Genomic DNA, 71,615 nt, shown 5'->3' with positions numbered 1-71,615 from the left:
ACGTACTGCAGGGTGTCACTAGTAGATGGTGAAACTGCAGAGAAGAGAGAGTCCCTGGGAGAGTGCAGAGTGGCCAGTAGATGATATGCTGGGAAATATATCTTCACAGTAGAAGATGGAGGAAGTTTAGGTGTGATACAGAGAGACTGGTGAATGCGGTCAGAAGGAGGAAGGAAGTGGAATGAGTGAGGGGAGAAAACGAAAAACACTTCTGTGAGACCTTCAAGCCTGCTTGTGATATACAGTAGAATCCCTTTATAATACTGCATACTCCACTGGAAAAAGTAGTTTGCTATATCAGAAGTTTAATATATCAGAAATGGTCATACTCAAGCACAAAGAATTCTATAGTACTATACAGTGGCGTACCTAGGGAATGTGGAGGTAGCCAACCATTATGAAACTCTGTACTCTATACAGTGCTGCAGAAGATGTCAGTGCTATATAAATACACAATTATAATATGGTAGGACATAAGACTGACACAATTAGATTGTGAGCTCCTCTGAGGACAGTCAGAAAAGGGGCACATACGAATGAGGGGGATGCGTAGGAGGGGGGATAAAGAGGTAGAGACAGAAGACAGATAGCCTGGTGGGAGAGGAGAAATGGCAGGAAGACCTCTCACCAGGACTGTAGACATCACCAGTGCTGTTTGGCGGGGACATGCTGTTAAAAGAAGCCGCTAAAATCTGAAAAGAGTAAAGGGTCATGTGGGAAGACAACAGCGTGGGAGGGGGAGCTGGGAAAAGAGATAATCCAGCTAATTGAAATTGCCTGGAGCTTGCTTCTTTGCTCACTACAGAAGTCGTCTGTCAGCACCTGTATCACTGGCTTCTGCAACAGCAGACTGCCCTGCATTATTGATCAATTACTCTGATCAGGATAAATAGTCAATAGTCTAGGGCACTCTGGTATTACAGCAGCCAGTGCTCATGGCTACTAATGACAGGCAACTTCTGAAGCACTAAACACATCCTGAAACCTCTCGCTGCTAATGTCCCAGCAATCATTCTCTCTACTCACCCTGCTGCTCTGCACATTCACTCACTGCAGGCTGTGTGTAGAGAGTGAGGAGACACATTGCCCAAGGGACAGGAAGGGGGAGGGGTGTTACATCTAGTGCAGGAAATAGTACAGTCCCCTGCATTGCCTGCTGCTATTTTCCCGAATGTTGCCCAAACTATGGAAAAAATGCCAGGTGGAAGGACCCAGTGACTAAGCACCACAGCGGTTCCCCTAGTCACGGCTACACCCAGTGATGTGAGCACCTGCAGCCTTGCGGTAAGTACGCCACTGCTACCATATCTTAATTCAGTTAACCTCCTTGCCGGTTATCCCGAACTCAGTTCGGGGTAACCTGCGCAGGAGGATTTCTCAGGCCCCGCTGGGCCGATTTGCATAATTTTTTTTTTGTTACAAGCAGCTAGCACTTTGCTAGCTGCTTGTAACTTCCGATCGCCGCCGCTCCGCCGCGCCGCCCCCCCCCCCCGCCCCAGACCCCTGCGCTGCCTGGCCAGTGCCAGGCAGCGTTGAGGGGCGGATCGGGATTCCCTATGACGTCCCGACGTCCATGACGTCATCCCGCCCCGTCGCCATGGCGACCGGGGAAGCCCTGCAGGAAATCCCGTTCTGAACGGGATTTCCTGCTTACTCTGATCGCCTGAAGGCGATCGGAGTGGGTGGGGGGATGCCACCGCTCAGTGGCTATCATGTAGCAAGCCCTAGGCTCGCTACAGGATTTTAAAAAAACAAAACAAACAAACAAAAAAAAAAACCTTCTGCGCTGCCTCCTTGCAGGAGGAATTGAACCGGCAAGGAGGTTAATAACTGAGAACCATTTTTTTCTTTTCAATGCTTCTTTTCAATGTTGTGCATCTTTTAGAGCAGAGATAAAGTTCTGAGTTCAGGTCCGCTTTAAAGCGGACTATGTACAGTCAGCCTAATACTAATCACATGTTCTTTGTAGACATAACAGACGAACATGCAACACGCTTTCCCAATTACATCTCACGGTTCTTAATCTTTTACCCAAGAGTGATGTCTCAACAGACGCACACTATGAAGTAATCTAGCAGACAACTAGCATACTACTAGAACATATAGCCAAACTAAACCGCTTACATCCCTCATCCAACAATAGCAATTACAAACTAATACTTAAAAGGTAAAGAAGAAACTTTACAGATTTGGCAAATGATCAATCTTTTTGTGATATAATTACCAGAGAACCCGAGGTGGGTTTGAAGAATATTATCTGCATACAGAGGCTGGATCTGCCTATACAGCCCAGCCTCTGTTGCTATCCCAAACCCCCCTAAGATCCCCCTGCACTCTGCAATCCCTCATAAATCACAGCCACGCTGCTGACAAACAGCTTGTCAGAGCTGGCTGTGTTTATCTCTATAGTGTCAGTCTGCTGCTCTCCCCACCTCCTGCAGAACTCCAGTCCACGCCTGCATCCCTTCCCTCCCTGCTGATTGGAGGGAAGGGACGGGGGCAGGGACCGGAGCTATGCAGGAGGCGGGGGAGCAGCTGAGACTGACACTACAGATGTAAATACAGCCTCACAGCATGGCTGTGATTTATGAGGGATTGCAGAGTGCAGGGGGACCTTAGTGGGGTTTGGGATAGCAACAGAGGCTGGGCTGTATAGGCAGATCCAGCCTCTGTATGCAGATAACATTCTTTAAACACACCTCGGGTTCTCTTTAAACAATTAAATTAGTTTGCCCCCTTTTTTAAATTTTAAATATAAAAACAAATCTAAATTGTTACGTGTGGTCATGTCCTTGGGAATTTAAGTGGTACATACATGGTTAACCATAAAATCATAATAAGGAAAAAACAAACACCAGGTTGGATGTAAAATGGCCGTAGGCACTGTTTATTGCGGTTTAATTTAATTAAATAATTAATCTTTATTATAAAACTTTGATCATTAAATCGGAAATCATATAACCAAATAAAACTCCAAACAGTATAACAATAAATATTCCAAATAAATATTCAAAAATACAGTCTTTAGACTAGTATTATACCAAGTAATCCAAGTCAAACTAGTCAACCCACAATCGTGGGCGACTTTAACCGCCAATAAAGTCAATCAGCCTACGACAGTTCCTGAACAAAAGGGAGGGCGGGTGGGTGCTCCCAGCTTGCCTGACTGGAAACTGAGGAGATACACAGAGTGTCAGAGATGTCTTGACAGGACCCCCTCTGTGATTGGCCGGACAAATCTTGGCTCCAAGTGACAGCTGCCAATCACAGAGAGTTCCTCTGGGCATCCGCACAGCAACTGCATTCCTCACAGGCTTCCTAGGGACAGCCCATCACCTGAAAGAGAAGAAAGGCACAGCCAGCATCAAACAGAAAAAACACTTTAACCCTATGAGTAACACTAATCCTGTCAGTAGTATATAACTATCCCTACCTGTGCAACCTTCATTAGCTATGTATATAGATCCTACCAGCAACTTACTAACTAACATGTAAACCTATAGGGAGACCCTAAACTGTCTGCCCCCCAAATTCCCAAGAGGCCTGCGTTTTATACTGACACTATGGCCTTCCATGGGAATTTAAGTGGTACATACATGGTTAACCATAAAATCATAATAAGGAAAAAACAAACACCAGGTTGGATGTAAAATGGCCGTAGGCACTGTTTATTGCGGTTTAATTTAATTAAATAATTAATCTTTATTATAAAACTTTGATCATTAAATCGGAAATCATATAACCAAATAAAACTCCAAACAGTATAACAATAAATATTCCAAATAAATATTCAAAAATACAGTCTTTAGACTAGTATTATACCAAGTAATCCAAGTCAAACTAGTCAACCCACAATCGTGGGCGACTTTAACCGCCACACGCCAGGCTAAGGCCTGGCACCACCGCCCACGGCCCTCTCAACCATGCTTTGCATGTCCATATTAAAAATGTCCAGTCCTATTGGGGACAAATGAACAAGGTCCCGGCGGTACAAGCCTGGGACGTCTCCCTCTAACTCGGTGTGGCGAAAAGTGAAACCGCCCACCGATGGCATAAATTTGCTCATCGCAAAATTCACTCGTTTACGGATTTTCTCCAGGAATCTGCGGGAACCCTTTAACCACAGATAGCGTTGCACCATTTCCGAGAAAACTAAAATTGTGTGGGGAAAGGAATCGTGTATCTGTTGGAAGTCTTGACGCATCTGTGACATAAGGTCAAGCGTCCCGACCCTGCCCAAATCGTTACCCCCTAGGTGCACAATTAGAATATCAGGTACCGGCCAGGAATCTAACAAGGATAATATTTTTGGGACAAATGAAGCCCAACGCATTCCCCTACCACCCTTCCAATAAATATGGTAATCATCCACATTGAGATCCAACTGCTCAGAATAAGGCCTTTCCTTTGCCCTCATCCGGGCCCAGAAGATGAACGAGTGTCCAACTATCCAGACCACCCTTTTGAGACCTGAAAAATAAAACATTAGTAACAGGATAAAGCAGGGCGGATATATAATTTGTACCTCCTAGACTCCCACCTGCCAATGCGTTTAATTACAGATTCTGCTAAACCAAGTCTGGCGGCCTCAGTAGCCGCACCAATCCTAAAAGAATGGCTAGAGAATTTTAAGGCTTTCAGCCCGAGAACACTGAGGGATTTGCTCAAAACTGACCTGAACTGAAACATGGACAGTGGGGCACCGTCGGCATGCGCAAGGAATGATAAAGAGGGAGCCCGCAGCTGCAAAAAAATTGGAAATTGTATAACAGGGGCATGACAAACCATCCAATTTGTAAAGTGAGAGCCACGCCCCCCTACCGAATCTGTCTGTTTTGGATTTCCTAATAAAAATTTTGACTGAGTCACTAGTCAAGACCACATCCTGGTGGCCCAAACCTGTGTGAACCAGTTTTGATCTAGACACCAACTCCGAAATGCGCAATGCGCCAAAAAACGCTAGCGTAAAGGCTGCGCGGAACAAGCGAACTTCGTACTCCGAAGAACAAATCATTGGCAAAACACGTAGCAAGTCACCCAGGAGCTCAAAAGTGATTGGGCGCCTGCCGTCTGGGACGGCAGAGGCAGACTTAAGGCCCTTAATAAGCTGTTTCACTATAAAATAATTAGCGCATGGGGTAGAATTATGTAAACGACGGAAAAAGGAAATACCTGCCAAAACACGCTGGAGTGAGGATACCGACGAACCCTCAGAGAGCTTAGCGCAAATGAAAGATAAAAACAGTACTACTTCACTTGCTAAAGGTGATATACCACCAGCATTTGCGTAAGCACACCAATCAGCCCATGCAGCTGAGTACTCAGCCCATGTTCTGGCTGACAGTGACTGGCGTATTGCCGATGATACTAGTTCCCGATTAACTTCCATAGATGGGCCGGACAGGGGACACCCTCTTGGATCGCAGATGGCGCCAGCTCTCTGAATAACGCAAATTGCTGTCGGGATAAAGCATCTGCGATCAGATTCAATTTGCCCGGCAGATGAACCGCCTTCAACCATATGTTAAACCGTAAACATAATAGTACCAATTGTCTAAGGATTTGCAAAACAGGCAAAGATTTTGAAGTTAGGGTATTTACGGCAAAAACCACTCCCCTGTTATCAGATTGCAATAGTATGCGCTTATTAGCGCAACTATGGCCCCAAATGGCTATTGAAACCAAAACTGGGAACAATTCCAGTAGTACAATGTTTCTACTGTAACCGAGGGTGAACCAATCCTCGGGCCATTTTTCAGCACTCCATTGACCCTGGAAATAAGCACCATAGCCAATTGACCCAGCTGCGTCTGTGTACAAGTCCATGTCAACGTCTTTAACGAAATCCTCCTGCCACATAGACCGCCCGTTAAAATTAACAAGGAAGCCATACCAGACCAAAAAATCTTCTTTTACCGGTCTAGTCAATCTTACATGCCATGTAGGATTCTTTAGGCCCGATAATAAGCGCGCAGTACGACGAGAGAAAACCCTCCCCATGGGCATGATTCTACTTGCGAACGCCAAACGACCCAGGAGTTCCTGCAGCTCCTTAACTGTCGCTTTATGCTTGCTCAATAATTTATTGAGCCGCTCCTTCAGATTCACAATTTTTTCCATAGGGAGACGAAACTCCATCCGTACCGTATCTATGGTGATACCGAGAAAAATCAGTTCCGTCATTGGCAGAACAGATTTCTCTTCCGCTAAAGGTACACCTAGAGTATCCGTAACTCGCCGAAAAACGTTAAACAAATTAAAGGCTGCATCAGAATTTGGAGGACCGACGAAAATAAAGTCGTCAAGGTAGTGCAAAACACGGCCCGCTCGACATTCACTCTGTACAGCCCATTCCAGAAAAGTGGCAAAAATCTCGAAGTAGCAGCATGAAAGTGAACAGCCCATGGGGAGACACATGTCGAAATAAAACTTGTTCTCAAATTGAAATCCCAGGGAATTATAGGCCCCAGGCCAAATTGGCAGTAAGCGGAAAGCCGACTTAATGTCCGCCTTGGCCAGTAAGGCTCCTCGACCAAATAGTCTGATCACAGACACAGCCTGGTCAAATGACAAGTAAGATACGGAGCACATAGCGGAATCAATTGAATCATTCAGAGAGCCACCCTTGGGGAAAGACAGATGATGAATTAGGCGCCACTCGCCTGGATCTTTTTTTGGCACAATCCCCAAGGGGGACACCCTAAAGTCCTTGAATGGGGGAGAGAGGAAAGGGCCGGCAACTCTGCCGGCCCGCACCTCTTTTTCAATTTTCTCTCTAACAATGACAGGCTCTTTGTACACAGATTTTAAGTTGTCAGCCCACAGGCAACCCGAACCAGCAAAAGGTGGAAGAAAGAAACCGTGGGTAAAACCGCCAATCAAAAATTCGCTAATCTCCGGATTTGGAAAGTGTTTTAGGTATTGAGTGAGGTTTTGAACCCTCACTGGCGTCCGCGCTGCGCAGAAAGGACTCCTTCGTGGAACCCTGTATAGCCGACGATGCTTTCTTGAAGCAGCGGATCGCCGCATGGAGACCTCCGCAGTGCGCACACTCGTGCCTATAACGGCAATTCGGTGTAAATCTGCATTGCGATTCGTTAAACGCATGACATATACCTTTTTTGAAAGGGACGGCGCCCGAGGTGGCGGGGACAGCTGGTCTGGGTTTCTGGGGCTGCTGTGGAATCATCAGACGGATCCACAGTTCCACATCTTTGGTTCCCCATAGCAGCGTGGGGTATATTGCCCTTTTTTGGCGAAATGCCTCATCATAGAGGAACCATGCTATTCCACCATACTGACGCTGAGCATCAAAAACCGTGTCAATATGTTGGAGCAAACCTAGCGCCACACTCTGATCCCTCTCGACAATAACACCAGCGAAAATCAGGAAAGCCTGCAACTAGTTGTTAAAATTTCTGGTCACAGGCCTCCTCCGATCTTCCTCCTCCTTGTGGTCTTTCAGGTACTCCTTATGGAAAGGAAGCAGTGAGAGGACATCCACATATTCCCCACGCCAGATTTTTTCTTTAACAGCTTGAGGTAAGTGAAAGCCAAGCGGGGAAGAGGGACAAGGCATAACTCCCTTATAAGACGTTTCGGGTACACCGGCCCTTGATGCAGGAAGCAATGCAACCGAATCAGAAAGGGAGTTAAGCCCTCCCGAAGCATTAGGTAGGTTAAATGAGTGTGACCCTGGAACAACAGTGTTAACAGAGTCAGGAAAAGGATTAGCAACAACAGTTGCAGAATTAGTTACACTGATAGGAGCAGAAATGTTAGATACAGAATTACAAGGATTGCCTTCAACCGCATTTAAACCCTGTGACGAGGGTACCCATACTGTCGCAGGTGAAGCAATTTGGCTAGGAGCAGGCATTCTCTCCACCACCTGCTGCATACATTGTAATAAAACATTCATACGATGCATTAAACCCTCCCCAATATTCCCCAAATTCTCACCCGGTCTGGGAGCAGGGATTCCTTGGACAGGTTCCTCAGCTTCCCCATCCGATGAATCAGAGGCTGGATCCGCAGTGAAGTCCCCTGCGACCCTTGGCTGGACCTGTAGAGGAGGCTGGTCCTGTGGATGAGGCTGACTCAGAAGCGGAGGGGCCCCCAGGAGTGGATGCTGGCTGGGCAGGATGGGCAGGCCCGGAGGTGGAGGCTGCGCATAGAGGGAGGGCTGGCCCTGCATCACATGCTGTGGAAAGGGTACCTGGCAGGCCGGTCCTGGAAGGAAGGAGGCAGCTGGCGCGGAACCGGATGTGGAGGGCAGGGAGGCCGTAGATGGTCCAGACGCTTGGTGGCCGGCAGGAAAGGAAGAAGCGGAGGAGGAAGGAGCCGCATCGGCGGCAGCAGATGAAGATGGGTTCCGGGCAGCAGAATCCGCAGGGCGCCCTGGAACGCAGCTAGGCCCTGACTGATCGGCAAGATGGCCGCCGGGCTTCTTTCCAGTGGTGTGGAGGTGACGACTTCCGCCCTTAGATGCCCGCACACTTCCGCCCACAGCAGAGCGACTTCCTGTGCTCTTCAAAAGCGGCCCCCGGGAATCCGGAGAGTAGGGGCGCCTGGGCTTTTTGGGCCTCTTCGCCGGCGGCGCTAAGGAAAGGTCCGCGCCCGCTCCGGCAATAACAGAAAGGTGGTCCGGGTCCCTGGATTTCTTGGTGCGGCTCCTGGACTCCCGCACAGACGATCCGGGCGCAGCGGAGGCGGCAGCAGAGGTGGAGGGGATCGCCGGAGGCAGCTGAACATCCAGGGGGACCAGGTCAGTAGGCATTTGAGGTAGCTGCACAGCGGGCAGAGGTTGCTGGTTAGGCAGGGGGGCAGGAGGAACAGAAATAGAGTCCAGAAACCTGCGGAGCGTGTCTTCGCCCCCTTCAGACCCCGCAACAGCTGCCACTCTCATCCAGATTTGATCCATGGCAGCAGAATAGAAAAGAAGGAGGGATGAAAAAGGGAGGAAAAATAACAAGAAAAGAAATAAAGAAAGAGAGAATTTTTTTTTTTTTTTTTTTGAAAATAAATGAAAGGAAAGAATAAATAAAGATAAAAGAATAAGAGATAAAGTAAAATAAAGGAAAAGTAATCAGAATTCCGTCAGAAACTATCAGTGAGAGGAACAGCTAATGACAGCTCCTGCTCCCAGCTTGCCTGACTGGAAACTGAGGAGATACACAGAGTGTCAGAGATGTCTTGACAGGACCCCCTCTGTGATTGGCCGGACAAATCTTGGCTCCAAGTGACAGCTGCCAATCACAGAGAGTTCCTCTGGGCATCCGCACAGCAACTGCATTCCTCACAGGCTTCCTAGGGACAGCCCATCACCTGAAAGAGAAGAAAGGCACAGCCAGCATCAAACAGAAAAAACACTTTAACCCTATGAGTAACACTAATCCTGTCAGTAGTATATAACTATCCCTACCTGTGCAACCTTCATTAGCTATGTATATAGATCCTACCAGCAACTTACTAACTAACATGTAAACCTATAGGGAGACCCTAAACTGTCTGCCCCCCAAATTCCCAAGAGGCCTGCGTTTTATACTGACACTATGGCCTTCCAGAGATGTCCACTCTAAGCTACCTCATTTTTTATAATAATCATCCTCCCTAATATCAGTGGGAAGGTAGAAGTGTATTATGAAAATAATCTTTAAACCCTTGGATGCCAATCTGCCTAGTTGGTATATTCAATGCAGGGGCAAACGCAGGATTTTTAAGGGGGGGGGGGGGTTCCTGAAAGGTCCAGAAGCACGTATGTCCCCGAGTGCTTCCGAATACAGGTGGCTCCATACTGCCCATGCAGAAAAGTGCGCTGGCGTATTACGGAGTTGCCTATCTTTGGAAGTACTCAAGGACACGAGTGTTTCTGAGGGCTTCTGGTAGCAGCAAATTTGAACGGGGTACAGCGCTGGAACAACTCCCCAAGAGAGGAGCAGGAGATAGACTTAGTTTGGACAATTCAGTGGAATATGCTACATAGTGTCACATAGCGCAAGCGATACCCATATGATGCAGGGATATATGCATCTGCGGAAGATGGCGGCGCTATATAAATACTAAATAATAATATTTTGCCTCACCAGGATTGCACTTTTATTTAGCTTTCCTGTATGACAAGAAGACACAAATACCCAGCACTAGGGGAAGAGGGAAACAAAGGTGAATGAGGGAGGGCTGGTGCACACCAAGAGGGCTTCTGAGCGTTTTTCAAATCGACAATGATTTGAAAAGCGCTTGGCTAATGTTACCCTATGAGGGTGTTCCCACAACAGCGTTGTGATTTTTTCAAAATCGCAGGTATACTGCATGTAGCATGTTTTTGAGCAATTCATTCAAAAATCGCTCTGAAAATCACTTCACAAAATCACACTCACAAATTGCTAGCGATTGCTATTGTCATTTTGGCGTTGCACTAGCCCAGAGAGAGGAGTGGAGAAATTGAGAATAGCCTGAGATGGAGCAGAGAACTTATCTGTATTGCCGTCCCACATCACACAGGCTACTTGCTTGTAATCGGACTCCTGTCCCTGTCAGTCTCTCACACAAGTCAGAAAGAAGCCCTCCTGGAGTCTAGGGACTGTCAAAAACTTTTCAGCTTGTTAAACCCCTTACCCACACATGCAGTCATTATAACAATGGGGAGAGACCAGACAGATGTTTGCCCACAGACCCTGAGTCCAGGCAAGCTCTGCATCATGCTGTGCATATTTACCAGCTTGCCTGCACTCTAATTTCATCATGTCTGACACTTCTGTGCTGTGGAGAGTCCAGGACTCCATAATCAACATTCTCTCACTGCAGGCTGCATCTTCTTGTGAGGGAAGCTGGGCTGCCTCTCTCATTCTATTAGCTGGAGGGAGGCACCAGAAGTAAGAAGGGAGGGAGAATGAGGCTGTTTATATTATGCGGGCTTCCCTGGCTGAATACACAGCTCAGTGCAGGGGGGAGGTTCCAGACACCCGGAATAGCCCCCTCAGTTCGCCAGTGCAATGGGTTTCCATCTGTTTTAAGCTCCCTAGCATTACGGACGAACCTGACTCATCCTAAAAATAAATAAATAGCTGGAATCTGTAAGGACAAGTCAGGCTCGTCCAGTTATTACTAATACTCACCTGCGGCATCGCTGGCAGGGCCGGAGTTGTACTCTTGACCAGCCTAGGCCACTGTCTCCAGCCGCCCCCCTTCAGTATAGGTAGCGAGATGACACCTCCCCCCTTCCCTCTAATATAGGTAGCTTGATGACCCCCAAGTATAGGTAGGCAGATGACTCCTCCCCCTTTCCCTCCAGTATAGGTAGCCAGATGACCCCTCCCCCTTTCCCTCCAGTATAGGTAGCCAGATGACTCCCTTAATCCCTCCTTTTCCCACCCCCCTTTCAGTATAGGTAGCCAGCTCACCTTCACACCGCAGCAGCCATCAGTGTCACTCATTTCTCTGCTCGTCTCCAGTGCAGAAGCTTCCTTTTCCTTTCAGTCTTCAATGCTGTCAAAGTCCATAGCCACCGGCCACAATGCAAACGTGCACAGAGGAAGGTGGTTGCTGCACAGGCGGCTAGCAGCAGAGTACTGCATTGCAGAATTTGCAAGCTTGCAAATGCTGCACCAGTTTAGCCTGCTGCCTTGGTGCCCTTCCTCCTGTGGTGCCCTAGGCCATGGCCTAGATCCATCCCTGGTCGCTGGTGTGCGGGATCCCTCGCTGGCACCTCACAGCTTCCCTGCGTGCGTTGTTTCCTTTCCCTCTGATCATGTACCCCGCCGTGTCCCTGTGATGATGCTGTGTGTGCCCACTGGTGTCAGGCACACACAGCGTCATCACATCAGGCAGCAAACTCAATTTTTTTTGTATTGGTTCCAATAAACACCTCCAAGGACGAAGCAATAGCCATAGCAGCTGCTATGGGGACCAGGAGCTGAAGGGGCCCAGGTGGTACTTGATGTATTCACCATTAACTTTCTTTTTGTTCCTCCACCCCATGAATCTGCCTAAGTGCCCATGGACTATATGCAGTGTAGATCGCATGAGAATTTGAACTGCTCAATTGTCACATATCCATTATCCATAGGGTAGGGGCAGACGGCATTGCTCAAGAATGCCTATATCTTATGGCCCCATGAAGGTTTTGCTATGGGGCCCCATAATCTTTAGCCATGCCACATCACACATCTGTAATGGATCCAATATAAAAACTTCTAAGTGTAAAGAAAAAAAAATAAACAAAAGCCATGTGAAACACTACTGCCCATAGCAGCAAATAAAGTAAAAAAAATGTTTTTTGTTTTTTTTTAAAGTGCCTTTCTTATATTGCACGTATGTTTGTGGACAGCTTGCAAAACCGCAACTTGCAAGTGGTCTGCAAAAACGCTTACAATTTAAAGAAACACTTAAAAACATTGTGCCACTTTTAGCACAAAAATTGCAGGGAAATTAAACGCCGCAGTGGTTAATATGTTCTCATAGTTACCTCTGCTAGTAGACAACTCCATCCTTACTATACCTTTGAACTGCAGCATTATGGAAAATATGAAAATACAGGCGTATCAGTGACTTTTCATATCAGTCTTTGCTGTTCATGTTCCTGACATGTCCCTGCAATCTCCTTTAACTCCCTGGTGGTCTTGTCTACATAGAGTAAATGTCATGAGCCTTCGGGTACACAAACAAGTGTAATATATTGTGTTACAAGATGCAGACCTGGCACTGTCCTTTTTCATGCAGCCCTGAAGCCAAAACAACGTCACTGTTCAATGAAATATTACATCAAACCTGGTGGAGGGAGGTGACCAGGGGATGCCCGGAAAAGCACGTGAGCAAGTGCTGTAGCAGCGTGAAACGACTGTAGTGCCCGTCCAATCACCCCCTGGTCACCTCACCTCCCTACACCAGATGCACGCACACCGAACCAGGTTTGATGTAATATTTCATTGAGCTGTAACGTTGTTTTGGCTGCAATGTTTGGAAAGAAATAAATGCATGAAAAAAGAACAGTGCCTGGTCTGCATCTTGTAACAATACATTTGAGTGTCTTCCTTCTCCTTTCAATACCGGTAGCACGTCCCTATGTACAAGCAAGCTAGCAGTGCCTACGGGTGGATTTAAATCAACGTTTGCTATTTGTACAAGTGGGTCCCATTTAGGGATGGTCGCTGGATTCCGCGGAATTGTAAAGTCCGTGATTCTGCCCGGATTTGGGCCAATTCCGATTCTGGCGGTCGGAACGAAATTGCTATAGCGCTAAAACGGAATTCCGCGCAATTTTACAGAATTCAAATTTATTTCCCCACCTAACTAATTTCTGCCCGATACCACCACCAACACTACATGCTGAAACCAGCCTAGCATGCACCATTATGATATATCCAAGAGAAAAATTAGCTGGTCTAATCTTCCAGGGAATTGTAGTATTTCAAAAGCCAGCTTACATACCTTGGCTGGGAATTGAACCCAGGTCTGAGTGCGTGGTAGATAGCGCACTTCGCCACTATACCACCACCAACACTACATGCTGAAGCCAGCCTAGCATGTACCATTATGATATATCCAAGAGAAAAATTAGCTTGCTTAAGGATTTGTAGCATGTCAAAAGCCAACTCACATTGGCCGGGATTAGAACCCAGGCCTACCGCTCTGTAGACTGCTATCCTAACCATTATACCACCAACACTACATGCTGAAACTTCTTGGAGCAGACTTACTTCCTCCCTCCAAAAGGCACACATACATCCCCATAAAATCATTCAACAGCAACTGCATGCACAGTCTTTGTGGTACACAGTCTGTGTGGCATAATTGGTTAGTGCGTTTGGCTGTTAACTGCAAGGTTGGTGGTTCAAGCCCACCCAGGCATGGCCTTGCCTTTTGTGTTCAACAGTTGTCCGAAGAGAACCCCAGATAGCCATGTAGATTCATTTCTCTCTCTCTCTAGTAGGGATGGTCACCGCTTTCTGCAGGATTGTATTTTCCGCAATTTTAGGCGGAAATTGGTCATTCCGTTCCGTTTGGTCGGAACGGAATTGCTTTTTCAATCTGGCGGAATTCCGAAATTGCCTGTGAAATTCTGCCGGTATCAGTTGATTGTTTTAAGCTGAAAATTCAGTTCAATGGCTTTAAGTCCTGGAGAAAGAGAGCTCATTTTTCTCTTGGGTATATCACAATGGTACATGCTAGGCTGGCTTCAGCATGTAGCATTGTAGTGTGTTGTGCTGTGGTATAATGGTTAGGATAGCAGCCTACAGAGAGCGGGAGGCCTGGTTTCTATTCCCGGCCAATGTGAGTTGGCTTTTGACATGCTACAAATCCTTAAGTAAGCTCATTTTTCTCTTGGATATATCATAATGGTACATGCTAGGCTGGCTTCAGTCTCTCAAGACATTGCGTTTTTTCCAATTTTGATGTGCGTTTTTTTGTGCGTTTGCGTTTTCCGTTTTTCTGATTGGCAAGTGCTGTCTTGAAAATAGATAATAGTGGTTAAATCAATACAAAACGCATTTCTATGAATTTTTCATGCATTCCTATACTTTACATTGAAACGCAAAACGCATCATAATCGCACAGACATGGGTTTGCGTTTTTTAAAAATCGGAATGCAGCAGTGGAAAAGGCCACCCAAGATTCTTATTTTAAACAAGCTGCTCTTCAGAATCTGCAAACGCATGCGTTTTGCATTTGACAAAAACGCAGCTAGTGGAAAAGGGCCCTTAGGCCAGTGGTTTGAAACGCCTCTGCTATTCAGCTACATTACAATACACTTCTCAGCATCTCCAGCTCATTCCCTGTCTGCTTCTCTTTACACATGTGCATATTACACTTCCTGGGCTTCTGCAAATTATGTCAGTTAGGAAAAAAAAAGGTTGGGGAAGGAGGGTGTAACAACCTTCACTGTGGGCGTGTTTTAAACTGCTGGGATGAAGAAAAAAAAACAAAAAAACTTGCTAATCCTGCCAGTAGTAAACAAAGATCCTCCCAGGCTGCCTATGGCATTTTTACAGCACCTTTCTGACAGGGTTACGAGATTTATTAGTCAGTCCTTATCTATACACTTAAATCACTGTCGTATACTACTTTTTAAGGAATATTTATTCCTTCACACAGTTCCTCTTTAACCTTCCCAGCGTTCAATTTCCCCAGGATTTCTGTGCAAACAGTGATAAAATGTATTTTTAAAACTTTTTTTTCCCTGTAACTTGCCAAAATGTGTCAAGCAAGGGTCTAGTATACAGTGCAGGAGAGTATTGATGTGTATGCATGTTTATACTGTTCACAGCATGTTTTTTTGAACGGACATTTCTGTCCATACCGCTAGGGAGGTTAAGCAAGCTATTTTTTCTCTTTGATATCTCATAATATTACATGCTAGGCTGGCTTCAGCATGTAGTGTTGGTATAGTGGTGAAGTGAGTTACCTACCACACACTCAGACCTGGATTCTACTCCCAGCCAATGTGAGTTGGCTTTTGACATGCTACAAATCCTTAAGCAAGCTAAATTTTCTCTTGGATATATCATAATGGTACATGCTAGGCTGGCTTCAGCATGTAGCATTGTAGTGTGTTGTGTTGGTGGTATAATGGTTAGGATAGCAGCCTACAGAGCGGTAGGCCTGGGTTCTATTCTCGGCCAATGTGAGTTGGCTTTTGACATGCTACAAATCCTTAAGCAATCTCATTTTTCTCTTGGATATATCATAATGGTACATGCTAGGCTGGCTTCAGCATGTAGTGTTGGTGAAGTGAGCTACCTACCACACACTCAGACCTGGGTTCAATTCCCGGCCAATGTGAGTTGGCTTTTGACATGCTACAAATCCTTAAAGAGAACGAGAGAGGAACGGAGTGTGAGAATAGAAAAATATTTAATACATACCTGGGGCTTCTTCCAGCCCCATAAGCCTGGATCGCTCCCACGCCACCATCCTCCGCTTCCTCTATCGCCACTACCGGGTCCCGTCACTTCCGGCGGACGCGGCCAATTGTCCGCATCACAGGCGCTCCCTCCATACCCTTACGCATGCGGCTGCGCAGTAGCCAGCCGCAAGAGTAAGTGTATGGAGGAAGCCCCTGTGATGCGGAGAATTGGTCGCGGCTGCCGGCCGACTGGCGGTAATGATGGGACCCAGTACCGGCGGATCCAGGCAGCGGAGGACGGCGGGTGTGGGAGCGATCCGTGCGTATGGGGCTGGAGGAAGCCCCAGGTATGTATAAAAGCTTTTCTTTTATCCGCTCTGGTTCTCTTTAAGCAAGCTAATTTTTCTCTTGGATATATCATAATGGTACATGCTAGGCTGGTTTCAGCATGTAGCATTGTAGTGTGTTGTGTTGGTTGTATAATGGTTAGGATAGCAGCCTACAGAGTAGTAGCCCTGTGTTCGATTCCCAGCCAATGTGAGTTGGCTTTTGACATGCTACAAATCCTTAAGCAAGCTAATTTTTATCTTGGATATTTCATAATGGTACATGCTAGGCTGGCTTCAGCATGTAGTGTTGGTATAGTGGTGAAGTGAGTTACCTACCACACACTCAGACCTGGGTTCAATTCCCAGCCACGGTATGCAAGCTGGCTTTTGAAATACTACAATTCCATGGAAGACGAGACCCTCCTCCCTCCGGGAGGAAGGAAGGGAGGAACTAAGGGAACAGTTAATAGGGTTTATGGGCTACCATATAGGATAAACAAGGTTACTTTTGCGATTTTTTTAAAATTTTTCCGACGGAATCCGGAATTCCGCAGAATTTTGTAAAAATCCGGCGGAATTTAACACTGACGGAATCCGTGATTTCTGGCGGAGCGGAATTTGCTCTTTCCGATCATCCCTAGTCCCCTTTGCCTGCTGGGTGCCGAGCAAGCCCTGCTTTATGTGCCTGATAAACACGTGCAATTACCGCACGCAAACCACTTTTGGCTGTAAATGTGGTCCAAGCCACTTACTTTTTTTTTTGTGGGATTATATTCAGAGCATACTAGCAGGTCTCTCGTTGGGAGCTCACCGGGCCATTTAATGCTGGGAAGTAGGAAGTTTGGAGGTGGCACACCTTACCTTATGCTAGTTGGGCGCACAACCAGGGTACAACCAACCACAACCAGTACACTCAATCAGTAAAGTCCAAGGTTGGTTAGTCTACCATAGGTTGATTTAAAGACGTATTAATTCCACAATGCATAAGTCAAAACAATTTTTGACAATTGTTTTCGGGGCCACGTAAAGTGCAAATATTAAAAAATGAAATGCCATTAAATGTGGGTTATCTCCCACTAGGTTTCACATCTTTGGGTCCAGCTGGTGGATGTGGCAATTTATGGTCAGCACCTTCAGCAGCTGTGCCCAATGAGATCCAAAGCGAGCGGACCTCGTGATGGGTTCTTGTGTCAGTTTTGTTTTTACTTTAGCTCCTAACAAATCCCCACGAGGAGTGAATTCTGCTCTAGTCTTTGCTTCCTCCAGGGTCTTTTCATCATACCCCATATGGAGAAACCTATTCTTTCAGATCAGCATCCTTCATGCAGTTTCGTCAAGCTTGACGTTTCTGCCCTACTGGAATGCCTTTGATTAAATATTGCAGGTGGATCCTTCCTACATGTAGCAGCTGTTGGTTTCCAAAAAAGTATTCATAATGAGAGTCCCTTCGCTTTTCTCCACTGACAAGTCAAAAAAGGTTATTCTTTCATCAGTGGTGAAAGTTAACCTAATATTTTTATTATTGCAATTGAAGCTGTCAAAGGCCATCAGTTCATCCTCAGAACAAATCCACAGGGCGGCGAGTGCCGCAAACGCCACATGCACCTCCCTCCCTGATGCCCAGTAACCAAGGTGCAGGCATGCATAGGCAGGGGGACCACATCACCCCCATCAATAGAGATGGCCCGAACCTCCAATTTTCAGTTTGCGAACCGCAATAGACTTCAATGGGGAGGCAAACTTTGAAAACTAGAAACACTTATGCTGGCCAGAAAAGTGATGGAAAAGATGTTTCAAGGAGTCCAACACCTGAAGGGGGGCCAAAAGTCCTGGGGAAAAATCTGGATTTGACGCAAAGCAGCGTTTTAAGGGCAGAAATCACATTGAATGCTAAATTGCAGGCCTAAAGTGCTTTAACCTCCCTGGCGTTATGATTTATTGCGGCGCACAGCTGCGGGAGGGTTTGTTTTGCCTAATTTTTTTTTTAACATGTAGCTAGCCTAGTGCTAGCTACATGCTTCCCCCTCCCTGCGGCGTTCGCCCGTACGCTTTGATCGCCGCCAGCGCATAATCCCAACAGGAAATCTCATTCTGAACGGGATTTCCTGCATGGGCTTCCCCCGTCGCCATGGCGACAATCGCGATGACATTGTGACGTCAGGGGGAGTCCCGATCCACCCCATAGTGCAGCCTGGCGGTGATTGGCCAGGCTGCGCAAGGGGTCTGCGGGGGGTGGGGGCCCTCTTTCATGTTGGGTAGTGGTGGATCGGCGGCGAGTGCTAGCTGCGTGTTCGAAAAAAAAAAAATTGTCATCTTAGTGAGATCTATATAACTAGATCTTTTTTTCCAGTACAATCTAGGCTTTCTTTGGGTAATATTTTTCTCCCACAACTTTTTATAGTCCTTATGGGGAAAAATTAGGCGTAAATGCAGAAAACACCCTTTTTTTCACCCTTCCTATTTTTCATGACACGCCCTACAGTTCTAAAACAAAACAAAAAAAAATGTATTTGGCCCTTTCCGGTTAAAACTATTACCCATATGCCATATTTTATTAATAGCTGAGCATATGCCAGATAGCTATCCCTAGCCGGTACTTCTGTGGCGATCAGATGCGTATGCTAGGGCCACAGTTTGGGGGCCATAGTGCTGTACAGATGCATTGCTAGGCAATGGCAGAGCATTGGGGCCCCAAGGTTTCGCCCTAGCGATTGCATCCGATCGCTACAGGTGGAAGTTATAAAGTTTATAAACAGGTATAGGTATTGCAGGGGTTAATGGGTTAATAGGCTAGGTTGGGGTTGAAAATAAACAGGAGGAAAAAAAATGACTTTATTGGGACCATGTCGCTTTATTTCAGTTGCAGAAATTGCATACCATAATTTATTCACAGGCACAAGATAGAGGAAGTAAAGTGCATGATAAACTTGTACATGACTGGAAACTATCTAGTATAACAGTAAAAACTGCCTAAAATAGAGCACTCGAAAAGACAATCCATGTAGATTGGATTTGCATGTATCTATGACACGTCAAACTTAATTGTGAGTCTAAACTCAAAAAGATTATGGGTGAACTCAAAACTAGGCTGGAACTAGAAGAGAGGTAGACATAAGCCATAAGTGCTCCATCAAAGAAACTTGCCCCTTCTTCCTCCCTCATAAGTAAAAAGAGAGATAGAATGAAGAGAAAGGGGATAAGCTAAAAAGAGGTAGACCAAACGAAACCTTGGGCAAGAAGAAAAAGTATCCAAAAGGTGCGTTCAGGTCCAGGATTACACAACAATCCCTTTCTGTCATCTACTGTCCACTGCCCATCACCTTCTTAAGCTTCATACTCACCACCCGACAGGTCCAGCGTCGTCCTCTTCATGACTATCGTTAAACGACGGATCTTCCTGCTTGCAACGTCACGCGACTACACGACGGGCGTGAAAGGGAAGTAAACGATCGTGATACTTTGCATGGAGTCTTCAGGGATCTTAACGATCTGTGGCATTCATTGCTTAACGTTGAGCGATCGTCGCAGGGGACAACATCGTTTACACATGCCTATGTTAAATGATGTTGCCAGAAGTTGGGTAACATCGCTGCAAGAATCACCAGGTGGGTATGAGGCTCTATACTCTTTGGAGTCTTGGAACTCTTACCACAGAGCCCATATCTGAACATCAAGCTCCATTTTTTTCCTGGGCTGCTAAGACGCAATTTTGTTCACTCTCCCCCCATTGGGGCATTGTAGGAATCTTATCAGTTCTCCAAAGTGTGAGGATAAGGGCTTTTGCTGCATTTACCAAGTGGGTCAGGATACATCTCTTATAAAATCTGGAAGAGAAAGGTGCCAAGTGAAGTAGAAACCATTCTGGTGTAAACCGGAGCGGCATGGAGATTTTCTGAACCAAATAATGGATATCTCTCCAGTAAGGTTGGATCTGAACAATGGCATGGAGATCTTCTGAACCCAATAATGGACATCTCTCCAATAAGGTTGGATCTGAACACAGGACCAGAATATGTGAAATAGGCTGCCGGCAGATTATCCACATCAACAATTTTCATTGCTCATCAAAGAGGCTCTGTGTAATTTCACCAGTGTTATACCAGTGTGACCGGATCTTGTATTGGAATTCTTTGGTATTTACATTTAGCATACCCTCGTCCTCGTGGATATTCACAAAAACCCTGTCCCACTGCTCATCTGACAATGCCTTATTCTATTTCCTACATTACATCTCATCCTCAAGGTAAGAATGCTGTTGATTTTACCGATCAATATCTGGCAGATTTGATCACTGATCCGACTGCTAGAAACACGCAGTGTTGGCAGCAGAGCCAACACTCATTTCTCACCTGCGCATGTCCTTCCGTATCCAGTGGCTTTTCTGCATGCCCTTGGGCTAATCTTCCAGGTGTCGTGACAAAAGCTGAAATTCAAACACTAAAGGTCAGGCGTGTATGCTGCCAAATCTCTAGTGGTTGTCTGCTCTCCGTCATGACAAAAGTTGGCGTTCACAGGGAGGAGCCCTGCGGCATAGAGGAAAGCTACTAAACATGGGAGGACAGGCACTAAAAAAGGACAGGTGAGAGCTCTGCCTCCAAACACCTGGGGGGGGGAGGGGGGTGCGTGAAGACTTGGGCAGCCAGGCAGGTGGCAGTTCCAGTATCAATAGATTTCCGCATGAAAATCTGTGTGCACTCTGTGGGCAGCTAACTGTTCCCTTTTGGATCAGGTGGGGATCTGATGGGTGATCTGGTGGCCATTGAAAAAGTGTATGGCCACTTCTAGAGGATGGTTTAGATTTTTCCATCACCAGGTTTAACCCGTGGGGTGGCAACCCCAGGACCACCAATCGGCATGAAAAGCGGTAGGTCAGAGATTAGCGGGGATCGTGAGTGCAGATGCGCGCGCATCCCAGCTGCATGACAGAACAGAGCCCCAACATCATCCTGCAATCACGGTTAGCAGGCTACTATAAATTAAAAAAAAAAAAAAAAAGTTTAAAGGTTGTACAGCGTTGCAATCTAGTGCAGTGCTGTACAGAAACAGCTCTGTCATGGAGCTGTCCCCTCAAGTGGCTCACAAACTGTAGGCTCTCATAGGCTGATGCCTATGAGAGACGTGCCATGCTAGTCTCCTGACCAGAGTACAGTAGCAGCCTCCAGTACCTGGGTCCTATGGCATCCACCCTCCACAGAATCAGCTGCCCTGGACAGGTTAGGTGGTTGCTACAAACCTTAAAGTACTCCCCCATCTGGAAACTACCGTTCTCTTCCTAAAAGCTATAGGAACTGAAGCACTGAGGGAAAGGTCTAGGTAGGGACTAGTTAATTAAATGTTTTTCTGTGCTTCCTATGCCTTTAGGTAGGAGGAACAGTTTTGACTTTGACATGTCATCGAGGACAAATGGAGTCTTCCTTTATTAGGAACACTGTATAGCAAAGTACACGTTGACCAGAATTCAGGCGACGGATCCTTACCGAGCCTCCAGCAATGTGTAGTCTCCCTGTAGCACCTAGCGGCTTCTGGCACCGTGCATGGAAGCTGGCGGGTCAGACGACACACCTGCTTATATGCACAAAGGACCGTGGGAGGGGAGGGGGGGGCGGAGGAAAAGGGAGGACTATCATCAGGAAAACTGGTCAAATTTAAAATACATGGAAAAAAAAAATAAAAATAGGTTTCTTCCAGAGTCAACTGCGCTACAAAATTACTTTTCTCCTAGGTTTGTCACTTACAGTGGTTATAAGTCTGACAGGTTTTGGACTAGCCCATCTTCTCATGGGGAGGGTGGAGGGGGGGGGGGGTTAGGTCTCGGTTTTCTATATATTCAAAAGCACTTAGTGAATAGCAGTTTCTCCATCCAACTGTCAGAATAGTGTGCAAACAGGTGTGTGGGGGGCTGTATCTTTGTATAGATCCTTGCCAGGGTGCACTTTTGTAAAAAATAAAATGAAATACTGAGAATCCCCCATGAAGATATGGACTAGTCAAAAACCTGTCAGATTTCTACTAACCACTGTAAGGCCTCAAACCCACTAGCAGCCTTTTCTAAGCGCTAGGAATTTGTAAAAGCTCTTGCTAATCCAATGCTATGGGAGTTTTTTTATAAAATCACATTGCTCAAGTGGAACCACACCCATAACATTACATTAGCAAGAGCTTTTCAAATCACAAAGCTCTCAGAAAAGCACCGATAGTGGGTTCCAGGCCTAATTTATGGCTTTTTTCACAATAAAATTCATGCCTCAATTTACTATGGAATAAACATACTTATTTGTATGTGTTCACATCCACCGGGCAGCACGGTGGCGTAGTGGTTAGCGCTCTCGCCTTGCAATGCTGGGTCCCAGGTTCAAATCCCAGCCAGGTCAACATTTGCAAGGAGTTTGTATGTTCTCCCTGTGTCTGTGTGGGTTTCCTCCGGGCACTCTGGTTTTCTCCCACATCCCAAAAACATACAGATAAGTTAATTGGCTTCCACCTAAAATTGGCCCTAGATTACGATACACTACATGATATAGACATAGGACTATGGTAGGGATTAGATTGTGAGCTCCTCTGAGTGACAGTGACGAGACAATATATACTCTGTACAGCACTGCGGAAGATGTCGGCGCTATATAAATACTAAATAATAAAATTTCATAATTTTTTGCGATAGTGGTCCACTTAACACAGGAAGTCTCACTTCATTAGGAACACTGTAAAAATACCTGGTAAGGTCTTCTACTAATGCTGGGAATACACGGTGCGTTTCTGGAACTCTATTCTCCTCTCGATCGTTTTTGCCGCTCGATTTTGCAGTCGATTCTCTTAATTTTCCACTCGTTTTTCTTATCCTTTTTCCATTCACTTCTATCAGAAATCAAGCGGCGAAAGGATCAGGCGGGAGATCATGGAAATTATCTATCGAACCATCTAAATTACTCAAACGAACCGTGTATTCCCAGCATTAGATGTCGCAATATTATACAGTGCAGTCAGCAGACATGGCAGCAATGGCCAACACAGGCAACAGAGAAGACACTGATAACCAGAGATTTAATCAGGTTTCTTGCAACAATACAGGAAATGTCACAATACAGTATAAAGTAGCAACTAAAACATTAAAAAATAAAAACTGATGATTAATTCCACTCCCTCTTTCCTGATCGCCACCAAGGAGAGTCAAAGATGCAGACAATGCCAAGTTTATGCTAATTTTATACAGCTTGAAAACAGCCCATTCAAATCCTGCTGTTGTGGCACAATAATTAGCTCATATTAAAGTGACACAAACTTGGCATACACATTTGCATCAACTTGGAATTCCAAAATGTATGCAGTTTGAAAATGGACAAAGTAAAACCCCCCACAGCAAGATTAGACTGGTCCATATTTAAAGGACAACTGTGACAAGAAGGATATGGAGGCTGCCATATTTCCTTTTAAATAATACCACTTGCCTGGCAGCCCTGCTTATGTATTTGGCTGCAGTGGTGTCTGAAGACCAGGAACAAGCATGCAGCTAATCTTGTCAGCTCTGACAATGTCAGAAACTCGATCTGTTGCATGCTTGTTCAGGGTCTATAGCTCAAAGTATTAGAGGCAGAGGATGAGCAGGATAGCCAGGCACCTGGTATTGTTTAAAAGGAAATAAATATGGCAGCCTCCATATAACTCATTACAGTTGTCCTTTAAGCGGCATATGTTTGCATAACCCTGCAACAGCACAGAATTGCATCTTAATGAAAACCCCTATTAGCCAACACTCCACCACAGATTTAGAGGGAAAACAGTTTCCCAGAACAGAGCAGGCAAGTAACAGGTTGCCACAGGCAACAGTGCTACCTGACATCAGCTGGACCACATCTGACTGATTGCTATGGGTTACTGCAGAAACTTGGATATAAAGCCTGCAGAGAAGGGATTACTTCTTCCCAGGGTGACCAATCAGCTTTGCTTCCACAGCAGAAAAGTGAAAGGAGGATTCTGAGTACATGCCACCACAAGCTATCCTTTTTATACAGTTGGAGGCGCTCCATATCCCTAAGGGCCCTTTTCCACCTGCAATCGCTAGCGTTCACGCTGAACGCTAGCGATTGCTGAATCGCAAAACCGGCGATTCCCCCGACGTTTGCGGCCGCGATTTTGCTATGCTATGCACTGCATAGCAAAATCGCGGCAATTATCGCTCCGCCGCGCGTTCGCGTTCCCCGCAAAAAACGAATCGCGGTAGTGGAAATGACCTACCGCGATTCCCATGTTAAAAAGCAAACCGTAGCGATTGTAAAATCGCTAGCGGTTTGCGTTTTTGCGATTCAGCATCGCAAACGCCGCTAGTGGAAAAGGGCCCTAAGGGCCCTTTTCCACTACAGCGTTTGCGATTGCTTAATCGCAAAACCGCAAACTGCTATTTATTTTAAAATCGCTACGGTCTTTTTAACATAGGAATCGCGGTAGGTAATTTCCACTACTGCGATTAGTTTACTTAATCACGATGCGGAACGATTTCTGCCGCGATTTTGCTATGCAGTGCATAGCAAAATCGCGATCGCAAATGTTGGGAAATCGCCGGGGATTTTTTTCCTTTTGCTGAATCGCAATCGCTAGCGTTCAGCGCGAACGCTAGCGATTACTAGTGGAAAAGGGCCCTTAGAGCAGTGCCGGGCAAACAATGGCTCAGCCTGCCAGCGCTATAAACCCTCAAGCAGCAGGCCGAATTCCTCTGCTGCCTCCCTCCAGAGTTGCGAGCAGAGAGGTGATGACAGGGTTAAGTCTTCCTAGTGCTTTCAGCATCCCCTTGTTCCACCACCAGGCCCCTTGTTGTAGCATCCTGCTTTAATGTTGAAGAAGACTTCGGGTCTCCGAGTACTTTGAGGGAGAGTGGCAACATACTGCAGACTCACGCCTGCACAGTATGGAGCAGCTTGTCTTCAGAAGTACTCAGAGACACGACGCAGCCAGGGAGAAATTAGAACGGCCCCGGCGGGGTAAGAAGATGACGAAGAGAGGGCTGGGAAGGCTCTATAGGATCCTTACCTCTGCTAAGGAGAGTATGCAAGTTTCTTTTTCTTCCCTAGCTACAGGTATCCTTTAAACTAGCATGCAAGCTGAATTTATTAGCAGCTTGTTTGTTCAACAACTCTACCCAACAATCACTGCACTTGGCCCCGCCCCTTGTCTCACATTTAGTGAGTACATCCATCAAAACAATGGCAGTGGAAACGAAATAAGGCCCTAGGTATGAGAGCAATGCTGGCCCGCTCCTGAAGGCCTGATTTTTTTTTGGGGGGGGGGGGGGGGGGGGGGGGGAAAGCTGGGGAGATTTGGTGGGGGACAGCACTGAAGGGCACCTACACTAAAAGGGGTATGGAGGCAGCCATATTGATTAATTTTTAACTTTTAAACAATACCAGTTGCCCGGCTGTCCTTTGGCTGCAATAGCATCTGGATAACACATGAAAGAAGCCTGTGGCAAATCCAGCACCTGATCTGCATGCTTGTTCAGGCTCTGTGGCTAAAAGTATTAGATGATCAGAAGGACAGCCAGGCACTGTGCATTGTTTAAGTAAAAAAATATGGCAGCCTCCATACCCCTCATTTCAGGTGTCCTTTAAACATTCCTGGTCTCTCTCCAGGCCCCTAGGCACCTGCATAAGTTGCCTTGTGGATCATTCAGACCTGGGGCAGGGAAAGACAACGTGCCAATGGAAGCTGCTATCTGTACACTGAAGTTGTGATAAGACATCTCCATTCCCAAAATCAGGAGGCTGCCTTCCTCACGGCCCTGGTTGTCTGCTGAACTCCGATCATATGACCCGCCGTCCGTGGATATGAGAGATCAGTGATGATTACACATCGTAATGGCCAATAACATTGGACCAACAAAACGTCCAGTAAAAGGTCTAAAAACATGAAAACATGTTCCGTGTATAAATAGAACAGTAATGCACCAAATTGTGGTTCTCAGAACTGGTACCACCCATTTCCCACACTAGTGTCAGCTGAGTATGGGGTGGCATAATGAGTCTGAAGAAGGTGTGCCAGCAGAAGCAACGGGCATTCCACCCACCACAGACTTACCAGATGCAGCACGACTTCCTCTACAAGAACTGAAGTGCAAAAGGTCATGTACCAGCTCAGCCACAAAACAGCTAGAGAAATCTAAAATAAGAATTTATAAAAAAAAAAAAAAAAAAAAAAAAAAAAAAAAAAAAAAAGTCACTCCCTGACCATCCGAGATGGGAGTCCATTCAATAAAAATAATTCCCCGACCATCTACATTGGAGTCCAGCATAAAAGTCAGTTTGAGGCACCCCCAGAGTCGGGGGACTGTCCGTTACAGGTGCCGACACCGGCGGGGCTCTCTGTACAGCCGTACTCCGTATACTTCTTGGCACTGCCCGCCACCCGAGCCGCCGGGTACTTTTTGGCATTCAGCTCCATCTTGTCGAGGACGGCACGGGGGAGATCCACGTGACATTTCTCTGCCAACTCCAGCAGATAGATAAGCACATCGCTGAGCTCATGGGAGAGAGACTCGCGCTGAGAGTGCGACCAACCTGGCAGGCCTTCTGGGACTTCACCTTGCCACTGACTGCAGGGGAGGAAGGGACAAGGAAAAGAAAAAGTCAGACTGCAGCCCCAAATATCCTACATCTTGTGGCCGTCAACCGATGATACTCCTCCCCCACCGACAGATCCCTTTATCTAGAGACCACGCAGTGGACCCACTACTAAACCTCTCCAACCACTAACTCAAAGACCTATATCACATGACAGTCCACCTATGACACTTCCCACACCACTTAGGCAGGGGACACACTTGTCTGTTTTCGTGTCGTTTTCTGTGCAGAAAACTGAGAAATCATGTTAATCAATGGGCTAGTTGATACTTCATGCATTTTTCACATGCAGAAAAAACAAACAAAACCTGACATCCTGCAAGATTATGCACATTTTGTCAGTTTTCTCCACCAATTACATTAGCTGTTATCAAAACACGTGTGCGTTTTTCTGCAGAAAAGTGCATCCAGAAAAAACGGGAGCAAAAAACTAAAGACAAGTGTGTACCCTGCCGTACAGAAAGGCAGAGACCTACACCAGGACTGTCCCGAACTAAAAGCCACCTCCAAACCTTCAGTGTGGCTGTCAATCAATGCTATATCTCCACCACCATCTACTGACTTCTAGACCCATGCATTAGCCGCCGCCACCACCACCACCACCACTACACCTTACCCTCCAGTCATCCTCAACACCCAAACATGCATCATGTCACCGTCCCCCACTACTCATCCCCAAAGAGTACATTTGAAATCGGCGCTGGTAGACTTGGGCGCAGGATACAGCGTTATATGGCTGATCCTGCTGCCGCACAAGTCCCGGCCGTTTTAATTACTATTCCCCCTCCAGGCAGCCATGGATAGTGGGGGGAATGAAATAATTCGGCTTCCAGCGATTGCTGGAGGCCGAATTATTGTGTTTAAGCAACCTCGGCTCCATCTTCTGACGGAGCCGACGTTACTCACTGAGCGCTGCAATAGGAGTGATTCCTATTGTAGTCTATGGAGGCGCCGGCTGCGCCCAAATCTAGCAGCGCTGAAAAGCACTGCTCCGTCCCCAAAATGCAGACTAAGCCATGTGACTGTCCCACATCATTGATGTTTTAGACCAGTATTTCCCAACCTGTCCTCAGGGCCAACCAACAGAGCATGTTTTGTGGAAATCCACAGAGGCATTTAAACTGAACCTGCAGCAAACCTCATGTCAAATAAATAAAAATGAATAAATATGCAAAAAGAAGAGAGAGAAGCAACTGGATCCTGTAAGCAGTGTTCCCCAACCCTGTCCTCAAAGCCATCAAACAGAGCATGTTTTGTGAAAATCCACAGATGTGGTTAATCAGCTCTGCTGAGACACTAATTACCTCACATCTGAATGTGTGTGGTTTTCTGTAAAACGTACTGTTGGTGGGCCTTGAAGAGAGGGTTGGGGAACTGTGCTGTAGAGGCTTCAAAAGGCTCATACACACATCAGACCATAGTCTTTGGAAAATGAAAGATCACAGACCAATTTTACCCCTTCCATGTAGTATGAGAGCCATACTCTACACAGTCTATTCTATGGAGCTGAACTCCCCATCAGATAGAAATCTTTGCAAGATGCTGCACACAAGATGCTGTAGACCTGCAAAAGATCCGTACCTGCAATATGCATTCATAGTCTATGATATCTGCAGATCATCATACACACCTTGTTAACAGACATTCTGTTATGGATCAAATCCACCAGGATGGATTTTCAGATCTGCAGATGACTGTCTGATCTGCAGATGAATGTCAGTTAAACAAGGTGTGTATGATGATCTGCAGATCTCATAGACTATGAATGCAATTTGCAGGAACGGATCTTCGGCAGGAACAGATCTTTTGCAGATACTGATCTTTTGTGTCTGCAAGATGCTGCACACACAGATGCTGTACAAAGATTTTTTTCTGATGGGGAGTTCAGCTCCATAGAATAGACTGTAGGTATGGCTCTCATACTACATGGAAGGGGATAAAATCGGTCTGTGATCTTTCATTTTCCAAAGACTATAGTCTGATGTGTGTATGAGCCTAAACACCATCCACCAGTCCAACATTGCCACTCTGGTACCCCTGAAAGAAATCAGGTAAGAGTTTGATTAACTTCAGATCCAGGCTGCACTCCTCTGCATGCATGAGCATGGCTGTACTGCGCTTGCACCAGTAAAGCCACACCTTCGCAGCAAGCCAGAGCTGCTCGTATATTAGTAGCTCTGAGCTTCTGCGCAGACATGGCCACTCATGAATCGAGAGCCATGGCCCAGATCTTCCAAAGGGTCCTGGCAAGAGGCAGTAGGGGTGAGGAGGACGCAGGAAGCCTCCAAAGCCTTCCCTCTTAGCCAAGCAGCTGATTTTGATCCAAGGTTCACTTTCAATCAGCACCCCTGAGACACCAATTACCCCACCTGTGAATAAGTTTGGTTTCCTGTAAAACATGCACTGTTGGTAGGCCTTGAGGACAGGGTGGGGAAACGCAGCCCTAAATCTACATATGTGGCTGTTTCTTTATACTACAGCCCGCCCTTTCCTGATTCTTAGCTGTATATCACAGGACTGTGCCTCACTACTACACCTCCCACACCAAGAACCATACTATGTGACTTCCTCCCATTATTACATTAGCACTGCCTACAGACCGAGAGCGACACGTTGACTCCTCAAGCACAGTCATTCCACCTCTTGTGACAAAGTTAAGAGGTTGTAAGTTCCCCTCTGACTAAAGCAACACCGAAAGTAGAAGTAATGTTTCCAGAGCATGCTGCTTCCCAAATATACCGTCCAATAGGAGAAGCAGTGGTAAAGAAACACTAAAGACCTCTTGCGCACTGGCAGCTGACAGGCCATCTATCAAAAATATCACAATGGAATAACGCAACGCATCAAGTGATCTGAACAACAAGTACATACGAAAAACAAAACAAGAAGTTTAAAGAATATGCAGCACAAACTTACATGAATTTTAACCCAGGGCTGAACTTCATTCCAATCAGTAGCAGACACCCCCTTTCCCATGAGAAAGCTCTACCTTTTCTCAAATAGATCATCAGAGGGATCTGTATGGTGGACACGGTCCTGACAGTTTCCTGTCTGTGAAATCACTGCATTGGGGGACATAATGGCTGTTTCCAGCGGTCAAGGAAGAATCTCCTCAGTGTATAGTATCCAGTAAGGGCCCATTTCCATTAGAAGCAGCACGCGGCAATGGAACAGTTTCCATTGCATGCGGAGTGATCTGAGAATCTGTAGCATGCTGCAGATTCTCGCACAGCCGCATCCGCCTACCCTCCATACACCTCTGCATCTCCCGATGCGAAAGTGACGCGGCCATCAGCGGAAGTGATGCACTCACATCACTTAGTGCAAACTAGCCCTAATGCTTGGCTCACACAAAAAAACTGCACATTTCTGGTCCAGTAATTGCCTGTCCTGTCAGTTATGCATGTTTTTAAAAATTTATCAGTTTTACATGACTGGACCGGAAATGTTCACTTATGTGTAAACACACCGACCAAAACATAGAAAACTGACTGGATTGAACCGGAATTGTACAAATGTATGTGTAAACACAGCCATAGCAACACATACATAACAAAGGAATGGACACTTTTTTTGTGTGTGAGCCAAGCCTAAATGAACATCCCGCAGAGATCACCTGGCAGGACTCACTACCTGTGATAAAAATTTCAGAATCAGGGCGGGGAAAGTTTTTGCAATGGGCAAGCCTAAACATTGTTTTTATTAATTACGCAATTTGCATTATAGTTCCTCTTTAACAACAAGAACATACCAGCAGCTGAGGGTAAGGAAATCCACTGGCCTGTGGTTCATGTAGCATAACCATGGTTTACCACATAGGAACAGGAACTAACCGTTCAGATAATGAACTGTGTATACGTTGGCCCGGGAAGAAGACAAGCATGCCCTCTGTCCCCAGCCTCTGCCTTGGCCTGGTCCTGCTTACATCCATTTTCTGGAAAGGATGGTTGTATGGTTAGAATACTCACAAGAGTTCGGCCAGCTCCCCCACCTCTCCGACCAAAGCCAGAAGTAGGTTCCGCGGTTGGTGGAATTTGTTCCAGTCTCTCTCCGCTGTGAACTGGGCCTGACGCTGCCGGCTGATGAAAGAAAGCCAAGATTTTTACATCATCTAAAGTTCCCAATGTGCCAACTTTATCCATCTCGACATTCCATTCCCAACATTCTCAACCACTCCTTTACCCAGAGTCCCAACAATCCCCACCTCTTTCCTTTGCCACTCCCTTACCCAGGACTCCAGTGACCCAACAATGCCACTTGCACCACTTTGTTATCTGAAATTTCCAGATACCCACCACTCCATTACCCAGTGACAATCTCAACCACAACCATTGCATTACCCAGAATTCTCAGTGACCCAACAATTCCTCGTATCAATAATTACAAGTCACCCTACATTGCCCACCACCATTTCATCAAGAATTCCCCAGTGCCCTAAGATTGTCCACCAAGCAGCTTCATTACCCAGTGACCGAACATTCTCCACCCCCACATTTGAATTATCCACAATTACCAGTGACCCAACATTTCTTAAACCCACATATACCGGTAACCTCACCACTCCATTACCCAAAATTCATGTTCCAACATTTCACGCCCTTGACATGTCCATTCATTGAAGTAACATTACTCACCCCAGGCAGCCCAGATCCACTGTTCAGAGAGGAACCTGGACAGGCCAGAGCTACGGTCATGGCAGAATGTGGTTCTAATCTGCATTGATTACAGAACCATTCTGAGGTCCATGACCCACCGCTGAACATTCATTATGCAGTATGGTCTAGAGAGAGTACCATGCATAACTAAGGAACCGTCTTAGCCTGGAGTACCTCTATAAACCCAGTGTAAGAGGAAAACATAACGACAGGCAGCCTGAAAATCTATACATCTCTGGCAGATAGACTAAGAGCCCAGGCCCACAGAGTGCATGCTGGGACTTGTGGCTCAGCAACCACCGGGGGCCTTTTGGTTAGCCTAGTGCAGATTTTCCCATAAAGGCCATGCACGGTGCACCACAGACCTCAGTGACTCAACTCTTCCTGTGCAGCAAAGTACACCGGAAAGCCAAAGCCTCACACAAAGCTCCTGCACAACAGAGGAAGCTATATACACATTGTAAACAACACACAATACGTGCTGCTGCTAGGTTAGTGTGGCAAAGGCCAGACCAGCAAGCAGAGGACATCTAGGACAGATACAGGTGTGAAACACACACACACACACACACACACTGTTGCAGCTAGACCAGTGCTCAGAGGTGTAAGGTTATTGGACACAGCTTGCACCACATCCTGTGCAGGAAGTGTGTGAATTATAAGTTGCTGCATCTCTGTTGACCTCTGAAACTAACAGTGTAGGATAACTAACCGTATAGTGTAGTGTAACAGTATAGGAAGATTATGAGGCTGGTCACAAGTCTAATCAGACATATAACCAAAAATTCCACACAAATATGCTGCTAGTCATGACAGTTTGCTGGCAAGAGAAGACTAACTGCCACTGGTTGAGGTTAGACAGAATCCTGAGCTGCCATGCCGCCTTCTTCCACCCCTATCAGTACATGTGCTTCCATGCCTCCTCCTTCCAGCCTGCAACCCTATCAGTACATGTGCTTCCATGCCTCCTCCTTCCAGCCTGCACCCATCACTTTCCATGTGCTGCCATGCCTCGCTCCTTCCAACCTGCACCCATCAGTCTCCATGTGCTGCCATGCCTCCTCCTTCCAGCCTGTACCTATCATTACCCCTGTGCTGCCATGCCTCCTCCTTCCAACCTGCACCCATCAGTCTCCATGTGCTGCCATGCCTCCTCCTTCCAGCCTGTACCTATCATTACCCCTGTGCTGCCATGCCTCCCTCCTTCCACCCTGCACCTACCATTATCCCTGTGCTGCCATGCCTCCTTCCACCCTGCACCTATCATTATCCCTGTGCTGCCATGCCTCCCTCCCTCCACCCTGCACCTATCAGTCTCCGTGTGCTGCCATGCCTCGCTCCTTCCACCCTGCACCTATCATTACCCCCGTGCTGCCATGCCTCCCTCCTTCCACCCTGCACCTATCAGTCTCCGTGTGCTGCCATGCCTCGCTCCTTCCACCCTGCACCTATCATTATCCCTGTGCTGCCATGCCTCCTCCTTCCAGCCTGCAACTATCAGTCTCCATGTGCTGCCATGCCTCCTCCTTCCAGCCTGCAACTATCAGTCTCCATGTGCTGCCATGCCTCCTCCTTCCAGCCTGCAACTATCAGTCTCCATGTGCTGCCATGCCTGCTCCCTCCCTGCCCCTATCATTACCCCTGTGCTGCCATGCCTCCCTCCAGCATGCACCTATCAGTCTCCCTGTGCTGCCATGCCTCCTTCCACCCTGCACCTATCAGTCTCCGTGTGCTGCCATGCCTCCTCCTTCCACCCTGCCCCTATCATTACCCCTGTGCTGCCATGCCTCCCTCCTTCCACCATGCACCTATCAGTCTCCCTGTGCTGCCATGCCTCCTTCCACCCTGCACCTATCAGTCTCCGTGTGCTGCCATGCCTCCTCCTTCCACCCTGCCCCTATCATTACCCCTGTGCTGCCACGCCTCCTCCCACTTTACACCTATCATTATCCCTGTGCTTCCATGCCTCCTTCCACCCTGCACCTATCATTATCCCTGTGCTGCCACACCTCCTCCCACTTTACACCTATCATTATCCCTGTGCTTCCATGCCTCCTTCCACCCTGCACCTATCATTATCCCTGTGCTGCCATGCCTCCTCCTCCAACCCTGCACCTATCAGTACACCAGCAGGCAAAAAGGGTGGTGCTTAAAAGCTTGTAAAACACTTTAAAACATTCTATATTTTTATATGAATGTGACCGTCTGATAAGGACCTGTTGATCTTGGTGCTGGTGGTAGGTGTGGACTCTACCAGGGCATGCAGTCTAAGTGACTGAGTCTGCACCATATTTTCCCCACCAGGGTTAAGAGGCCACCACCCCCAGGGGTAGCGCACGCCTTTGCTGCCTGGTGAACAAGTTGGAAGTCCCAACTCGGGATTGCACTACCTGTGATAGCAAGAACAGGAGGGGGAACTTTGCAGTGTGGAGAGGATCAATTAAGGACTGTGGACAAGACTGGTAGGACTGCCAATGGGACAGACAGTATATTGACTAACAGGAAAATTAGTGTGGAGACTAGGCCTGCGCGATTTTAGGAAAAAACTGAATTGAGATTTTTGAAGATTTCCTTCAAATCAAACTTTAGCACTAACTTCACAATGCCCCCAGTATTTAGCCAGGTAGGTGCCTCTAGTATAGGTTAGCTAGGTAAGTGCTGCCAATATAGTTGCCCCATAGGTTAGCTAGGTAGGTGTCTCCAGTGTAGGCAGCCAGTATCGTTGCCACTAGTAAAGGCTAGCTAGGTAGGTGCCTCATGTGTAGGTAGTCAGGCAGTGTAGGTGTAGCGGCAGGGGAGAGCGGGTATAGCAACAACTTACCTTCCGGGATGACACCGGCAGCTTCTATCTTCTTCCTCACGTTAGAACCAGCACCCCGTGATGACATGCGGTTACGTCATCACAGGGGGCGCTGTTACCAACACGATGATGCCTGGGAGAGGAAGTAGGAAGAGGCTGCGGGGGAACGGACGGCGAGTTGTGCTATAGTGCGGAAAAATATACGCGTAACCCCCCCCCTCCCCCCCCCCAAAAAAAAAACACAGATTGTGATTTTTAAATCGGTGTGCCTCACATTGCGATTTTTTAATGATTTATGGTGCAGCCCTAGTAGAGACATGCCTGGCTGAGTGTATCAAATATTGAACACTGTGTGTGCCAGTGTTCTGGAGAGGCTTTCCCCCAATCAGCCAACCCCAAATGCCCATTAGAGCCCAATCAGCCACCCCCCGCCTCCCACACATAGTACCTACCCTACTCCAAGCAGCACTCCCAGAAACATCACAACTTTCACTCAAGAAGCAGAATATCTGAAGGCTATATGCAAATTACAAGAAATAACTCCAGATGCAATAAAATGCCTTACATTTCCTCCATACTGGGGGAGTCACTGAACTGGAACTCAGTTTGGGGGCTGCTGGGAGAGCCGAGAGGAGACATTTGAGATTGCTGTAAGAAAACACAAGAGGTTTGTTAGGACAGGAGCTAGGGACACCAAATAACACTAGTGTATTCCCATACATACCTCATCCACAATTCCCAGACACCTTACAACTCCTCATCCCACTCATTTCATAAATACCCACTAAATTCCTCAGCTACCCACTCAATTACCTCGCCATCAAATGCATTCTATTAACATGGGGATGCAGAACTAAGACTTTACGCTATGCACATACACTAGATTTTTCACCAGAGATCATAATTTGCAAGTACCAATGTTTCAGTGTCAGAGTGGTAGTCCCTCGGCTCACCACTGCTGCCTCTCCATGTTGATTTCCGCCATAGGGTACCCAGCTTTACTCCCGCCATAGAGCAGGACAGACCAATTAGCAGGAAATCCAGCAGCATCCCTATACAGAACTTGCTGTAACAGTTGCCCAAAACAATCACTAACCATTCTCAGACAGCCTGTATGAGACCTTACCCTTGTAAGAAGCACTTTTTCCCCCCTATTCAAGTGGACCTGAACTCTTGCACAGGACAGAATGAAAACAGTGAAATGCACCCTGTATGTATTTAGGGCGGCCGGATCCAGTCTGTGGCAGGCTGGGCAGTAAACCCCCCCCCATGGTGGCAAGTGTCCTCACTTACGCCAGCAGCCATCACTCACCTTCCAGGCTCCAGCGATGAGCTGCAGTAGCCCCCTTCTTCTCCAGCCGGCATCTCCGCTCCAAATGACGCTCAGGTCGGGTCGCGGCTTGATGACGTCATCAAGCCGGGACCCGGCGCTGACCTCAGACAGAGCAGAGATGCTGGCCAGAGCAGAGGGGGGTGCCGATTGTCGCTGGAACAGCAGGGAAGTGAGTGGATCCTCTTTTCCCCCCCTGCCGCCGCCACTGTCAAAGTGATCACTACAATCCGAAGGCGATCGTAGTGATCACGTGATCAGCAGCCAAACGCGATGGCTGCTGATCACTGAGTGGAGATGCCAGCTGTCATATGACAGCTTAATCCCCACTCTCGGGTGCGCGCGATCGCGTTGGGACGGTTCTTTAGCGCAAACGTTGAATCAACGTCCAGTCAGAACGGTAGCACAACCTGCTGGACGTTGATTCAACGTCCGTGGTCCCCAAAAGGTTAATGATTCAGGCTGCGGCTCTACAGCAGAACAGGAGCCATGGCCGAATCAAAAACAACTGCGGCTCCAAGTGGAAACGAGCCCTTGCTGATAAGGAATTACAGCCATAAAACACTTTCCTTACAGTAAATGGCTTCTGAGAACAAGAAAGAGGAGAAATGGTTAATCATTCATAGAGTTTAGCTTTGGCATGCTTCAAAATGCATGCGTCACTGAGCAGAGATAATGAAACAGTAAAAACGTAAAGGGTACCTGAAGCCAATTTTTTTTTTTTTTAATCTGTTGTAATTGAGGTATGTGCACTTAAGGCTGACATACCTTTGTGCAGTGGCCGTAAATCCAGCCAGTAAAAATCACAGACTTAGAAGCCAATGGTTAACAGACAGGAAGAGACTGCTCTTCTGTCTGTTTCTACCCAACTGCCGCCCATCTCCGCTTATCTGCGTTATTATAAGACATGCTGGCGATGCAGGCTGCAATGCCCCGGGAAATAGTTCCGGGGTCACAGCCATCTTGCCTGGAGAACTGGATTCTTAAAGCTTATAAAAAAAACAAAAAATTCAGGATGATGATAGCGGCGGCGGGCAGCGGCAAAAAATGACGGCAATGAAGTCAGTGAGCAGCGATTCATATGGTAATATGTTTTTACATAAACAAGGTTTCAGGTTTAACATAAAACTAGAATAGCTAAAGAAAAAAAAAAATTTAGGATGATAGATACAGTTGTTTCTTTCATCGGTTTATTTTCACCTTGGATGTCCTTTAACCTCCCTGTCGGTATGATCATTTCCAGATTTTAGGGACTTTTTTTATAACGTTTCAGACCCTAAAACCGGGGTAAAAAAAAAATCATGCCGTCAGAATGCCTGCAGCAGTCCCTGCACTTACCTCCCTGGGCTCCAGCGCTGCAATTTTCCCTCCGACCTCTGGATGGTCCTGTAACCGTAGTGAGATCACTGACGGAGATCTCAACATTGTGATTCAGTCTCCCTGGAGAGGAAGAAGAATGGCTGCCTGCATCTGGATCCCCCGGGAGGTGATGAAAAACACCCGCTGCGCTCCATTGCTCTGAACTGAGCTCCCAGTGGCTAGCCCGAGCATAGCTCGGCGTTACCGCCGGGGAGGTGAAGGACAGATGCTCCCAACGCATGGGGTCAGACCTTTGCCTCTAGTGCAATTGGCAACAATAGTGGCTACCACGCTGCCTTCCATATTTGAATAAATTTGTCACCGTCCAGTCTTCCTTAGCTACTCTACAGCACCACGTAGAACCCCCATCTACATCAATAATGGTATGGCGGCTGGGTCAGCTGACAGCTCGGCTTAGGTGTTACATTACCCTTATGTATGCTGCCTGTGCACTTTCAATATAACCTTTGGGGAGTAGAAAGCGCCCTTTTAAAAAACTCTGTATATACCATATACACTGTAAGGAACTTTTTTGAACCCTAGTGTCCCACAATACAAGTGGCTGGCTGAATCTCTGAGGCATGTGCTTTGAGATGAGATATCTTTTGTACTGCTCTCTGCAGTGAAAGTATACTTTTTACACAGAGAACCATTTGAAAGCACTTCTACATTCTCTTTTATGCAATTTAGAGTGGTTATTGAAATTTTACTTTGAGTATAATCCCACTTTATTTATTGTGGTTTCAGCATTAGAAACACTTCCTAGATCTATTTTATTGCAGTATATTGGTATGTAATCCCACCTTCCCAGTGATGATGTGGCCTAGGCCGTTTAGTAATGCAGCCTTCTCCTCCCAGTGCACTCTGGGAGACCAGGGCCCATATGCAATTAACTTGTTCTCCCGGATTTTCTCCAAGGAAAGAACTTTTAATGTTTATGTTTAAAGGACTTCTGTCGCGAAAATCTTAACTTTTAAAATATATGTAAACATATACAATTAAAGAGACACTGAAGCGAAAAAAAAATTATGATATTATGATTTGTATGTGTAGTACAGCTAAGAAATTAAACATTAAGATCAGATACATCAGTCTAATTGTTTCCAGTACAGGAAGAGTTGAGAAACTCCAGTTGTTATCTCTATGCAAAAAAGCTATTGAGCTCTCCGACCAAGTTAGTCGTGGAGAGGGCTGTTATCTGACTTTTATTATCTCAACTGTAATTGAAATGTTTACTTTTCCTCTGCCAGAGGAGAGTTCGTTCGTCACAGACTGCTCTGAAAGACTCATTTTGAATGCTGAGTGTTGTGTAATCTGCACATATTATAGAATCATGCAATGTTAGAAAAAACACTATATACCTGAAAATAAAAGTATGAGTATATTTTCTTTGCTGCTAATCTTCTAGCAATTATTCATAGTACACAACCAATTCATTATATCATTTTTTTTTTTTCGCTTCAGTGTCTCTTTAAGTAGCACGTTTCTTTCAGAGTAAAATGAACCATAAATTACTTTTCTCCTATGTTGCTGTCACTTACAGTAGGTAGTAGAAATCTGACATTACTGACAGGTTTTGTACTAGCCCATCTTCTCATGGGGGTTCACAAGGATTTCCTTATTTTCAAAAGGACCACTATCGCGAATCATTTAATTTTCAATTACCTCACAGCAGATATATAAAGTATACAGAAGCCTTACTGTGTCTTTTTTAGTTTTTGTCATGGCCCTTTTATTTACCATATATCACTGTAGCCTGTGTCAGTCAGTCCCTGAAGTAACGGTGACGGACTTTTGTAATTAAACAGTAATAGCAGGAGGAGCCTTGTCAGGTATTGGAAAAAACAACAACAACAAAAAACAGTTGGTTTAGCCCTGCCCTACCTGCCAAAACTATACAATGCGGCTCACCTGCTGCCGTCTTCCACATCATCAGCCTCCCCCAGAAGGACCCCCGCACTCAGGCATCCTGCAGGCGTTGAGGGAGGCAGCTGTCAGCGCAATGAGCCGCTCTCCCTCTCCATCCAATCGCCGCAGGTCTGCCAGTGATGAAGTGCGAGTAATGAGTCGCTTTGTAATGAACCAGTTCTCCCCTCTATTACAAAGCGGCTCATTACTCCATGAATGGAGAGGAAAACCACACCGGCTCATTACAAAGCGACTCAATCGCACTTCATCACTGGCAGACCTGCGGCGATTGGATGGAGAGGGAGAGCGGCTTTTTGCGCTGACAGCTGCCTCCCTCAATGCCTGCGGGATGCCTGAGTGCGGGGGTCCTTCTCGGGGAGGCTGATGATGGGGAAGACGGCAGCAGGTGAGCCGCATTGTATAGTTTTGGCAGTTAGGTAGGGCAGGGCTAAACCAACTGATTTTTTGTAGGCCCCATTCACACTTGCGGTTCGAGTCCGCAAGTGTCCGGGGGGCCGGGTCCGGTGGCCACTCTGCGGTGGCCACAAGGCGGCACAAGTTGCGGATCCGGAATGTATCAGTTCCGGCTACAATAAGGTAGCCGGAACTAGATACATTGCAGTGCCGGAAAGGCACTGCAAGCTTGGGGGATACCGGCGTGTAGTCCGGGCCCCCCAAGTGGCATAGGACCGGTGCTGGAAGCATCCGGTCCTATTGCCAGTGTGATGGCCGCATGCGAAGGGTCAGGATCTGACCCGGGTCCGCAGCCGCACCGGGACGGACTGAAAAATAGCGCATGTTGGAAAAAAAGCCAGACCGCCCCGGAGCTGCGTTCCCGGATCGGATCCGGACGGCGCACGAGTGTGAATGGATACATTGATTAACAATGTATCCATTCACCATCCGCTGTGTACGGAGCGTTCCGGGTCCGGGGAAGCCGGACCTGGAACGCTAATGTGAACCGGGCCTAAGGCTTCTGTATACACGATATATCTACTGTGAGGTAATTGAAAATGAAATGATTCGGGATAGTGGTCATTTAATAAATGGCAGTTGCTCAGTCCAACTGCCCCAAAAAAAGTGTATGGTGAGCAGGGAGGCTGGGCAGCATCTTTGTATAAATCTTTTTCAGGGAGTGTCTTTATAAAGAATAAAGGCCATGCTGAGAATCCCCTATGGAGAGATGGACTAGCCCAAAACCTGTCGGTAATGTCAGATTTCTACTACTTACTGTAAATGCCAGAAGTATAGGAGAGAAGTAATTTATGGCTTATTTTACTCTGGAAGAAACATACTTATTTATGTTTTTTAAATTTTAAGATTTTTGCAACAGTTCCTCTAAGTAATTTTCAGCACTTTACAAACCGTACCAAAATGTAGGTGGAAAAGGTACTATCAAAATTTGTATTTTCTTGGTTGCTGATGGTTTAAAAGATATTTTATTAACAAGGTGTAAAAAACCTAGGAGAAAACTAAAGGAGGAAAAAAAAAAAAAGGGTATTGTATAAGGGCCCAAATGTTTTTTTTCTGGATTGGAACACAGTGAAAAAAGCATTGCATTGTGATGCCCCTGCCAGCAACACAGATGTCACCATCTGATACATTTTAAAAAAACATAAGACAGGGCAAAAAGTTTTCGAATGGATAATCACTAGCCAATTTATAAAGCATACTTTAACCTCTTGAGGACTGCAGGGCTAAACCCCCCTAGTGACCAGGCAATTTTTAGTTTAAAAGGCCACTGCAGCTTTAAGGCCAAGCTGCAGGGCCGCACAACATAGCACATGAGTGATTTCCCCCCCCCCCCTTTTCTCCCCACCAACAGAGCTCTCTGTTGGTGGGGTCTGATCGCTCCCCCCATGTTTGTTTTTTTTTTTATAAATATTTATGTTGCTGCTTTTTTTAAAAAAAACCCTCTTCCCTTAAATCCCTTCCCTCCCTCGCTCCCTCCCTCCCCACAGCCGGCCAATTACGGCGATCGGCTGTCATAGGCTTCAGCCTATGAGAGCCGATCGCTCTCTCGTCCTCCAGGGGGACAGCCGTGTCACACGGCTGTCCCCAGTACAGCGCTGCTGCAGATCGCAGCGCTGTACAATACAATTAAGCGGCGGTTTCGCCGTTCGGAGACTGAAGGCTCCGCTCCGCTCACCAAGCAGGAGATGCGCGCGCATCCTGCGCGCGATCTCCTGCAAATGCAAGCCCCAGGACTTTCCGCCAATCGGCGTTAGGCGGTCCTGGGGCTGCCGCCGCGGCCACGCCTACTGGCGTGTAGCCGTCGGCAAGTGGTTAAAATCAAAATTTCTTCATTACAGGTTCCATCATTCTGTAAATGCTAATTCACTGTCCTTGTTCACTTGGGAAGCCACAGCATCAAGCTTACCACATCTGCGCCAGAGTTTAGAATCTTCAGAAAAAGGAAGTCTCTTAAAATAGCACTTTTAATAGCTCTGCCTCCCTTTCTGCAGGAACTTGTCATTTTTGTGGGTTCCTTATCTTTTGAACTGACAAAAAGACTTTCATCATTCTCTTCCATAGAAAATTCCTGTTAATAGCTACTCGATAATAAGATTTTTTTTTTAGCTTAATTAAATGGAACCTGAAACATGAAGTATATGGAGGCTGCCATATACATTTCCTTTTAAACAATACCAGTGGCCTGGCAGTCCTGCTGATCTATGTGGCTGCAGTAGTGTCTGAATCACACCAGATTTGACAAACATGTCAGAAACACCAGGAAAAGTAGTTTAACATATCAGAATTGGTTATACATTGTATATTTATACACTCATTTGCTAGGACCTGAGGACTGAGTTTACTATAACAAGACTACTGTATATAGTATAGATTGCATTAGCAAACCAATATTATATACTATAGGTAGCAAACCAATATTCGCTCCATCCCCAGTAAAATACAGCACACTACAACTGTGGAAAGGGGAGGATAGAGGTCAGGCCTTCCTCCCTGCACCCTTGTGCCCATAGGGAGCGGGAGTGTTCTGGGTCTGTGCAGGACTACTGTGCAGGCGCAGAAAGCTCCCGGCTGCAGGAGCACGACAGGGGAATGTGCCCAGACTTACTGCGCCAACTGGCGAAGATATCGGGGCATTTATCGAATGATCCAGGCAGCCGAAGAAGACGTCGAGGGACAGATTAGCCTGAAGAGGACTGGAGAAAGCCCCAGGTATGTATATTTTTTTTTTTTTCTATTTCTACATCTCAGGTACACTTTCAAGTAAATATGTGAGGTGAAACCTAGAAGAAAATAAATACTGACCTAAGTAAAGGGACACCTCTGGATGGTCCACGCACTACCAATGTCCATCCTCACCCCTAACCGGGACCCTTCAGAAGCTTGCAGCCATGCTGGTCTTCATGCACCAGTACAGTCATGGCTGCGCAATAGCCAGGAGCCAACCATGCGCGAGCTTACAACACAGGCAGGGCCATACTCACGTAGGCAGCTCAGTCACACCAACATATCCGGCAAGTCCGTCATATGTTCCCGGGATCCGAGCACGGCAAAGGCGAGGAGGACACAGGAAGCCTCTGGACTATCCAGAGGCATCGCTCTACCTAGGAAAGTACCGGTTTCCTTCCAGGTTTCGCCTCAAGTTTACTTTAACACTTTTTTGTAACCCCAGAAATCAGGACCAGTTCTGGAATGTTTGCTGCCTGAGGCACCCTCCCCAAATTGGAATGATCACACAGCACCTTACAATTTGCACCACACGTAGCTGCAGTGAGCCCCCCAGAAAACACCCGCAGTATAGCTAGGTAGCCAGGTATAGGTGCCCCCAGTATTGCCCCAGTAATGGTAGCTAGGTACAGTTGCCCCCAGTATAGGTTGGTCAGGCACTCTCTTCACTTCCTGTTTCTGTCCCCAGACTTCTGCTGCCTAAGGAAGTCGCCTCATTTGGCATCATGGGCGGACCGGGCCTGCCGCAAATGGCTGTTTGACAGCTTTAGCCTGGAGATAACATTCATCACAGCTTGCTTGTTTTATCATGCGTTTTCATCTGTGAAGAGACATTTGAGGTATTTACCTCGCCAGTCAGTAGCTTCTATTTTCCATGCTGTACCAGCTTTTATTGAATTTACATTTGACAAAGGTCCCATTTCCAGCCTATTTCCACTACTGTGGAAACTGCATTTCCCCGCAAGTGATTAGAGCAGGGAAACACTGCCTATTCCGCCAATAGCCATCCGAATTGTGCATTAGTGGGCCGGCGATTTTCGGCTGAGTGATTTTTCCACGACTTCACGTGGAAAGAAAGTCACTGCACAGTGCAGCGATTTTTCCACGATCACGTTTAGCGTTTCTATCGCACTGAAACACAATCGCCGGGAAATCGCCTAAAAATGGTGCAGACTGCACATTTACGTTTCACGATTTGCAGCAATTAGCGCAAATCACCAAAGTAAGAATGGGCCCATAAGGTTTTATTACACAAGTGCTTTCAAAAGCACTAGCGATTGAGTGTTTTGCCAAAATCGCCGACAAAACGCTCAAGTGTGAATGGGGCCTCAGTGACTTTGCGAATAAAACCTAGTCAGTGAGATAACTATCCTGAGATCAAGCAAAGCATATTCCTACTAATAACACTGACAACTCATGCATGATCTCTAATATACACACATACAGTATTATCCCTTCCACCACCCCACACTACAGTGAGGACACATTACTATACATTGCCCCGTATACTATACCATCACTGTACACTCTGTCCCCCACAACACACATCCCATGCCATTTTCCATGCATCACCTCTTCCATGATAAGCCGGCGCAGAGTCAAACACGTGTGCGCAAACTGTTGGGGGCGGAGTTTGCGAGTCACTATAAATCTGCTCACCAATCACATTATTCCATCAGTACGCAGCGCGCCATCTCCAAAGACGTCCGCCTCGCCCCCTCCCATCATGCGAGGCACACATCTGCATAGGTGGAGAGATTGCCATGGAGACAACGGAGCATTGCATTCCCGCGTATCGCCATGACGTCACCCTCTGCGTCCTGCAGCCTCACAAAGCAGCATAACGATCGGTCCCATTGGCCATTTCAGGTACTGCAGCCGCCTATTCTTATCCAACCTCAGTGTGAACCTTGTCCAGGCAGTCTAAATGATGGTTCCCAAGACATTATGCATTGCTTCCAACTGTCCCTCTTTCGGAGGGACAGTCCCTTTTTGGGAGCCCTGTCCCTCTTTCAACCTTATTTGTCCCTCTTTCAGGACTTTGTCCCTCTTTCTATGTAAATATATATATTTCCATACTAAAAATATGTTTGATTGACTCTAAACTTTATTCCTATCCTTTAAATTGATATAATACTAATTTTAAAATGTTACAATGAAGAAAAATGAACCAGGATAGAAAGAACCAGTGTGGTTTGAATTATAAAACAACATATTTTTCTTATGAAATCTTTATGGTATGCGTGGCTAGAGGCATGGTGAGGGCGTGGTCAGGGGCGTGGCTTAAGCGTCCCTTTTTCTCATCTCAAAAAGTTGGGAGGTATGCTTATGGTTCCTTAAAGTGCACCAGAGATTAGCATTAAAAAAATTGTACATACCTGGGGCTTCCTCCAGCCCCCTTCAGGCTACCCTCTTTCCCTGAAAATAAGACCTACCCTGAAAATAAGCCCTAGCTGGAATTTTGAGCATGTTGGAAATATAAGCCCTACCCCGAAAATAAGCCCTAGCGGAAATTAAAGAGGAGGAAGAGGCAGCCAGTAAGTGGGGATTGGTCTCTATTGCACCTGAGCGAGAGCCACTCGTGGTCGTGCTGATATCATCTGGAGTGACCCGTGGAACACCGGCTGGGAGCGGAGCTGCGGCGAGAGTACAGGACTGCTGCCAGGGGCTGGAGGAAGCCCCGGGTAAGTAGATTGTTGTTTTTTTAAAGTACTTTGGACATTCCCTTTAAAGGAAATTTTAAGCCTAAAAAAAAAAGTAATTTAACTTACCTGGGGCCTCTTGCAGCCCCCTGCAGTCATCTTGTTCCCGTGCCGTCCTCCCACTACCCTCCAGTCAGCAGTAGTGTTGTCCGGATCATGAACGATCCGAATCTCTTTTGTGAGTCGAATCATCCGAATCATCAAAATGAACAATTCGGTTCACAAAGGGGGTGGAGCCAGGAGCAGCACGCCCCCCTCTCAGCGGACAGCGGGGTCCTGGAAGCAGAGCACAGATGGATCGCTCAGTTGGAGGGGAGCCAGCCTTGCACAGGGACAGGTAGATGAGAGAGGGGGGACATGGGTGCCACTGCCAGATATGTGTAGAGCACACGTACTGGCTGTAATGTGCTGCACATTTTAGGCTGTCTGTTCCGTAGTTCTGCATAGTGAACAAATGGGAAACGTTTGGCTGAGAAGCACAGCTCAGTAACTTTGCAGACAGCGTGCTGGGCTAGAATGACAGGCCAGGCACTGTGATTGCAGTGCAATATGATCCTTATGATGAGTGTTGGAGGTGAGAAAAGGACACATTGGATGGGGAATGCTCTTTCACTGTGAGACGTTTGCAAAGTATACAGATGAACATATAGGTGAAACATATTTAAAGCATATTTAATTGCAAAATGTGGGTAATGTGTGCAAAAAAAACATTTCTGCTCTCTGCTCTCCCCTCTTCGTCCATCTCCTCCCTTCTCTGTCCACTCCCTGCCCTTCTCTGTCTGTCCACCCCCCTCCCCTTCTCTGTCTGTCCACCCCCCTCCCCTTATCTGTCCACTGCAGGGAAAGTCCTGTCCTGCTAGTCATTTCACGCCGGAATGCTTCCCTAGTAAAATGATTCGAGAGTCGGATCAAAGATCCGGATCTTTGAAATGATCCGATTCGAATCATCCGAATCATTGAAAAGATCCGGACTTCCCATCTCTAGTCAGCAGCAGCCACAAAGAGAAAAAGAAATAAGACAAAAATAATAAAATCAAGGACAAAAAAAATAATAATAATTTAGTAGTCACACACATAGGCAAACGCAGGGGGGATTACAGCTGCCCAGAATCCCCCCTCAGACCAGGGCCAGTGCAGTGTCTGGGAACTGGCACAAGTTGAGACACCAGAATATCTGCAGGCATCCTGCAGCTCACAGCACTGCCCCCTTTCTTTCCCTGCTACAGTTGACTTTGGATGGAGCAGCAGCGTGTGTACAGAGCATGGCGCAGCTGTGGTGTGTTAATGCTTCACTTTCCCCTTTATTACCAATGTCGGCTGTCCTCATTATTATCTGTATCCAAACTGCTTCTGATCGATCTCGTTGTTGGTCGGTCGTGAAATTGCATTATGTGTGCCCAGCATGATGTCCTACCATATTATATACTATATTGTGCTTGGTTGAGGGAGACCTTTCAGGAATCCCCCCCCCCCCCCCCCCCTTGAAAATCCTGGGTTTGCCCCTGACACACCTCCAGATAACATAATCAAGTAGCCAGGTGCCTCATGATAAACAAATGATATATTCAGGTTCGTCAATTTAAAATAAATAGCCTTATATACATAAATTAAGAAGTTTTGAATCAGGGTGATACAATTTAAAGGCTAAATTAAAATAAATCAGCTATTCAGCCTTTCTCAGACTTAAATCCTACAGGATTACCATGCTGAAAGATACATGAATGAGGAAGCCATGTTATTATTATTATTATTTATTATATTTATAAAGCGCCAACATTTTACGCAACGCTGTATTCCCCAGATAACAGCATTAATCTGATCTGTGGTCTGAGTGACGGGCAGGCATGGCAGTGCAGCACATGAGCAGGGATAATGGTCGGTGCAGCATAGGGTCAGGTATGGTGCTGTGGCACCCATGGCACGAGCCATGCCTGCACCCCTCTAGGTACACCATTGAGACCAGCACAGTCCAGGAGTGTGGTAGTCTGTATGGACATTTTCTGATTTGGTCAGGCGGTAGGCTGGCAGGGATGGTTAGTGCATCTCCCACAAATTGCAATTTTTGCCATCAGCCCTCGAGGTAACCCATAACCTAAACCCCAAACCCCCTTCCCAATGGTCTCTTTCTATCCCCCTACTCCCAACCCAATCTTAAAAATTTTCCTCTGTATTGACCTTGATGTTTGCCATCTGGTAGGTTCCAGGCTGTAGACAGGGAGTCTCATCTCACAGAATAAACATTGAGTCTCCATCACTTTCTTCACTGACCACAGAAGGCTCTAGCATCAATTTGGATTGGATCAGATGAAAATCAGTGCTGCCAAGAGCATGCCCGATCGACGATTCGTCCAATCATGGGCTGAAATTGGTTGCACACCTTGATCGGACATAAAATGTGCCCCTCGGTGTCCAGTGCATTTCAAAATCAGGGGAATAGCACAGGGGCGGCGAATGGGGGCGTTACAAGGCTGATTCCTGAGAGATTTCATGCTGAAATTTATTGGGAATTGGCTTGTGGTGTATGGGCAGGCAAAATATCTCTCTCCAGAGAGAGATCGGTCTCTAGTTCGATCTCCCCATACAACATCCGACAACATCCGATGAATTGGCACCTTTACTGAAGAACTGATATTGATCAGCAGATTATACTGTTTTGTGTGTTTGGCCAGCATTACACAGGACTCCCAGCCCCGATGTTTGCAGGTCATCATGTGACTCTCCCACCATACATCACAGTGACCTCTGAACTCTCATCCTCCAACCAGTCATGTGTAAGCCAGACTTTGCCCCCAAGAGACACACAAACCCTCCTGGGACTTCAGTCACTTCTAGAGCCAGCACACAGCTACAGGTAATGGTGGGATGGGTTGGGGGATGTATAGAGAAAAGCTGTACAGACTGAGAGGTTACAGTATGCAGTGAGGCTCACATACTACAGGTTCAAGGGTCATAAAGTATAATTGTATTAGTGCAGAGGAGGGGTGCAGAGAGACAGAGAGGGAGGTGTAGGTCAGTGCATTTGCATTATGGGATGATAGACGTGAGATGTTTGTATGCTGTGAAGAAGGGAAACCCTTTGTGACTCCAAAACAATGCTGCTTTTTTTTTTTTAAATTACATTTGGATACCTAAAGGTGGTTTCACACTGTAAACTGGCGGCACGGAGATGAAGATCCAGCTTCAGTAAAGGGTAATGGTACATTGTGTGGTTAGGGTGGTGAAAGGCTACAGTTGAAATTAGAAGCAGGGGTGAGGGAGTAAGGTAATCAGAAGAGGAAAGAGCACAGAGGTGAGTGGGTCTGGTACACACAGAGTGTGAAGAGCTGACTGGTGATAGTACAGTAGGTGGTCAGGCGATGAGGGGGACCAGAAGTAAGTAGGAGTAAAGGGCATAAGGGTGGGGTGGGAGGTGCAGTGGTGAGAGGTGACAGTGCATTATGAGGTCAGAATATGAGGGGACACAGAGGAAAGCAGGAGTAGGGTACACGGGGGGGGGGGGGGGGGGGGTGAGGAGATAGAAGCAGGAGTGAAGGGTGATGATACATGAGTGGGCACAGATGAGGTTGGAAATAGGTAGCCCAGAATTGACGAGGGGTGAGTGTGTAAGTTGGCAGTACATTCAGGGGAGGAAAGAGTGCTGAGGTGAGTGGGGCTGGTACACACAGTGTGTGAAGAGGTGATCAGTGAAAGTACAGTAGGTGGTCAGAAGATGAGGAGGAACAGAGGCGCATAGGAGAAGAGAGCATTCAAAGGGCATGGGGGTGCAATGGTGATAGGTGGCGGTACATTATGCGGTCAGAAGATGAGGGGAAACTTGGGAGTCAGGAATAGAGAGGAGTAGGGTTGGGGCATGTGGGAGGTGAGGGTTAACAGACAGCAGGATAAGGGAGGAGGCACCCGGTGTATAAGCACGAATTGGATATATTCTAAAACACAGTTTCTCGAGTAAAAGTAATAGATGGTCCTACCTTAAAAAAGTAGTCCATCCGTTAGGCTTTAAAAGTAGATACTTTATTGGGCACTTTAACTGGCGACACGTTTCGCGGTAAACCCGCTTCCTCAGGTCGAATGCTGTGCCTATAGCAGAGAACAGCAATCCTGGGCACCTGTGAGGGTTAACAGACAGTACATTATGTGGTTAGAAAAGTGGGAGTTGGGCAGGGTTGGGGCACATGGAAGTGCTGGTGTGAGCAGTGACATTATATTATGGGGTACAGGAGATGAGTGGGCTCAGAGGGGAGCAGGAGTGAGGAGCACTGACTGGAGTGGAAGTGGGGAAGCAAGAGTGAGGTCAGGAGATGAGGGGGCACTGAGGAGATTGGGAGTGAAGAAAACAGAGGGGAGCAGGGGTGGGGTGCAATGGGAGGGGGTGCAGGGGTGAAGGTTGACAATACATTATGAAGTCAGTGAAGAAGAAAGCACAGAAGGGACCAGAGGTGGGGGTTGTAGGGGTGACAAGTACTTTATAGGTTCATACACACGCTCTATTTGCAGGAACGACGGGTCCGTCAGACCCTCCCACTGGGCGAGCGTTCCAGCGACAGTAGTGCGTGTGTACAGTCTGTCTGCAAACTGATAAGGCTGTTTCTGAACGATCCACTCACATTTTGGGGTCAGTATATGAGGAGGAAAAGTGAGGGGCAAGGAGGGGAGCAGGGGTATATATTGTACTAGACATGGTGTGGCTTGTGTTTGTATGTAATATACATATAGTACTTTTGTAAGATGGCTATTCTTTCCGTGTGTATATATATATATATATATATATATATATATATATATATATTTGTCGGGTTTCTGTAAACCACAGTTTATACCCTGATTGTATGTATAACCTTGTGCTATGTTGTATAACCGTTTGCTCCCTCTCTGTCTGTTACCCCTTGTTGCAATGTATGTATCCCTATTTATTGTCCAGCGCTGCGTAATATGTTGGCGCTTTATAAATACAATAAATAATAATAATAATAATGTGTGTGTGTGTGTGTATATTTGTGTGTGTGTGTGTGTTTATATGATAGCCTGTGGGTTGCCTTTTCAGTTTTCATTTGCGTATCCTTTACTTGTATTATGTATTTGTAGATTTGTTTTCTACTTTTCTATATAATTTGAGTTGCTGAATAGTTCAGTTATAAACCCATCAGATAATTCCAACTCTGTCCTCCCCCCAGACAATGGCTTGCGATAATGTGAGGCTTCTGTTGCCGCGGTCCCGCCTCCAGCAGCTTGCCAGGGATTGGCTGGCAGAAGACGCCCCAGGCCTGGATATAGCTGGGTGGGCAGCTTGCCGTGGTGGGCAGCAGTGTCAGGAGGCCGTATTACTGTGCAAGTCTTCGGGGGTGCTGGCCGGATCCCCCTTCTTCCAGGCTGTGTGTGAGGAGGCTGGGTGCAGCGTGGAGTGGAAACACCATGATGGCCAATGGCTGGAGCCAGTCACAAGAGTGGCCACTGTGCGAGGTGAGGGGATCATATGTCTACATGTACCCCCAGCCACTGACAACAAACTCTACCCTCATCAACGAACACCCAACAAATTATACCTTCCCATCAACTGACACCTAACTATACTCCCTATCAACTGTCTCCCATGTGTTCCCACTACAAATGATACACCCATCAACTGACACCTAACTGTTCCCTCCACAAATTATACCTTCCCATCAACTGAAACCTAACTATACTCTCTATCAACTGTCTCCTGTTTCCCATGTGTTCCCAGAACAAATGATACACCCAACTGCACTTCCAACAAATGATACACCCATCAACTGACACCCAACTGTACCCCCAAACTAATGATACCTTCCCATCAACTTACACCTAACTGTACTCCCTAGCAACTGTCTCCTGTCTCCCATGTGTTCCCACAACAAATGATACACCCATCAGCTGACAACCTACTGTACTTCCAACAAATGATACACCCATCAACTGACACCCAACTGTACCTGGATCAACTAACACCCAATTTTACCCTCAACAACACCATCAACCAATTCACTCCATCGGAGAGGAGGGGAGAGTGGCAGCATATGCACTGTCTGAATAATTTATAAATGGATATTGTAAAAAAAAAAAAGAAAAGAAAACAAGCTATTTTCTTCATTATGTTATTTTCACTACATTTCCTCTTTAAGGCATAATTATATACAAATGTGAGCAATGTTATCCTTTCCTGCCACAGTGTCTACAGCCCCTACCCTCTAGATTTAAGCTTGCAAGGGCAGGACCCCCCCCCCCCCCCCCCCTAGTTTTACGTGTTTTGTGTTTTTATTAAAGGAACATATGTACCAGTACTGGTGATTTTTCTTCAAACTTCACAAGTATAAGTATTTGTACTTGTGTGGCTGGAAGTTGTGCATAGGGAAACATGGACACATCAGTTCTCCTCTCAGCTGTAACTGACAGCAACTGATATATTTCAGTTCTGACAAAATGTTGTCGGAACTGGGAGGGATTATTGTCAGAAGAAAATGGTGAGCTTCTGAGAGGAACTGATGGCAAGGTAACTATGTAATGTTCATTTGAAGTTACCTCGAGTGTTTATTTTAAATAATTTTACTCAGGGGGGGCGTGGTTTGGCCGCGAACAGAGATGGCCGCATGAGACCTTAGCTCCCGACCCACCGGCAGCTAAACGGAGTAAAACAGACATCCCAGGCAGCAAATCACCTACTGAATAGCACGGAGAAGTTCCGGAGAGCGGAGCGGACATGCCGACAGCAAAAAATAAGTTCAAATCGCCGCGGAAGCTCACAGAATTCTTCGGGGCGGGAAGAAAGCAATCCACAGCAAAGAGGCAAGATGGCGCTGACCAACCCCAGGAGGACGCAGATCGCAACGCCAAAGCACAGCGACAACGGGCCACAAGGTCGCTCACAGCAGCTGCAGCCAAAGAAAAGGGCACGGTGAATAACAGCAGCCAGGGTAAGAGAACCGGCGATCCCCCTCCCAAACTGCAGCCCAATAAAAAACCTGCAGCGCAAAACCACGAGGCAGCAGATAGTGACTCTGAGGACCCGTTAGTACTTTTCCCCACCACTGGCAACACAGTCACAGACACTGTCCTCAAAAGCATGCTTCTAACCATGCAGGACACGTTACACAAGGAGATTACTAGATCCTCCAGAGAGCTCCAAAATGCTATAGATGACCTCGGGGAACGTACAGACCACATAGAACGGAAAATGGGGGAGTTCTCCACTGCCCACAACGAGTTAGTGGACGCTCACAATAACCTAGAGGAGCAGGTACAATGGATGAAAGACAAATTAACTGATCAGGAAGATCGCTCTAGACGCAACAACATCAAGTTCAGGGGCATCCCAGAGTCAGTTAAAAACGCTGATCTGGAGGCGTTTGTGATAAAGCTATGCAAGATATTACTCCCTTCACAAAAAGAAGAAGATTTTCTGATAGACAGAATACACAGAATCCCTAAACCTAAAGCAGCTCCGGAATCTGTTCCCAGAGACACTCTAGCTAGAATTCATTTCTACCACATTAAAGATAAGCTAATGGCGCAGATGAGGAAGGCCCCTGATCTCCCTGAGGAATACAAAGACATTAAGTTCTTTGCTGACATCTCGGCAACTACAGCTTCTCTCCGGAAGAGCTTTACCGAAGCAACCAAGAAGCTCCGCAACTCGGGAATTGCTTACCGATGGGGCTTCCCGACCAAACTGCTCATCACCTATCAAGGACAGATTATTGTAGCACATAACCCAGAAGACGTAATGTCCTTTATCAAGAAAGCAGGAACTTTATCCTCAAACCCAGGTTCCCCCTCTACCGCCTCCAATGCTTCAAAAAATGCGTCTCCTGCTCGATGCGTTGATGAGTGGGAAACAGTGGGGTCGAACCCGAATCTAGCCAACTCTAGAAGCCTATCCAGGGCCGCATCTCCAGCATCGCCTCCTAACGCTGAGGAAGACTAACATTTACTACTCTAGCCCATGCTAGCAGTCTGGGTAACAATCCAATAACTGAGCCGGGAGTCGGGGTGCTCAGTCAGTCAGGGGCACCTTGTGCATTTTATTGTATAACCCACTGGCTGTAACACCCCAGCCCTGCATCCACTGGCTAACCACCGGAGACGGTGGGAAATGATCATTAGCCACAAAGTGGATGGAATCTCCTTCGGGAGAATAATTCAGTTTTTCATATGTTTTAGTTTAAGTTTAACAGTTTTGAATGTCCACCACATGATAGATTATACATTATTGAACGTCAATGTGCATGCTGTATATGATATGTTGACACCGATCAACCTTAACAGATACCCTGTGTATATGTCTAAATATGAAAATAGTATCGATAAACGTTAAGGGATTAAATTCCCCATATAAAAGGTCAAGGCTCTGGAAAGAAGCAATTGACTCTAAGGCCGATATAATGTGTGCACAAGAAACACACTTCCATAAACAAAAAACCCCAAAATGCACCCACCCGTTATTCCCCACTGTCATCTTAGCCTCATGTAACCAGAAAAAAAGAGGTGTCCTAATAGCAATCTCCAGCAAAACAACTTATAAACAGATCCAATTACACGCTGACCCACAAGGCAGGTACTTAATATTAATTGCTGAATTAAATCATAAAACCTATACTATAGTGAATATCTATGCACCGAATGAGGGACAGATATCATTTATTCAAAAAACTATACAGCTGGCAAAAACTCTCCAACAAGGTAGCCTCTTAGTTCTAGGAGACTTCAACGCTATTGCAGACCCTGTAGTAGACACTTCCAACCCCAAAAGGGTAAAAAACAGAAGCATACAGAAAACCTTATGGGCAGAAGGTCTAGCAGACACATGGAGATGTTTACACGGCACTGAGCGAGATTATACCTTTTTCTCCCACACACACTCAACATACTCGCGAATCGACCTAATACTCACCGACAATATCCTGCTCCAAGATACAATCGCAGCTACAATTGGAAGCATTACATGGTCCGATCATGCGCCAATCAGCATAACCATAAGAGAACTAAACAAAACCAAATTTTGCCCTCCCTGGAGAATCCCAACCCACATCCTGAACCTAGAAAGAACAAAAGTCCAAATTTCACAATCCATCACCGAATACTTTACCTTCAATAATACCCAAGACGTATCCCAGTTTACAATTTGGAACGCCCACAAGGCATACATCAGAGGAATATGCATAGGACTAGCCTCCAGACTAAAAAAAGAACACCAATATAAAATCTCCCAAATGCTAAAAAATATCCAAGAATTAGAACAATCACACAAAAACAACCCCCAACCCGAAATACTAATACAATTGAAAAAAACCAGACAAAACCTCTCAAAAGAGCTAGTAGCAAGCTTTGAAACCAAGTGGGCTAGAGTTAAAGCGAAATTCTACGCTCAAGGCAATAAGGCAGGTGCAATGCTAGCAAGACAGATTAAAGGAAGGAGAATCAAATCAAAAATCCCATACTTACTAAATCCCCAGGGTATTAAACTATCCAATCCTAAAGATATAGCCAACAGATTCGCAGAGTTTTACACTTCCCTATATAACCTAGAGTCTGACTCCAGAACCCCTCAACCCACACAAGAGGCAATAAATACCTTCCTACAACAAGTCAAACTACCTCAGATTTCAGAGGAGCAATTGACGTATCTCAATGCACCAATCACAGAAACAGAAGTCACTAAAGTAATTAATAATCTAAAACTTCAAAAATCCCCAGGTGCTGACGGCCTAACAGGGGAATACTATAAAACATTTGCACCACTAATCATCCCCCACCTTACCAGGGTCTATCAGCTCGCATCCGAGGAAGGAGTTTTCCCTGAGGAAATGCTGCAGGCCCTGGTAGTAACCCTGCCCAAACCGGGCAAAACCCCAGACAACCCAGCCAATTTTCGTCCAATATCTCTCCTTAACGTGGATCTAAAACTCTATGCCAATATCATTACTAACAGATTAACAGATATCATGCCTAAACTGATAAAACATGATCAGGTGGGTTTTATAAAAGGTAGGAATGCATTCGATGGAACCAGACGCCTCTTCAACATTATCCAGGTGGCCGAAAAATCTAAAAGGCCTTCTCTGCTCCTATCATTGGATGCAGAGAAGGCCTTTGATAGGGTGCACTGGGGGTACCTTAGAACAATTCTTAATAAATTTGGATTCAGGGGCCTTATATATGACGCTATACTTGCCTTATATTCCAAGCCGTCTGCTAAAGTATTTACTGAAGGGCTGCTATCAGATACCTTCTATATTACGAATGGAACCCGCCAGGGGTGCCCCCTATCCCCGCTAATATTTGATTTGGTGATGGAGCCCCTGGCGGAGTCTATTCGCTCCCACTCAAAAGTCTCAGGCATCCAAATTGGTAATACAGACCATATTATAGGTCTATACGCAGATGACGTAATAATTGCACTATCAAACATTGAAGAGTCCCTACCTACAGTGCAATCCTTATTACAACAATTTGGAAACGTCTCATACTATAAGGTCAACGAAACCAAGTCGCAAATTTTATGTATCAACATCCCTGCGCAACAAATAGAGAGGTTAAAGAAAAAATACCCCTATCAATGGACTCAAGAGTCTATTACTTATCTAGGCACCCAATTAAGTCCATCTGCCAAGAGCTTCTTTAAATTAAACTATATACCCCTGGCACAAAAAGTTGCAGAGCTATGCGCTGAATACAGAAGGCTTTCTCTCTCATGGGCAGGCAAAATTGCCACTATCCGAATGATGGTGATCCCCATAATCCTATATACCTTCCGGATGGTACTAATCCCGCTACCAGCAACATACCTAAACAAACTACAAAGTATACTAAATAAATTCATTTGGGGGGGAAAAAAACCAAGGTTTTCAAAGAATATCTTATCCTCAGCCATAAGGGACGGCGGCATGGGAGTTCCCAACATAAGAAACTACTGGGTAGCAACAATACTAGACCAATCCTATTTCTGGTTAACTAAGGAATCTGAACGTAATTGGGTACAAATTGAAAACGCCAGCATTGATATCCCTATTAAAAACCTACTCCTTCAATGTATTCTTCAAAAACCCCAAGACCCTAGCTCTACGTTAGCCATATCTGCTACACTGGAAGGATGGAAAATATATCATACAAAACCCCTTCCTGAAAAAGACATTAGGTTACTAGATATACCCCTAGAATGGATACAAGCTCAATCACCAGATCTTGACCTATCCTCATGGACCCAAAAGGGTATTAAGAAACTGAATAATATTTTCCAAGATGACACTATTATGGCCTTTGAGGGGATACACCACAAATACAATATTCCCAACACAGACTTCTATAAATTTCTAAGATTGAGGCACTGTCTGGCCCCCTATGATGTGAGAAAGCCTCTTGTACACAAAGAAATTATCTACCTCTTCACGTACAAGAAAAGGAAAAAAGGCGGGGTATCTCTTCTATATGGTATTCTAAACCACTCTAATATTAAAGATAACAAGAAGATACAACAATGGGAAGTAGACCTGGGAAAAAGCTTCTCCAGGGAGGAATGGCTCACTGCCATAAGGTGGAACAGCAAAGCATCAAAGTGCATGTCCCATTGGGAACTATCACAAAAACTGCTCCTAAGATGGTACTATACACCCAATCTTGTACACCAATTCCACCCTGGAGAATCTGATGAATGCTGGAGGAGATGCAGGAAAAAAGGATCTTTACTTCATATATGGTGGAGCTGCCCCTATCTACATGTATTTTGGAAACAGGTATTTGCTCTTATTAAAAATAGCACGGGATTCCAACTCCCATTTGTACCTGAATTAGCAATTTTGAATATAAAATTGAACACAGTTCCAATGCACGTGAGGGTAATCGTAGCTCATATACTCATAGCAGCTAGAGTAATGATCTCAAGATCCTGGAAGTCCACGCAGGTACCAACTATAGAAGAGGTGAAATCACTAGTATCCTTAAACTATAAGTATGAGCATACCTTTGCGATCTCAAATAATTTAGGGATAAAATGCCAGAAAAATTGGGATGCCTGGGTACAGTGCATGGAAAAACCACCCACTGTGCCACCACAATGAGCCTGAACAGACAGACATGTACAGTTAACCTTATTAGCTATTGATAACACCTGCGCACTCTATATACAGCCGAAAAGCGCTACTTAAAATATGTTAATAGTGGACATTCTACTTGTTGTTGTTAAGTACTCTTGATGTTATGTTAATGTTCTGAGTTGATGTTAATAAAACAACTCATTCTCCCCACCCCCCCCCCCCTCTCCCTCCCCCCCCCATCCATACTACCCCCTCCCTCCTCCCCCCTCCCCTCCTTTCCTATATTCCCCCCCCCCCTCCAACCCAAAAATGACAAGCCTGTATTGAAGACATTTGATGGATGTTTTAAAGTACTCTTGCTATACATAATAAGAAAGGCACTAATACCTAAATGTCCATGAACAATGTATACCCCTGAGTAGTTCATAAAAACCAGAGGAATAGACCATACATGTACAGACCGAAAAGTATTCTGTATGTAAACAGTTATAATTCTATTACTAATCCTGTTGTATTGGACGACTTACCACTGTATGGAATATGCTTTTTCTCTGCAAATAAAAGTATTTTCAAAAAAAAATAATTTTACTCAGTACAGGTTCTCTTTAAGCTTGCAAGGGCAGGACACCACAACACTCCCCCCCTCCCCCCCTAGTTTTTTGTGTTTTGTGTTTTTTATCAAAGGAACATGTACCAGTACTGGTGATTTTTCTTCAAACTTCACAAGTATAAGTATTTGTACTTGTGTGGCTGGAAGCTGTGCTTGTACAGTGTGTTGAACTGCTCATGTATCTATACTCCCCTCTGTTGCCTGTATTGTACTATATACAGCACTAAGGAAGATGTTGGCGATGTATAAATAAAAAATAATAATAGTAAACCTCAAGTTGTATAATTAGCATTTAAGTTATTGAGAATTAGCAGGATTATAGGGTAACCAAAGAGCCTTTAGTGAGATCTCTGTAGAGTCCAACACTCTCTGCTTCTAATTTGGCTTGTTATATGTGGACTGCTGGTGTGATGATGACTTTTAGATATTTTTTAAGGAAATCTGTACTCTGATAGGAACTTTAATGTACTGCAGTAACACCAGTGTGCACAAGATGGTGCTCTACCTCTTATTACACAAAACTACCGGTAAGTCATACTGTACTAAGAGGTACAGACTAACCAGCAAGCTCATGGTGAACCAGAACTCATTGGAGTGTGTGAGGGGCTACAATGGTCCTAAAAGCCCCCTTACTAAAATACTAAGGAAAACAAAAGTTTGCTTTCTTAATACAGAAAGAATTTGCGATAATTCAGGTTGGAGTGAGCTTGAGATGTCTCCCAGAGCAATACTGCTGAATATATGCAAATTAACCATTGTACCCTTAGAAGCTAAACACACCTCCAGAACCGCAGGAATGCAATGATGTGTCAGCTTGTTAATTTGTACAGAGCCATAATAACCCAACATGCATACAGACTGTTTCGGATTGTTTGATCCTCATCAGTGCAGGCATGGATTAATTTGGCTCTATGGAGTAGGGCTTGTAACGCCGAGAGGTACAGACTAACCAGCAAGCTCATGGTGACCCAGAACTTATTGGAGTGTGTGAGGGGCTACAATGGTCCTAAAAAACCCCTTACTAAAATACTAAGGAAATAATAACAACAACATACCTGTGTTTCCTATATAAAGGGTAATGCTGCTAATAATACTGGGTTGTCTTGCCATCTTATCACACTTCACTGCTTTTATTTCCAGTTTTGTCCCTCCATTGCACTTTTCCTGTCCCATACCCTATGTTCCCTTATACAGTGGATACATTAGAGCAAAGGTGACATTTAGCTGTGAAATGAGTTGAAGTGTGACACAAAAAAGAGATATGATGTCATCAGTAGGTGACGTAGAGATCTAGAAGGAGGCACGGAACAGTGAGAATGCTACAAAACCAGTTATGGAATCCCCTCCCCACCCAATGTCACCACTAAACCAACCACTAGTTTAGGTAGAAAGTGAGTTGGAGGTGAAGTGAGAAGAGCAGTGAAAGGTGTGCAGACTAGAAGAATGGTAGGAGGTGGTCACTGCTTTGTATTATTGCTGTTCACACCTATTATTCGAAAACTCTTCATCCTTTCCAACCAACTATGGTATTGCACTTCAATCCACATTGCCTTATATTCTCTGGTCTTTTTCAGGTCAACTCAATGATCTCCTCCTGGCCGAGCGTCCAGCTCTTAATGCCCTATCAAGGGTCAGTGGAGTGGCTACATTGGCGAGGCAAGTATCAGAGCGAGCAAGAAAATCAGGATGGACAGGGAAAGTCACCGGGACCAGGAAGACAACCCCCGGATTTCGTCTGCCTGAGAAGTATGGCCTGCTGGTGGGTGGAGCTGGAACTCACCGTTACGGCACTGGTGACCTGGTCATGCTGAAGGATAACCATGTATGGGCAATGGGAGGAGTCCAGCAGGTAATGAAAATGTACACCACTGTGTATGAGATGTAGGTGTGGTAGGTGACATGAAGGTATGAGAGAAAATATGTCATAATATGGGTCAGATCGGTAACAAGTTAGTCATTTATCAACATGAATACCATCCCTCCATGAATATCCATCCCTCCTACAATGAAATGTTCAGAATGCAGGCTTTAGCTTCTGCAGTGCATTGAGGTGTCATGTGGTGGTTGTAATTGGATAAAAGTTGGTTGATCGGTGATCTCAGGTGAGCTGCCTGTGTGTTGGTTTTAGTCAGTCGATTGTTGACAGTATCTGTGTTGGTTCTAGTTTGGTGCTTGGTGAGAGGATTGAAATTTCTATGATTATTCTAGATGGTGATGGGGTTCTCTGTGGCTCATCTGGGGGGAGGGGGGGGATGATTGGAGATTGCAGAGGGTTTCTGTGTTGTCCTGAATGGGAGAGGGGAGATCGTGTTGATGATTCTGGGTGGAGTTCTCTCTGTTCCTTCTGCATGGATGATTGAAGATCTCTGTGTTATTTCTGGTGATTGGTTATTACGGTGTATCTGTGTGTTGGTACTTTTGGGTGACTAGTGACCTTGAGGGATCTCTGTGTTATGATTTATAAGGACTATTTTAAGGTGGAGCCCCATTATCTCACTAGATGCAAAAACTTCTGTTAGGTTGGGAAAATACCTGAGGGGCACAGTGATGTTTTTAATTCTTCGAGTTAAACTGGAGGCAGCCAAGGATAAATACTGTAAATGGAGACCTTACATATGACAGCCAGTCAGGCTCAACCCTTTATGCAGTGTAGAAGTCAGAGCAGGAATGTGGTTACTTATGGTCAATGGTTCTGGTTCTGTTCCCATCAGCTGCTCTGACTGTCCATGTTTCTCCAACAGGCTCTGCAGGGGGTGCGCGCTGTTGCTGGCCACACACTGAAGCTGGAAGTGGAGTGCCGGACGGTGGAGGAAGCCCTAGAAGCTGCTGCAGTCGGAGCCGATATTATCATGCTGGATAATTTTAGCCCAGAGGTGCCCAACTTTTTCCCTTATACCTTGTAGAAGGGGTCATCAAGGACTGATAGTCATCATCACAGGGTGACTTTTGCCTGTATATCTCCCTTGGGGAAATCTTATAAAGATACTGGGTATATTTTCTCTGCATATATCCAAGGCCAGATTTATACTTTTTGTGCATTGAGAGGCCAAATATGTTGGAGCTCCCCTTCCATGTGCAGCGACGCCCCTCCCATTCCATGTGCAGCCCACTCTTCCATGTGAATCCATGTACTATAAGTCCCTTTCTTTCATGAACAGATCCTTTGGGCATCAGTCCCCCTTTTTCATGTGTTGCTTCCCATTTTCAGACTCCTCCTTAATATATAGCAACCCCTGTCTCATGTTCAGGTGCCCCTTGGGCTGCAGCTGCCCAAGGCCAGGGCCTTTGTTGCCCTTCCTGAAATCCGGCCCTGCATATTTCACCAGATTTTACTGAAAGTGTAAATAAACTGGGACATCTTTTTTGTCCCTCAATTTATAAAATCCTCCCAACATTTGTTCACTAACAGTTTTGGCAAGAAATTATGTATTTATTATTTATCATCAGCAGACAAAAAAATACTAAAAATATTTTTGATAGTACCTTTTCACCTACTTTTTGGTACTTTTTCAATTGCAAAGTGCTGAAAAATTATTTTAAACTAGCTGATTGCCCGGCGTTGCCCGGGAATGTATTTGGCTGGTGTTGGCTCCACCCACTTTTTCTAACCCTAACATACAATTACTCAATGACCAAGTTTGTGAGCTTTTGGGGTCTTTGGCATCAGTAATTTGCATTGAAATGAAACAAATCTGATTGGCTGTTTGTGGCTCCACCCCTTTTCTGAATTTGAACCCCAGTGACCCAATAACCAACTGTACCAGGTTTGAGGCCCTTGAAAAGCAATAGGTGAAGTTTGATTCACTTTTGTAGGCTCCACCCACTTTTCTGAATATTAATCCCAGTCACCCAGTGACCAACTGCGCAAAGTTTAAAAACCCTGCCATTAACAGTGTAAGAATGGCTGCAGTTTACATTTTCCCAGTGAAATTTGTATTTGTCTCCACCCACTGATGACCCGGCGTTGCCCGGATATGTATTTGACTGGTGTTGGCTCCGCCCACTTTCTAACACTAACGCACACTCAATGACCAAGTTTGTGAGCTTTGGGGTCCTTGGCATCAATAATTTGTATATTCCCATAGAAATTAAATCAGATACGCTGTTTGTGGCTCTGCCCCTCTCCAGCATTTGAACCCCAGTCACCCAATGACCAACTGTAGCAGGTTTGAGGCATCTGCTATTAACAGTGTAAAAATGGCAGCAATTTAAATATTCCACTTGAAAATCAACAGGTGAATTTTGATTGGCTATTATAGGCTCCATCCACTTCCCTGAATATTAATCTCAGTCACTCAGTGACCATCTGGGCAAAGTTTGAGAGCCCTTGCCATAAACAGTGTAAGAAGGGCTGCAGTTTACACTTTCCCAGTGAAATTTGTTTTTGGCTCCGCCCACTTTTTGCAATCTGGACACAAAGTCACTACTCAATGCCCAAGTTTGTGAGCTTTGAGGTCCTTGGCAACAATAATTTGTATTTTCCCATGAAATGAAACAAATCTGATTCACTGTTTGTGGCTCTGTCCCCTTTTCTGAATTTGAACGCCAGTGACCCAATGACCAACTGTACCAGGTTTGAGGCTTGTGCCATTAACAGTGCAAGAATGGCAGCTATTTTAATATTCTCCTTGAAAAGTGACATGTGATTTTTGATTGGCATTTTTAGGCTCCACACACTTTTCTGAATATTAATCCCAGTCACCCAGTAACCAGCTAAGTTTGAGAACCCTTCCATTAACAGTGAAGAAGGGCTGCAGTTTACAATTTCCCAGAAAAATCTGTTTTTAACTCCACCCACTTTTTGTAACCTGGACACACAGTCACTACTCAATGACCAAGTTTGTGAGCTTTTGGGTTCCTGGCATCAAAATTGTGCTAATGGAAGCAGTTTATACAGCAAATAAATCTGGCTGTTTTTGGCTCCGCCCCTTTTCTGAATTTGAACCCCAGACACTTAACGACCGACTGCAGCAGGTTTGAGGCCTCTGCTATTAACAGTGTGAGAATGGCTGCAGTTTCAATATTCCCCTTGAAAATCAATAGGTGAATTTTGATTGGCTCTTGTAGGCTACACCTACTTTTCCGAATATTAATCCTAGTCACCTAGTGACCAAATGTGTGAAGTTTGAGAACCCTGCCATTAACAGTGTAAAAAAAGCTGCAGTTTACATTTTCCCATGTAAAAAGTTAGTTGTTTTTGGCTCCGCCCACTACTTCTAATCTTGACATACAGTCACTTAATGATCAACTTTATGAGCTTTGGTGTCCTTGGCATCAATAAGTTGCATTTTACCACTGAAATTAAACAAATCTGATTGGCTGTTTTTGGCCCGCTTCCTTCAGAATTTAAACCCCAGTCTCCCAGTGACTGACTGTAGCAGATTTTAGGCCTCTGCCATTAAGAGTGCATGAATGGCAGCAATGTAAATATTCCCCTTGAAAATCAAAAGGTGAATTTTGATTGGCTGCTGTAGGCTCCACCCACTTTTCTGAATATTAGTCCCAGTCACCCAGTGGCCAACTGTGTCACGTTTGAGAACCCTGCCAATAACAGAATGGCTGAAATCAATCTAACAAATCTGATTGGCTGTTTGTGGCTCCACCCCTTTAGTGAATTTGGACCCCAGTTACCTAGTGACTGACTGTATCAGGTTTGAGGCCTCTGACACTAACAGTGTAAAAATGGTAGCAGTGTGAATATTCCCCTTGAAAATCAATAGGTACATTTTGATTGGCTGTTGTAGGCTCAACCCACATTTCTGAATATTCATCCCAGTCACCCAGTGGCCAATTGTGTAAAGTTTGGGAACCCTGCCATGTTAAAAATGTAGTTGTTGGCACCGCCCACTTTTTCAAACCTTGACATACAGTCACTCAATTATCAAGTTTATCAGCTTTGGGGTCCTTGGTATCAATACTTTGTATATTCCCATTGAAAAATAAACAAATCTGGCTGTTAGTGGCTCCGCCCCCTTTCTGAATTTGGACCCTAATCACCCAGTGACCAACTGTACCAGGTTTGAGGAGTCTGCTTTTAACAGTATAAGAGAATGGTAGCAGATGAAATATTCCCTTTGAAAATCAAAAGGTGAATTTTTATTGGCTGTTGTAGGCTCCACCCACCTTCCAAAATCTTAATCTCAGTCACCCAATGACCAACTGTGCAAAGTTTGAGAACCCTGCCATTAACGGTGTAAGAATGGCTGCAGTTTATATTTTCCCAGTAAAAGTTGTTTTGGCTCCACCCACTTTTTGTAACATTGACACACAGTCACTCAATGGCCAAGTGTGTGAGCTTTCAGGTTCCTGGCATCAAAAATGTGTGAATGGAAGCAGTTTATCCACCAAGGAAATCTGATTGGCTGTATGTGGCCCCGCCCCTTTAGTGAATTTGGACCCCAGTCACCCAATGACCGACTGTAGCAAGTTTGAAGCCTCTGCCATTAAAAGTGTAAGAATAGCAGCAGTTTAAATATTCCCCTTGAAAATCAATAGGTGAATTTTGATTGGCTGTTGTAGGCTCCACCCATTTGCTTGAATCTTAATCGCATCCACCCAGTGACCAAATGTGCCAAGTTTGAGAACCCTGCGATTAACAGTGTAAGAATGGCTGCAGTTTACATTTTCCCATTTAAAATGAAATTTGATTGGCTGTTTTATGCCCCACCCACTTTTCCTGGATTTGTAACCTCGGTCACCAAGTGACCAACTGTGCTAAGTGTGGGGACTCTGGCTTGATTACTGTGAGAATGGCAGCCTTTTACATTTTTTCCATTGACTTGAATGGATGAAATCTGATTTGCTGTTTGTAGCTCCGCCCAGGTGTGCAGGGGGGCCGCGAGACCCCCAGAACATATCATCCCAGGTAGTAAGGGATCTGTGTACCAAGTTTTGTTAAAATCGGTCAAGCCGTTTTCGAGTGATCGCCACACACACACACACACACACACACACACACACACACACACACACACACACACACACACACACACACACACACACACACACACACACACACACACACACACACACACACACACACACACACACACACACACACACACACACACACACACACACACACACACACACACACACACACACACACACACACACACACACACACACACACACACACACACACACACACACACACACACACACACACACACACACACACACACACACTTTTATATATATATAGATAGAAGATGAAAAATTATCTCCTAGGAGAAAACACTGGTGAAAAAGTGAACTGCATATGGGCCTAAGAGTCTAGAATATTGAACATTTTCACAATATTCTAATGACCTGAAATTTAGATTTTGGGGTTTTCATAAGCTGTAAGCCATAATCATCAAAATTATAACCAATAAAGGCTTGAAATATAATGTAATGCATGTAATGAGTCTCACCTTTTAAGTTGAATTACTTAAATAAATGAACTTTTGCAGTTTCACTGTGCAGTCAGTTAAATATAAATACAGTAAGGCCCAGTATTATGGTATATAAAAATCGGACCTGGTGTTTATTATTGTGTCTTAGCAAATGAGCATTTAGCATTATTGTGTGTGTATATGTATTTATGAAATGTTACTAGATAGAAGAAAGGATGTCTGGTCTTCCTAGTATTCTTTGAGACCTCAGAAACTTAAATATCTCAGAACTGAAGGACTTCTTTTTGAAAAAGCTTCTTTTAAAGGATACCCGAGGTGACATGTGACATGATGTAATAGATATGTACAGTGCCTAGCACACAAATAACTATGCTGTGTTCCTTTTTTGTTTCTTCCACTGCCTGAAAGAGTTAAACATCAGGTATGTAAGTGGCAGTTCCAGAGTCAGGACTGGGTCAGACTACAGTGTGACCTCCAGTGATAAGAAATTACAACTATAAGACACTTTCCTAGCAGAAAATGGCTTGAGAGCAGGAAAGTGATAAAAAGGAAACAAATGTTCATATATTTTAGCTCTGGCATACTTCAATGAATGTGTCATTGAGCAAAAACAATAAAACAGTAAAAACTTAAAAAATAGATCTAAATATAAAATAAAACTGTGGAATATCTTTAAAAGTCATTTTTAGGAGGAGGATAGATACAATTGTTTATTTCATTAGTTTATTTACACCTCTGGTGTCCTTTAAACATGGGATCAATAGAACACAATTGTACCCAAAAAGTGAATCCTGGTCCTGGAACGCAAGACATGAAGTTTAGACGTACAGAGGATGAGGAAGATAATTACAACCTCTCAGAGGAAATGTTTACTTCTAGTGGCGTCTGGCAGGCCTTTGGTCATACCAGCCTCTTTGGAATGGGTCACTGGTGTTAAATGGATAAAGTGAGAGTAGCCTGGACAGGGTTAAACTGGATGTAAAGCATTTTACTATTCTATAATGAAAAATGAGTAACTTTATACTCTTCTATATCATTTCCCAGACACTCCATGAAGCGGCGCTCTTAGTGAAGAAGACCTATCCCACAGTTGTGGTTGAGGCTTCTGGAGGAATCTCAACAGATAATCTTCTGCAGTTTCTCAGTCCTCATGTGGATGTGGTGTCCATGGGTTGTCTAACTCAGGGTTACCCCAATATTGACTTTTCTCTCAAACTGGCTAAGGGCATGCAGAACTTCAGCTGAACTCCCTCACAGAGTCCTGAAAACTCTGGTCTTTGCCTGTCAGAGCTCAGCATCTTCCAACATTGACTACAAACCTCTGATCTACTTATCGCCACACCATCTGAGCCCAGCAATCCTGTCCTTTGACTCTGGGATTTCTGCATTTTCAAACCCTGACCCCAAACCTCCACATCATCTGAGCCCTGCAACTCTGACCTCTGACTCTGGATGGCCTGTGCTCCTTACCTCACCTCTGTGTCTAAACATAGTGTTCCCCAGGGCAGCGGTGGGGACTCGTTGGAAGTGTGTGCTTGGGTTCTGAATGTCTAACAAGTGGAAAATGTGCTGTGAAACATGTTGTGAGGAGCTCTCTGCAGAGACTCTGTACACAGTAGAACTCTATCATTATCATGCAGAGAGAGAAGGACAGCAAGGCACTGCTCCTTAAAGGGAACCTTAACCGATTAAAGTTGAGTTTAACTTACCTGGGGCTTCTACCGGCCCCCTGTGCCCGTACCAGGACAAACCGATCCACCGGTCCCCCACAGCAAGCTAGTTTCATTTTCGGTGGGCCACTGCGCCTGCGCAGTCCCGGCCGCATGTGTCCTCGCTCAAGCTGCTGTTGCCGTCCTGCGCACGCGCAGTATGAGATTTTCTCATACTGCACACTAGCAGGATGGCGACGGTGGCGTGAGTCAGGACGCGCACTGCCAGGACCGCGCATTTTCCGCTTGTTATTGCAGCGGGGGATTGATTTGTCCCGACGCGGGCACAGGGCAGCTGCAGGGGGCCGGTAGAAGCCCCAGGTTAGTTAAACTCTTTTTTTTTTTTTCAGTCAGTTAAGGTTCCCTTTAAAAGCCCTTTATTCCAGTTGTGTATTCACAGTGGTACGAGACTATGGGGGTGTCAGGTGCCTGACAGCTCTTTTGCAGGCCAAATCTGCTTCTTCAGAGGCAAAAACATGAACTCTATCATTATCAGGTTGGCTCAGAGGAGTCACAAGACTCACAGTAGCTGCAGCAGCTTCATCAGCTACCCTCAGTAGCAAGGGAATTATGCCATATTGTTACACGGCAAAGTTCAACATTGCTTTCTTAAAGAGGAACTTTAACCCAGGTTTAACTTCATCCCAGTCAGTAGCTGATCCCCCCCCCCCCCCTTTCCACGAAAAATCTTTACCTTTTCTTGAATTAGATCATCACGGACATCAGGGACAGTGTGATGTCATGACCATGACAGTTTACTGTCTGGGAACCTCACTGCATTGTGGGAAATAATGGCTGTTTCCAACTACCAAGCAAGCGGTATCTCCCTATGTTCATAAAACTCTCAATAAATGAACATTCCGTACAGATCACCTGGCAGAACTAAAGATGTCACCATCAGTGATAAATTTCAGAATGTAAATCAGAGAGAGCAAAGATTTTACAATGGACAAACACTGACTAAATAATCTATAAATGAATATTGCTAAAAAATAAGCAATTTTATTATTTAGGTGATTTTTACTGCAGTTCCTCTTTAAAGGGAATGTCCGAAAAATAGACTTACCCAGGGCTTCCTCCAGCCCCTAGCAGCTGATCTGTCCCTCGCTGCAGCTCTCGTGGCTCCTGGGCCTCTCCGGTGCAGATCCCAACCTGGTCGGTATCTACTGCGCCAAAGTGAGCACCGCTGTCAATCTCCACCACGTGGTCTGGAGTGTACTGCAGAGGTGCAGAACTGCTAGGGGCTGGAGGAAGCCCGGGGTAAGTAAATGTCATTTTTTAAAATTTTGCTTAGATATTCCCTTTAACCACCCTGGCGTTCTATTAAGATCGCCAGGGCGGCTGCGGGAGGTTTTTTTTTAAATAAAAAAAAAACGATTACATGCAGCCAACTGAAAGTTGGCTGCATGAAAGCCCACTAGAGGGCGCCCCTGAAGCGTAATTTAAATCGCCTCCGGCGATCAGCATTAACAAGGAAGGCTGCAATGAGCAGCCTTCCTTGTTTTGCTTGCCTCGTCGCCATGGCGACGAGTGGAGTGACGTCATGGACGTCAGCCGACGTCCTGACGTCAGCCGCCTCCGATCCAGCCCTTAGCGCTGGCCGGAACTATTTGTTCCGGCTGCGCTGGGCTCCGGCGGCTGGGGGGACCCTCTTTTGCCGCTGCACGCGGCGGATCGCCGTGCTGCGGCGGCGATCAGGTAGCACACGCGGCTGGCAAAGTGCCGGCTGCGTGTGCTGCTTTTTATTTGAAGAAAATCGGACCAGCAGGGCCTGAGCGGCAGCCTCCAGGGGTAATGGACGAGCTGAGCTCCTCCATACCACCAGGATGGTTAAAGAAGAGAGTCATCACTTTTAGTTAGAAATGAAATCCTATATCACATCACCTCTGAACAGCGGGTGGGACTATACACATCACTCCTTTCTCATACATCACCAAACACCCCATTGGAGCCACCAATAACTTCTCCTTTCTGGGGTGACTCAGACTTCGGAGTATTTTTTCAGTGTCAAGTTTCACTCTAAGAATGGAAATGAGCTGATTTTATCCATGTTGCGCCGGAATAAACCAACCTTCTGGTGTGAAGGAGACAGTCTTGGTATTTGCATTAGAAGCATTTTCCTGAAGGGTTCACTCATAGAAAAGGATGGGGTGGGGGAGAACCTCTTGCAGAGAATTCCTGCAATAGCTGAGATAGGAGACTGGCTGCTATACATGACTGACTCCTCATCAGACCATACTAATAACAGTATAAGTATTACTGCTTCCAAAACGAGGTGGAATAGGCCTGTGTTCAATTCAATTTACTTCCATTCACTTTATTGTCATTGTGTAAAACAACAAAATTACTTTTCATGACAACCCCACGGTACATATAGGGAACATAGTGATAGTAACAAGGAAGAGAAGAAATTATACAAGTATGCCAGGTATTACAGATGTTTAAACAGTTTGTACACAGTGTTAATTATTTCAGAGAGGATTCATAGTTCATCAAGTTTATGGCAGATGGGAAAAAGTTGTTTTTCAGTCTGTTTGTGTGTGTGCGGATTGATCTAAAACGTTTACCTGATGGAAGGAGCTCAAACAAGGCATTTCCAGGGTGAGTTTTGTCCTTGATAATGTTTTTGGCCCTTCTCAGGCTGCGAGTATTATACAAAAGTTCCAGTGATGGTAGTTCAGTGCCAATAATGGCTTCTGCTGTTTTAACAACTCGCTGCAGGGCTTCTCTAGTAGCCTTCGTGCAGCTGTTGTACCAGGCCATCATGCAATTGGTCAGAACGCTTTCTATAGTGCATGTGTAGAAATTAACCAGCAGCTTCTGTGGGAGGTTAGCGCTCCTTAGTTTTCTCAGAAAGTAGAGGCGTTGTGCTTGGCCAGTTAGAGCTAAAGCATTGTCAGCCCAGGACAGGTTCTCTGCGATGGTGACTCCCAAAAATTTGAAGCTGGAAACTCTCTCCACAGCCTCTGCATTGATCATTAGCGGTAGGTGAGTGGTCTTTTTGGTGGTCCTAAAGTACAGAATAATTTCTTTGGTCTTTGTATTTAATAACAGGTTGTTAATGTCGCACCATGCAGTCAGGTTCCTAACTTGTTCTCTCTGCATGGAGGACGAGGACTGGAGAACAGTCTGGTTCACCTCTCTGTTCTCGATTATCCTGATCTGCTGTGCAGGGGCGTTGCTGGCCCCAAAGATCAGTGGCCCGGGCCACTGATCTATGCCAGGGTGCCCCGGATGTCCCCCAGGCAGTCAGGCAGCTGTCAGCACTACTCACCTCCAGCCGCTTGGTCTCCAGATTCTGCAGACATCTTCTCTTCCCGGCTTCTCCCCCTAGTGTTTGAGAATGAATCAGATGCTGGAGCTCCGAGCATCTGATGCTAGGGGGAGCTGTGGTGCATCAATGGAGGGTATGCTGGGAGCTGTGGTGCTTCTGTGGGGGCATGTAGGGAGCTGTGGTTCTTCAAATGGGGCATACTGGGAGTTGTGGTGCCTCAATGGGAGCATGGGAGGGGGTCCACTAGAAGGTCAGAGAATGCTATGGGGGACTGCCAGACAACTTGGCAACAGGTCAGCCCACCCAACAGAAAGCCAGGTAACTGCATAGTTATGTTTAAGTGACGCTGCCTAATTATGTGATATGCTGCATTTTTTTTTTGTTATTAGTTAATGGAGGGGGGGGGGGGGGGGGGAGGTTAATTTAACATTTTGCTGGGCAGGCTGATTTAGACCACTGTGAAGTTCATGTAAATATGGCTCCACCCATGACCACACCCACATTATGATGCATGGCCACACCCATTTTTCAGCTGGAGTGCCCCAAAGTGGCCCGGATCTCTCTCTTTCACACTAGAGGCTGCGGTAGGAAAGGCTGAAACTCAGCCTTTTGCTTAACGCCAATACATAGCTTTTTCAAAGTGTTTTCAAAGCGTTCTACAGCTCATATGAAAACGTCCTTTTTTTTTCTTCTATAAAAATAAGTGAACAAGTCAGCTGTAAAACGCTTTGAAAACGCTTTGAAAACGCTGAAGTTGGCGTTTTCCATTGACTATCATTGAAACGCCAACAGCCAACTTCGGCTGTAAACAACCCTGAAAAAGCTCCTGGGAGCGTTGAAACGCAACGCTCCAAAATGCTGAGTTAGATGTGAAAGGTAAAATGAAAGTCTATGGACTTTCATTTTACCTTGGAAAACGCCAACTTCGGCTGTGGCGTTAAAACGCCGGAAAAGTCCTCTGGTGTGAAAGGGCCCTAGGATCCTAGCAACACCCCTGCTGCTGTGTATGACTTCGGCTTGCTTCCTGACCTTGCTCCTGTTATCTGATCCTGTACCGCGATTACCCAGACCTCCCAACTTTCCGAAATAAGAAAGAGGGACACCCTACGATATGCCTCTACCACACCTCCAGACACGCCTCTGCCACGCCCTCGCCACATCCCTAATGATGCATATCACAAAGAATCCATAAGCATAATGTAGTTTTATCATTAATATCACCATGGTCCTTTCTATCATCATTAGATGTCCTTAATAGTAACATTTGAAAATAAGAAATGCATCAATTTAATGGATAGGATTAAAGTTTAGAGTCAATTAAATGTGTTTTAAGTAGAAAAATACAAATATTCCCATAGATCTGTACATTAGTCCTGAAAGAGGGACAAATAGGGACTGGGTTCCCAAAGAGGGACTGTCCCTCCAAAAAAAAGAGACAGTTGGGAGCTGTGCGATTACATGAGCATTATAACATTGTATATTTGTTATATAGTTAGCTGATCTGTGGATTATTTGCGGTGTGTTTGTGAGAGATATTATCATTTGTTTTTATATATATATATATATATATATATATATATATATATATATATATATATAATAAAAAAACACCATTTCAATTCATATTTGTGGCTGCCAAAAGTGATCACCAGATACACTGCCGGTTGGAGCCGTAACAGTGTCAGTTTTCAGATTGGCTATCAGGATGTTGGATCTTAGGTCTCAGATTGGCTATTCGGCTGTATGGGATGGTGGATCTCAGACTGGCTATCAGATACAGATTGATAGAGGTAATTCCTAAAGCTGGCCATACACTATTCAATTATCACTTCTTTTTTTGTTTGCAATTGAT

At 45.6% G+C, this 71,615-nt stretch overlaps 4 protein-coding genes across 6 annotated transcripts in view; 1 reads left to right on the top strand and 3 right to left on the bottom strand.

The window, feature by feature from the left end:
• Positions 1-77, bottom strand: part of ITGAL (integrin subunit alpha L) — a 98,407-nt gene extending 98,330 nt beyond the window's left edge. Inside the window, exon 1 of the mRNA XM_068244118.1 lies at positions 1-77. This exon is cut by the window's left edge and continues 276 nt beyond it. The gene's annotated coding sequence lies outside the window, so the exon portion shown is untranslated.
• Positions 78-2,858: 2,781 nt separating this feature from the next.
• On the bottom strand, positions 2,859-9,146 carry LOC137524354 (uncharacterized). The gene is made up of 2 exons (XM_068244117.1): positions 7,963-9,146; positions 2,859-4,470 (listed from the first exon to the last, which is right to left on the bottom strand). The coding sequence occupies exons 1-2, from the start codon at positions 8,921-8,923 to the stop codon at positions 3,887-3,889; spliced, it is 1,545 nt and encodes a 514-aa protein (XP_068100218.1). The 5' UTR covers positions 8,924-9,146; the 3' UTR covers positions 2,859-3,886.
• Positions 9,147-25,458: 16,312 nt separating this feature from the next.
• On the bottom strand, positions 25,459-43,794 carry DCTPP1 (dCTP pyrophosphatase 1). 3 transcript variants are annotated; one of them, XM_068244115.1, is made up of 4 exons: positions 43,690-43,794; positions 34,801-34,883; positions 30,749-30,859; positions 25,459-26,752 (listed from the first exon to the last, which is right to left on the bottom strand). In XM_068244115.1, the coding sequence occupies exons 2-4, from the start codon at positions 34,872-34,874 to the stop codon at positions 26,458-26,460; spliced, it is 480 nt and encodes a 159-aa protein (XP_068100216.1). In that variant the 5' UTR covers positions 34,875-34,883; positions 43,690-43,794; the 3' UTR covers positions 25,459-26,457. The 3 variants fall into 3 exon arrangements, with proteins under 3 accessions (XP_068100216.1, XP_068100215.1, XP_068100214.1); XM_068244114.1 differs by lacking the exon at positions 43,690-43,794 and adding an exon at positions 43,603-43,676; XM_068244113.1 differs by lacking the exon at positions 43,690-43,794 and adding an exon at positions 43,545-43,591.
• QPRT (quinolinate phosphoribosyltransferase) lies at positions 43,721-67,359 on the top strand. The gene is made up of 5 exons (XM_068244112.1): positions 43,721-43,899; positions 49,904-50,189; positions 58,958-59,232; positions 60,125-60,256; positions 65,825-67,359. Exons 1-5 carry the CDS (start codon positions 43,831-43,833, stop codon positions 66,023-66,025), a joined length of 963 nt encoding a protein of 320 aa, XP_068100213.1. The 5' UTR covers positions 43,721-43,830; the 3' UTR covers positions 66,026-67,359.
• The last annotated feature ends 4,256 nt before the right edge of the window (positions 67,360-71,615 follow it).

The sequence above is a fragment of the Hyperolius riggenbachi genome, chromosome 7 (assembly GCF_040937935.1).
Source record: "Hyperolius riggenbachi isolate aHypRig1 chromosome 7, aHypRig1.pri, whole genome shotgun sequence".
Classification (NCBI taxonomy): domain Eukaryota; kingdom Metazoa; phylum Chordata; class Amphibia; order Anura; family Hyperoliidae; genus Hyperolius; species Hyperolius riggenbachi.
The sequence above is the reverse complement of the archived record's forward strand: the minus strand, read 5'-3'. Positions and strand labels throughout refer to the sequence as shown.

Excerpts from the sequence above, each read along its gene's own strand:
- DCTPP1 (XM_068244113.1), bottom strand. The coding sequence starts at position 43,583 with ATGGGATGTGTGTTGTGGGGGACAGAGTGTACAGTGATG. Across the intron at positions 34,884-43,544 it reads GGACAGAGTGTACAGTGATG|CAATCTCAAATGTCTCCTCT; the intron begins GTATAGTATACG and ends GTTTTCTTACAG. Across the intron at positions 26,753-30,748 it reads GGGGAGCTGGCCGAACTCTT|TCAGTGGCAAGGTGAAGTCC; the intron begins GTGAGTATTCTA and ends CCTCCCCTGCAG.
- QPRT (XM_068244112.1), top strand. The coding sequence starts at position 43,831 with ATGACGTCACCCTCTGCGTCCTGCAGCCTCACAAAGCAGCATAACGAT. Across the intron at positions 50,190-58,957 it reads AAGAGTGGCCACTGTGCGAG|GTCAACTCAATGATCTCCTC; the intron begins GTGAGGGGATCA and ends GGTCTTTTTCAG. Across the intron at positions 60,257-65,824 it reads TGGATAATTTTAGCCCAGAG|ACACTCCATGAAGCGGCGCT; the intron begins GTGCCCAACTTT and ends ATCATTTCCCAG.
- LOC137524354 (XM_068244117.1), bottom strand. The coding sequence starts at position 8,923 with ATGGATCAAATCTGGATGAGAGTGGCAGCTGTTGCGGGGTCTGAAGGG. Across the intron at positions 4,471-7,962 it reads AATCCCTGCTCCCAGACCGG|GTCTCAAAAGGGTGGTCTGG; the intron begins GTGAGAATTTGG and ends TTTATTTTTCAG.